This window comes from Centruroides sculpturatus, unplaced genomic scaffold (genome assembly GCF_000671375.1).
Source record: "Centruroides sculpturatus isolate CEXI.00-Female unplaced genomic scaffold, Cexi_2.0 scaffold139, whole genome shotgun sequence".
Taxonomy (NCBI): domain Eukaryota; kingdom Metazoa; phylum Arthropoda; class Arachnida; order Scorpiones; family Buthidae; genus Centruroides; species Centruroides sculpturatus.
In genome coordinates, this window is record NW_019384370.1 from 1 (window position 1) to 56,258 (window position 56,258).

Sequence of the window (56,258 nt, forward strand, 5' to 3'; positions counted from 1 at the left end):
AATAAAATTAGATGAGATATTAGATGTGATTCATCACACATTTAATTATTCTAATTATCCTTATATTTTCATAATGAAGAACTGATATGGTTAATTAACATTTTGATTTATATATAATGAAAATATTCTTTGTTAGTATGGAATTCCTGTTCAGAAGGGTACAGATCTGATGGAGAGAACAGACATTCATATACATTTTCCTGCTGGTGCTGTTGGTAAAGATGGGCCTTCTGCTGGAGTAACTATTGTTACTGCTTTAATATCATTGTTTACAGGAAGATTAGTATCATCTGGTCTTGCTATGACAGGAGAAATAACTTTATTAGGATTAGTTTTACCAGTTGGTGGAATTAAAGAAAAAATATTAGCTGCACACAGAACTGGAATGAAGCATGTTATATTACCAAAGAAAAACGAAAAAGACCTTTCAGAAATTCCTTCTACCACTTTAGCTGACTTAACCATCCATTCTGTCTCTTGTGTTGATGATGTCTTGCAAGTAGCTTTCCAAGGAGGATTTCCAGATTTGGGGAAAGTGAGATCTATCACTAAACTTTAAAAATAAAGAGAGAATTCCTGGTTGAACAATGTAAAATAGCATACAAAAACAAACATTCCACAAAATATAAATTATATGTAGAGGCGAGAGTTATCAGTTATCATTATTCCTATTACGGCGATGTTTTGCTGGGACTGAATAAGTGTTAATATTCAAAAAAAAAAGAAAGAAGATAAAATGAAAATTTTATGCTCGATAGATTACACTTTGATACATACTACAAGCCATTTAATGCATACCGCGAGTATGATAATGAATTTAACTTATCCACCGGATAAAGGCAAATAATATCCATAATTTTATATAGGTGACACACAAAATTTCATTAGTTAATCAAATCAACAGATACTCTTGTGTATACTCAATAAATATAATTAACTGTATAATATAATTGAATAATAAAGAATATTTTTCTATAAAAGATACAGTCGTAGTCGTCGTACAGAATCAGATATGTCGTCATTTATACATTACACTGATAACGATCAAATGCAACTGGAAATGTTTTTAGATAAGCAAAGCGTGCATGATGGGATGCTATCACCAGCGTCCCGAGCGCGCTCTGTCCGTTGGTTTATCACGTGTCTGTAACGTAACTACAAAAATCGCCATTCCTCGTCGGAATCGATCGAGCGTTTATGGGAAATCGGATGTTATGATGAATGTGGAGCATTCCCATACATCGATGGGGATTATGGGTGCAGATTTATTTTTAACACAAGCGCATTTAGAGAGTGTCATAGTAAATAACAACGGTGTTCCCTTATCGCCCAATTCAGGTGAGTCAGATGTAAAAATATCTTTTGAAATATATTCGTACGGTCGAGTTGTACTCTTCGCAGTGAGTATCCAATTAATTACACTTGTGTAATTGTTTACTTCGCTCTATATTTGTAACGGTGTATCAATAGGTAAATTCGTAACGCAGTAAGTAATGCACGATTTTTTGACGCGTATAACCACGTGATTTCGTCCTCAACATTGATTTGCTCTAATTGATTGAAGATAGAAATATATCCTTCGTGTTTTTCTCTATATAACTTTGTTTACCTAAGCAATGACTCAAAACGTACACCATTTATCCGCTTGTCTGTCAAAATTTATGGGCAAACATTGTAATCTGTTAGTTATTTTACACGTCAAATAAATTTTAATTGAGTGCGTTATTGATACAGACGGGCCAAATGCTAGCGTAAATTCAACATAAGTTAATAAAAAGACGACATAAATCAGTTTACACCTCGTAGAAATAATTGGTAGATAACCAAGTTTAAATGCAGTAAAAGTTTCCTCAAGAAAAACCGGCGATAAAAATGAAATAACACTTAAATGTGACGATTGAGCGACGGTTTTACTTTCCGCAATTTACAATTAAACGATTATACGATAAGAATAAATATTTGCCATCTAAAAAAATAATTGTTTATTGTTCGATCGTCCAAAAAAAATTCGATAAAATAATTTTAATTAAAAAAATATATGAAAATTAATTATCGAAGAATAAAATAATGAATCATTAATTTCAACTTTTGCCAGTTTTATTGGACTCATAATCAAAATATAATCAGCCAAATTTTATACAAATTATAAACTAATTATTTACATATGTTAGGAAATTGGTTTCGTGTCCTTTCAATTTTATGTGTTTTCCGAATTATATTCTGATCAAATGTCATGCTTATTAGCGCTGTTTAAATTCGTGGGGTAATTTTTATGTGAAGTAAAACTTGTGGATTTGATGGAAGGCCTAGAATTAACTAATAAATTAGTATGTTTAAGTGCTTAATTCTAATCGTGTAGTTTTCTTCGAGCGTAACGATTGTATAGTCACATGACGTAATGTGAGCTATTTGCTGAAGATAAACAGATATACTGTAGCTTCACATAAATCTATGAGTTGGATGATTTGTTGGCAACTAAGTTTGGGTCAGAACCTTGAACTATTACGCTGTATATCGTCACTATTCTAATTGCACGAACTATCAGCTGATTTTTCTTTTTTTTAATTTAAAATCAAAATTTTATTTATAGCATTTAATTCAAGAAAACGGTGTTATTTTATTAAGAAAGTTTTTGTATGTACCCTTTTCACAATACCTGTTATGTTTAAATTGACCATTAAAAATTTGTCGTGTTAAAAAACCAAGATAAAATTGTTAGTATTATTACGACAGAATAAAAGATTTATAGTCGTAGCATCGTTTATATTATACGTAATTACAGTATCAGTTTTATCTCCGCTTTGCTAGATAAAAAGTATTAAAAAAAAGTTCGTACGTGCAGTGATATGTGGAATTTTTAAAGCTATGAGAAGTATGCAAATGAAGAAACACTAATTATCATTGTAATTGTCATATCAGCGTAACCTTGATTGTGATTTCACCTTCTTTGACGTTATCAATAAATTAACGATGTTCCGTAATGTGGAAGCATTACAGAAGTGATTCACTCATCCGAAGACGAAGATAATCGAAAATATTTGATAAAAATTTTACACGAAGGTCAGAACTTATTCAAGAACAACTAACGACTTTTAATATTGTGCACGCAATGTTACAATTCTTGCCGGTTTATAATTAATAAAATTGAATAAATGTTTTGGTGAGTAGAATTTTTTTTTCGAAACGTTTGGTCTTTCGAGTAGAACAGTTAATTTGGATTATCTTTTTTCGATCGTATCGTCAAGTCCGGCACATTGCAACATCCGAATATACAAGGTCAGGTGAAGGTTAGCGAACTTCTTTCCACACGAAACTCTATTCAACTCAATTTAATCAGTAATAAGTTATTCTAGTTAGAAACATAATCAAATGATGATAGCATTTTATTAGAAAAAATTCAATAATTATATTAACAGAATCTTTTTTAAATTCGAACTTAATTTTTTGTGTCCATAAATTACGTCCACACTTTTCTTAAAATTTTTACTCCCCCTCTCCCCATTGTCCCAGTTTGTCCAAGTTTCCGTAACCCATTTCCTTCTTCGGACGTTCAACAAAACTCAATCACCCTCAAAATTTTTATCACTTTATGAATAATAAAATGCATAAACTGTATAAAATTTAATGAAATAAAACGGTCGTCCATTAAAGTTGAACCCCCTCCCTCCGTTGTAGTGTGGACGTCATTTATGGGCAGCCCCTAATCACTTATCCATAGTTGTTTTAAAGTATGTATAAAATTCGTTATAGGTATACAGAAATATAAATCTAAACAAACATTTTAATGATTTAGTACTCTAGTGATATAGTTTTTATTTAATATAAATTATTAAATAAAAATTAATGCACGTGAACAATATACAGCGAACATATAACGAAATTTGAGTTTAACATTCCTTTTCTATTAGTCCTACAAATCTCACTTCACTATAACACACTTTGCCCTCCTCTTCGTTATTGTCTTCCATGTGGTAAACAACTGTACCCAAGGGAGAATAACAAATCCGGAACTAATTAACAAGTTGCAAGTGTCGCTCACTAACCTTTATAGTCATAGACACAGCCGTTTAAGCCTCTTAATTTTACTGTATTTAGTCTTAACTTGAGGCGCGAGGATAAAATGACACCGAAGGATATTTATAGAATGAATACTTCGCCATCTTCTGGTAAGTTCTTCTAGTATAAGAAAGCAAAGCATAGGAAGCATATGATTCGATTCGGAAGCTTAATAGATAATGGTACTTGCATATATGATTTAAATAATACAGTATAATCTCGACATTCCCCAAGACGGCGCATGTGAAATTTTCGTGTTACTACTTGCCGATTTGTACGTGAAGCCTATATTGTCAGTTCGTTTTTAAGTTATGGCAACGCAACACTTGGGCGATCTGCCTAGGGGGATGCCTTCCGGGAGGTCGTTTTAAGGGAAACTGGCTCCTATTTAGGCGTTACAGACATGGAGAAAACCCGGAAAACTCCACGAGCTCCCAGTGTTCAGGGTACAAAGACCGCTTGGCCATTGGTGGGCCACTATATTGTCAGTCGCTAGTTGTTTGTTGTTCGTGCGGCCGGCAAAACATACAATTGTGATTAATACGATAAACTAACTTGTGAACGAAGTGCGATTTTTTCTATATTGTACATACATATAAAGTCCATTAATCCGACATCTGCCCGGCCGATATACTGTGTGTTGGATTACAGAGAGACTAATGTATATACAATTATATAGGCTAATAAATTTCTTTTAGGAAATTTTAGAATTATGATGTATGTCGTTGAAGGTGGATTTAAAAAGATATGAAGATATTCTGGGTCGTTTATGCTTTTAAAATATATTAGGAATTTAAATTTGTTAACATTAACATTGGGCATCCAATAATTACGTGTACAATACTTCACGGGCCCCCTGACATTGAAGAAATGTTCTGCAAAAATTTTCTGATTATTTGCACCACTAAAATAGTCAACGTAGACATTGCTTCGACCTCCTCCCTCCCTCAATTTGAACTGTACACGTAATTAATGGGTTACCAGAGCCGGCCCTACCATAGGGCGAACGGAGCAGCCGCTCCAGGCGCTAAGTCCTAAAGGGCGCCTCAGTGGTAAAGAAAATTAAAGTGTATAAATTAGGGGCAACCAAGGGGGCGCCATAATAGGATCTCGCTCCATCCTAAAACTTGCCTCGGGCCGGCACTGTGGGTTACCCAGTAATAGTTGTAGAACTATTCAAAACATAATAAGAGTTTTAGAATTAAATCATTTTTGTAAAGACATTGTAGTATTACTATGCACAGAAAACTGTTATAAATAGTCATCACACAAGAAACATAGCTTTAAATTTTAATAATTCTATTGAGTTCGACAGGCACTACTTGGGTGCAAATACTTTTCGTTTTAAAGGAATCGATCTGCAAGATCTGATCAGTCTTGGTCACGTGATACAGATCGCTTCTATCTTGTGTTAGTTGGTGGAAAATATACAAGTAGGATCGAATCGCATTTACTCCGTGAATAAAATTACTCACATAATGGCAAAATGGGAGAGTGCACGCCATGCATTCTTACTGTACTGTACAATCTCGCAAAACTCTCTTAATACTTATTTTTTTCTTCTCAATTTATTGGATAGAGGTTGCCCATAAATGACGTCCACATTGGAAGGGGGCGGGGGGTTATGACAAGTCGGACGTAGAGGAGGGGTAGGGTTCAAGTTCAATGGACGTTCGTTTTATTTCGTTAAAAAGATTTTGAGAGTGGTTGAGTTTTGCTGGACATCCGAAGGGGGGAAGGGGTTACGGAAACTTGGACAAGATGGGGAGAGGGATTAAAATTTGAAGAAAAATGCGGACATAATTTATGGATAGTCCCATATTTTAATAATGTCTCTACTTACCATTTATAAATTTTAAATACTTTTTATTGTAGACAGTTAAACATATTTCTTTTTTTGCCGTCAATTATCAGTTTGACTTTAACCATGTAGGTCGCCATCTTTAATCTTTTTTATCCAATCCAAACGATTCTATATCCTCCTCTGATTAGTTTAATCGCGATCCAGTTGATCCCAGATAGCGTTTGTATATGCGGATAGAGATTGTTCAGGTCGCTATAATTCATTTGTATACAGGATTTGAACGATCGGAGTAATCTTGGATCAGTATGATTCGAAATGTATATGCACCCCTTACGTTACGTTAAGATCAAGTCTAACATTTTTATAGTCCTTTTCCCCTAGAATTGTATAAAATGGATTCTTTTTTTACTTCACTATTACTGTAACTTTTAACCTTTCAACATATTTTACTCCATTTTTTCCCCTCCCTTCGCTTCTGGCACGCATGACGGAACGATTTTGATCGGCTTAACGTACGATTTCTTTGGTCAAAATTGACTTGGGATCGATTCCGACGTAACGACGTTGTTGCCCCCTTTGTTGGAATTAGTTTAACAAAGAATGCAGTTCGTNCCAAAAAAAATTCGATAAAATAATTTTAATTAAAAAAATATATGAAAATTAATTATCGAAGAATAAAATAATGAATCATTAATTTCAACTTTTGCCAGTTATATTGGACTCATAATCAAAATATAATCAGCCAAATTTTATACAAATTATAAACTAATTATTTACATATGTTAGGAAATTGGTTTCGTGTCCTTTCAATTTTATGTGTTTTCCGAATTATATTCTGATCAAATGTCATGCTTATTAGCGCTGTTTAAATTCGTGGGGTAATTTTTATGTGAAGTAAAACTTGTGGATTTGATGGAAGGCCTAGAATTAACTAATAAATTAGTATGTTTAAGTGCTTAATTCTAATCGTGTAGTTTTCTTCGAGCGTAACGATTGTATAGTCACATGACGTAATGTGAGCTATTTGCTGAAGATAAACAGATATACTGTAGCTTCACATAAATCTATGAGTTGGATGATTTGTTGGCAACTAAGTTTGGGTCAGAACCTTGAACTATTACGCTGTATATCGTCACTATTCTAATTGCACGAACTATCAGCTGATTTTTCTTTTTTTTAATTTAAAATCAAAATTTTATTTATAGCATTTAATTCAAGAAAACGGTGTTATTTTATTAAGAAAGTTTTTGTATGTACCCTTTTCACAATACCTGTTATGTTTAAATTGACCATTAAAAATTTGTCGTGTTAAAAAACCAAGATAAAATTGTTAGTATTATTACGACAGAATAAAAGATTTATAGTCGTAGCATCGTTTATATTATACGTAATTACAGTATCAGTTTTATCTCCGCTTTGCTAGATAAAAAGTATTAAAAAAAAGTTCGTACGTGCAGTGATATGTGGAATTTTTAAAGCTATGAGAAGTATGCAAATGAAGAAACACTAATTATCATTGTAATTGTCATATCAGCGTAACCTTGATTGTGATTTCACCTTCTTTGACGTTATCAATAAATTAACGATGTTCCGTAATGTGGAAGCATTACAGAAGTGATTCACTCATCCGAAGACGAAGATAATCGAAAATATTTGATAAAAATTTTACACGAAGGTCAGAACTTATTCAAGAACAACTAACGACTTTTAATATTGTGCACGCAATGTTACAATTCTTGCCGGTTTATAATTAATAAAATTGAATAAATGTTTTGGTGAGTAGAATTTTTTTTTCGAAACGTTTGGTCTTTCGAGTAGAACAGTTAATTTGGATTATCTTTTTTCGATCGTATCGTCAAGTCCGGCACATTGCAACATCCGAATATACAAGGTCAGGTGAAGGTTAGCGAACTTCTTTCCACACGAAACTCTATTCAACTCAATTTAATCAGTAATAAGTTATTCTAGTTAGAAACATAATCAAATGATGATAGCATTTTATTAGAAAAAATTCAATAATTATATTAACAGAATCTTTTTTAAATTCGAACTTAATTTTTTGTGTCCATAAATTACGTCCACACTTTTCTTAAAATTTTTACTCCCCCTCTCCCCATTGTCCCAGTTTGTCCAAGTTTCCGTAACCCATTTCCTTCTTCGGACGTTCAACAAAACTCAATCACCCTCAAAATTTTTATCACTTTATGAATAATAAAATGCATAAACTGTATAAAAATTTAATGAAATAAAACGGTCGTCCATTAAAGTTGAACCCCCTCCCTCCGTTGTAGTGTGGACGTCATTTATGGGCAGCCCCTAATCACTTATCCATAGTTGTTTTAAAGTATGTATAAAATTCGTTATAGGTATACAGAAATATAAATCTAAACAAACATTTTAATGATTTAGTACTCTAGTGATATAGTTTTTATTTAATATAAATTATTAAATAAAAATTAATGCACGTGAACAATATACAGCGAACATATAACGAAATTTGAGTTTAACATTCCTTTTCTATTAGTCCTACAAATCTCACTTCACTATAACACACTTTGCCCTCCTCTTCGTTATTGTCTTCCATGTGGTAAACAACTGTACCCAAGGGAGAATAACAAATCCGGAACTAATTAACAAGTTGCAAGTGTCGCTCACTAACCTTTATAGTCATAGACACAGCCGTTTAAGCCTCTTAATTTTACTGTATTTAGTCTTAACTTGAGGCGCGAGGATAAAATGACACCGAAGGATATTTATAGAATGAATACTTCGCCATCTTCTGGTAAGTTCTTCTAGTATAAGAAAGCAAAGCATAGGAAGCATATGATTCGATTCGGAAGCTTAATAGATAATGGTACTTGCATATATGATTTAAATAATACAGTATAATCTCGACATTCCCCAAGACGGCGCATGTGAAATTTTCGTGTTACTACTTGCCGATTTGTACGTGAAGCCTATATTGTCAGTTCGTTTTTAAGTTATGGCAACGCAACACTTGGGCGATCTGCCTAGGGGGATGCCTTCCGGGAGGTCGTTTTAAGGGAAACTGGCTCCTATTTAGGCGTTACAGACATGGAGAAAACCCGGAAAACTCCACGAGCTCCCAGTGTTCAGGGTACAAAGACCGCTTGGCCATTGGTGGGCCACTATATTGTCAGTCGCTAGTTGTTTGTTGTTCGTGCGGCCGGCAAAACATACAATTGTGATTAATACGATAAACTAACTTGTGAACGAAGTGCGATTTTTTCTATATTGTACATACATATAAAGTCCATTAATCCGACATCTGCCGGGCCGATATACTGTGTGTTGGATTACAGAGAGACTAATGTATATACAATTATATAGGCTAATAAATTTCTTTTAGGAAATTTTAGAATTATGATGTATGTCGTTGAAGGTGGATTTAAAAAGATATGAAGATATTCTGGGTCGTTTATGCTTTTAAAATATATTAGGAATTTAAATTTGTTAACATTAACATTGGGCATCCAATAATTACGTGTACAATACTTCACGGGCCCCCTGACATTGAAGAAATGTTCTGCAAAAATTTTCTGATTATTTGCACCACTAAAATAGTCAACGTAGACATTGCTTCGACCTCCTCCCTCCCTCAATTTGAACTGTACACGTAATTAATGGGTTACCAGAGCCGGCCCTACCATAGGGCGAACGGAGCAGCCGCTCCAGGCGCTAAGTCCTAAAGGGCGCCTCAGTGGTAAAGAAAATTAAAGTGTATAAATTAGGGGCAACCAAGGGGGCGCCATAATAGGATCTCGCTCCATCCTAAAACTTGCCTCGGGCCGGCACTGTGGGTTACCCAGTAATAGTTGTAGAACTATTCAAAACATAATAAGAGTTTTAGAATTAAATCATTTTTGTAAAGACATTGTAGTATTACTATGCACAGAAAACTGTTATAAATAGTCATCACACAAGAAACATAGCTTTAAATTTTAATAATTCTATTGAGTTCGACAGGCACTACTTGGGTGCAAATACTTTTCGTTTTAAAGGAATCGATCTGCAAGATCTGATCAGTCTTGGTCACGTGATACAGATCGCTTCTATATTGTGTTAGTTGGTGGAAAATATACAAGTAGGATCGAATCGCATTTACTCCGTGAATAAAATTACTCACATAATGGCAAAATGGGAGAGTGCACGCCATGCATTCTTACTGTACTGTACAATCTCGCAAAACTCTCTTAATACTTATTTTTTTCTTCTCAATTTATTGGATAGAGGTTGCCCATAAATGACGTCCACATTGGAAGGGGGCGGGGGGTTATGACAAGTCGGACGTAGAGGAGGGGTAGGGTTCAAGTTCAATGGACGTTCGTTTTATTTCGTTAAAAAGATTTTGAGAGTGGTTGAGTTTTGCTGGACATCCGAAGGGGGGAAGGGGTTACGGAAACTTGGACAAGATGGGGAGAGGGATTAAAATTTGAAGAAAAATGCGGACATAATTTATGGATAGTCCCATATTTTAATAATGTCTCTACTTACCATTTATAAATTTTAAATACTTTTTATTGTAGACAGTTAAACATATTTCTTTTTTTGCCGTCAATTATCAGTTTGACTTTAACCATGTAGGTCGCCATCTTTAATCTTTTTTATCCAATCCAAACGATTCTATATCCTCCTCTGATTAGTTTAATCGCGATCCAGTTGATCCCAGATAGCGTTTGTATATGCGGATAGAGATTGTTCAGGTCGCTATAATTCATTTGTATACAGGATTTGAACGATCGGAGTAATCTTGGATCAGTATGATTCGAAATGTATATGCACCCCTTACGTTACGTTAAGATCAAGTCTAACATTTTTATAGTCCTTTTCCCCTAGAATTGTATAAAATGGATTCTTTTTTTACTTCACTATTACTGTAACTTTTAACCTTTCAACATATTTTACTCCATTTTTTCCCCTCCCTTCGCTTCTGGCACGCATGACGGAACGATTTTGATCGGCTTAACGTACGATTTCTTTGGTCAAAATTGACTTGGGATCGATTCCGACGTAACGACGTTGTTGCCCCCTTTGTTGGAATTAGTTTAACAAAGAATGCAGTTCGTTGAAAACTATGAAAATAAGATAACACGTGCTGCCAATTTGCCTCGTACGGCATAGTTTGTAATTAACTATCACAGATTATTCGAGAAAAATTTATTAATATTATAATTATTATATATTTCTTTCATTACCATGAAAGATTGGAGTTAAAGATTAGTTAAAATATTAAAATTCTTCGAAAGGTAAGGTAATAGAATAACGCGTGGCTCTATTATTATAATGCGATTAGAATTTCGGATGGCAGAGCGGGACACTAATTTCTTGGTATTGGAATTGGCTTGAATTTGTTGTGTCAACTCATACAGATAGATATTCGAATACTTTTCGGATGCGGACACTTTTAGAGTCGAATAGTTTTCAATTCTTGCATTCCAATACTTCGATCTTTACTTAGATTAATTTGGATTAAACCTAGCAATAAGATCTACGAATGTAATAAAAAGAAAAATGTATTAAATCCTGTATAAAAATCTGCCAAAAGTTTAAAAAATCGGTAAAAACTGTGTAAACCGGAATCATTCCAGTTTTGATGTATTATATTTAAGTTTATTACGGATAACTCACTAGCGAATCAATCATCAGTTGTTATGCGATTGTAAGTTTGATCTTACTGATTTAATATTAAAATCAAAATATTTAAAAGTTAAAAAAATACATGTACAGTTCTATCGAGATTTTCGTGAAGTCGCCTTTCTGGAATAAACCGTAAAAATTCGTTCAAATTAAAACTAAATATCCCATAGAAATGCATTAAAGCATATGAATGCGTTCTGCGAATTTCAGTCAACTTAATAGTTTGGGTTTGTTTTATGTGAATAAAGTAAGGGAATTTTTATTAATTAACACAAATAAAACAAAACTTAAAGAAAATTAAGATTCAACTGCGAAATAATTGTATAATACAGTAAAAAAAATTAACCTGTAAATACCACATTAGTTTAGTAATTACAATATTAAATAAATTTAAAAAGACAAAGCTTAATTTCAAATATTGTTATTAAAAAAGTTTTTAGCATTCTTTAAAATTTTCCCAGTTTATTTTGATTTATACTGCGTAATTGCCTTTATTAGTTTTTAACTTGGATATGATAAGACAAATATGTTTAATCAAAGTCTGTATCATTGCTTTATCAGACACGAGTATATAAAGGGCAATAAAGACTAATAGCAATATGTTAACAGTTTGTTTTGTATTATATACTTATGAGAAATATCACATAAATTATAAAATAATTAAACTAGGAACTTTGATTTATATATTTACTCATAATCACTAAAAATGCGCTTTTAAAAATGTTCCTTGCATTCAAGAAATTAAATGTAAAGGACAATTTTAATCACAAATTATATTTTTAGGGAAAAACCCCATTATAATGACTAAAAATCTTTTTAAAACTCTCTCCGACGCCCTCTTATGGGCACTAAGAGAGCCTCTTTTAGCATACCCATTATGTGTTCCTCCAGACCCACAATAGAGACTGGGCTCGACATATTCAGACGAACCACCCCCGAAAGATTCCTGGGGCTTTTGGCCCGTCAGGGGATAGTTTTTCATTATTTTTTAAATATATTTTTATGCATTGATATTCACAGGTGATTAATTTAACTAACAATAATAATAACAATAGAAATGATTTATCAGCGATTTAAATAAAGCTCATTCAACAAATATTAAAGAAATCTTCATTGTTAACATTTCTAGATAATTTTTTTCTCTAAAAATAACTTTATAAAACGCTAACTAATTGTTTTCTGTCTTATCATTATACTGTATAATCTTATTTTTTCAGGCAATTATATTTCAAGATTTTATAAGAATATTCTGATATATAAAAAATAAAGTATAACTTTATTTTCATTTCAAATTTTATGTAGCAAAATGAGATAAAATAACAGGTGTTTATTCAACTTAAATGCCATTTAAATTCACTTATTTATAATATTTTCATCAGATGATATTACAATTTAACAGAATCATAACTTTAAAACGTAATATTTATATCATATCAAAGTAAAAATAAAAATATTTTTAAGTTTATAAAAAAATGCTAGATTATCTTGATAGAAATCATTTATAGACTGTATACAAGGGTTCCATATTGATAATATCTGTCAGTAAATTACTTCAATGTTTGATTTCTTTACTGCCTGATCATCTATTTTGCTAAATGATTACACCTACCATTGATGATACGAGATATTTATAACTTCTCTTGCAAATTATCTTTCTATTTTAGTATACTTTATCTAAAGTAACATGATAACACACATGACCTACCTCCCATGTAGCTTGCAACATGTAGATATAACCCTTTTATCTTATATTATTTATAGAATTATAAGCAATAATATAAGTTTAATTTAAAATCTATTTTTAATTTGTAAACATAATATATTTTATAATATTTTTAAAAACTGCAACTTATCTATTTAATTAAAATAATAATTAATTCTGTAATTATTGTCTTTGATTTATTTATATTATGTTTTTATAGTTTTTTTTCATAATTTCAGACTTTTATTTGAAATTATTGAACAAATATTTAATTTTTTGGTATTTATATAAGAAATATTTCTTTTATCAGCAAGATTTATGGTTAGAGCAAGTAGTTAATTGACATTGAAGTTGGCTTCGTTAAGTTTTTTATCAAATATTTTTGAAAAAGTAACAAAAATGTTTATCATTTTTTTAAATTAGTAAATTGTTTATTTAATATTTAATTTATTTCAGAGGAATTCTTTTAAGAATAATTTATTAATAAAAAACTGATTTGATTTATTATTCTTCTAAACCTAAGCATTTATACATTTCATTATTAATTAATTAAGAGACCATTAGTTGTTCAATGGATTACAAATTTAATCTTTTGTAATTTTATTTCATATAAATTACAGTAAAACCTATGTAAATTACACGGTACCGAATGTTTTTTCCAGTTTGGCACGTTTCTGTTTTCCGTTTTGAACAGATTTTCTAACAGAAAATCAATGCTTTCCTAAGAAGAGTGTCCGTTTAGGCAGGTTTCCGTTTTATTAACGTTTTACTGTATTATTATAGTATTTAGTAATAGTTTTTTTTTAATATTAAAAATAAGAGAGAAGATAGAAGCCTTTTTTCTCTAGATTTTTGTTATTAATAATATATTGTATTGGCACATGATTAATAACAATGTTATCGAATTCAAAGGAAAAAAGAAGGACGACTGGCGCCACTTTCTCGTCACATGCCGCCTGTTAACAGGTGGGAGGGTTTACATTGTTACTATAAACATTTGTTAATGGTTTGTTTGGTATGTTGCCTTACCTAAATAAGTGATCGTGTATTTATTTTTATATTGATAAGTTATCTTCTAATAATCTACATCAGATACTGTTCAATATCAGATTTAAATACAAACTATTCTATCAATTCGCTTAGTGTTTTGAACGCATTTAGAATTGCTCTGTTTAAGATGCGTTTAGTAATATACATTTCAAGGTGATTAATATATTGTGAGAATTAATTATTTATATAAAATAATATAATATAATTGGGCTGCAATTTTCAAATTAAAAATTTATAAATTCCCATTGGGTCCGTCTGTCCTTCCTTCCTTAATTTCATTTATAAAAAAATAGCTTTATAAAACATTTTATAAATGTGTAAAATCTCTGTAACCATTATAATGATTGTATATGATTTATATAGTATTATCTAATTGTTTTTATACATTTTATAGTGTATTTAGTCTTAAAATAATACATTTTATTTCGATAATTTAAAAAATTGCTGATTTACAAAGAGTCGTTGTGTATAAAGTTGATAAAAATATATAGCTCTATATATACAGTATATATACTGTGATATAAGTTCATCTGGCGTTACTGAACACGTGTTTCTAATTCCATGTGTAATATTTATCCGTAATAAATGTCAAATAAATGAAACTTACTGAAATTCTTTTAAATATTAAAATTTCTAAAATTAAAATTGATAGAAGCGACAGGATTCACTTTAAGGAGTGTTTAATCCAACTTTATTTAATATTTAGCCTAATAATGTTTTATAAACAGTATAATTGCGGACAACAAGTACAAAACTTAAGGGTGAGTGGCACAGAAATTAATCAGGCTTTTAGTAAGAAAACTCAAGATACGATTTCCATCCGAGGTGGTCTCTGATTTTTATGACCCCACTTAGATAAATAAAAAAGATGTGTCACTGATAAATAAAGAACCGGTCTTCTTGCAGACTGATTAGATTTTAGAGATTTAGACAGTAGGCTCAATGAGAAATGTTGCTTACGCGTTATGCAAAATAATGGTCTGCATGGCTTATCATAAAAGCACTATTCGTCTCACTTGTCTGTATAAGTTGCATGTTGGTGAGTTGTAAAAAATTGTAATTGAAATTGTAGAAAATAAGTTGCAATAGATTTCAGTCATAAATAATACGGAAAAAATGGTCTTTCCTCGTTGTTTTTTTTACATTGATTTGCGTAGACACAAGCCTACTACTTAACTCATAATTTTATCGTAATTATATTATGATATATAAAAAGCATCATTCAATTATTCGTGTGAATCTATATATTTGTTTTGTATGTTAAAATTTCAGTATTTTTAACGCTGTAGCATTATACAATGCAATATGCTAAGCGACATATTGACAGTATAGACAGTATACGGAGTTAATCATGGATATGCTCTGTATTACAGGGCATTGTCAAGATTAATATTGTATTGCAAAGTTAATCTTGGAAAAGTATTTCCAATTCATTGTTACGTTCACTTCATACAGCAATTCCTACTTTTTCGGCTGTTCTATATAACAGAGAAAAGTATGAATAACGTTTAAGAAATGAGTCCCCCAAGATTTTTACATTTTTAGACTCAGAGGACCTTGAAACGTCGAGAAATGCAAAAAAACATTTTGGAGGTTTATTCTGTATGTATAAATGTTAGTGTGTGTGTGTATTGGGTAGTGGGGCATGATTTTGTTCACCCTGTTTGAAGCTTAATTAATAACTCCTGTACCTTTTATCGAAAGTTTCTGAATTTTGCAGTGAGATTTGTGTATTATGGGCATTGATGCTATTCAAATTTTGGTAGTTAATGGTGGAGGGGTGTGAAGATAGAGGGTCGTGTCATAGTCGAGTAGGGTCTGACTTAATGATTTTACTCGTTAGTGGCATTTACAATTTTTTTTATAAAACTTGTCTCTACCCTAAAAATGAAATGTTTTGCCATTTTTATATAATTAAAATAAAATTTCATAACAGATGGCGTCACATACAATTTTAAAGTTTGATCGGAAAAGTTACGCAACTCGTTGCAGGTTTTTTTCGAATAATGGATTAATTCGAATATATTTTACAAAAACATAAAAAAACTGTAATACCTAAAAATAATATACATGTGAATTTTTAATTAAAGTTAAACCCATAATGTAAAGTTGAATTGCAAGTTTCAAAGAAATTTATAGAATAAAAAAGGCTTGTAGTATTACATGATACTAAATTACATTATTTATTAACTGAATAATTTCAGTCAAAACTTCAGCTGGTATTTAAAAAACACACATTTATTATTAATATATATGTAAAGAGGTGTACAAGGAAAAAATTATATTACACGCTGATTCGGTATTAGGTACTGAAAATGGTAACTAAGCTGCATAAAACCGCTATGAACTGTTGTAAATAAAACAAACTTTTAACACAACTCGTGAAAGCAAAAGACAAATTCATTTGCGCTTCTATAGTGAACAAAAGGAGGCGTTAACAAACGTGATTCATAAGTGAAAATGTGTGTGGTAATAACATCTGCTGGTACTAACATTTAGTGGGGCCACCCCTGGTCTTGATCACTCCGCGGCTCTTTTATACTGCCGAAAAAATGGTGTAAAACGCAATTTTACCAATAGTTGATGAAAGTTTGTCAAGTTATTAAGCAATTGTAATCTGATTTTCAGAAAATGTTAGGGTGATGCAATTTCTTTTGCACGCCTCTTTAACTATATTCAGCATATAACTTTTACGATATTTTTGATTATTTGAGTAAATATATTAATTAATATATTTTTACTTCATGCATGATAAATTTGGTTTTTAAATCTGATGTTTTTATTTTCTCTAAANTTTTTTTCGAATAATGGATTAATTCGAATATATTTTACAAAAACATAAAAAAACTGTAATACCTAAAAATAATATACATGTGAATTTTTAATTAAAGTTAAACCCATAATGTAAAGTTGAATTGCAAGTTTCAAAGAAATTTATAGAATAAAAAAGGCTTGTAGTATTACATGATACTAAATTACATTATTTATTAACTGAATAATTTCAGTCAAAACTTCAGCTGGTATTTAAAAAACACACATTTATTATTAATATATATGTAAAGAGGTGTACAAGGAAAAAATTATATTACACGCTGATTCGGTATTAGGTACTGAAAATGGTAACTAAGCTGCATAAAACCGCTATGAACTGTTGTAAATAAAACAAACTTTTAACACAACTCGTGAAAGCAAAAGACAAATTCATTTGCGCTTCTATAGTGAACAAAAGGAGGCGTTAACAAACGTGATTCATAAGTGAAAATGTGTGTGGTAATAACATCTGCTGGTACTAACATTTAGTGGGGCCACCCCTGGTCTTGATCACTCCGCGGCTCTTTTATACTGCCGAAAAAATGGTGTAAAACGCAATTTTACCAATAGTTGATGAAAGTTTGTCAAGTTATTAAGCAATTGTAATCTGATTTTCAGAAAATGTTAGGGTGATGCAATTTCTTTTGCACGCCTCTTTAACTATATTCAGCATATAACTTTTACGATATTTTTGATTATTTGAGTAAATATATTAATTAATATATTTTTACTTCATGCATGATAAATTTGGTTTTTAAATCTGATGTTTTTATTTTCTCTAAAATCGTAGGAATGATCCAACAAATGGTATCCTTACGCCATTTAAAAAAATAAAAAAATGTTTATTGCGATAAATAAACTTCTAATAATATTAAATTCGAAATATATTATTAAATAGATTTTTAAAAAATTAAAATTTAATTAATAAAATTGAAGAATTTAAACCTTTTAAATGTTCTTTACATTTGTGCCTAGCAATAAAATCAACTATGAATATGTGCCTTAGGCTAATTAAGAGTTTTTTTATTGCAATTTAATAGTGTCTAGAAAATTCTGAGACAGAAAAGTATAAAGTATTATTATTGACGTGTTTTAAAATCTTAATAATCCTTATTTATACAATAAAACTGGCAATTAAATTAGAAAATAAAACTCTCGATTCCAAAATCCTCTCTGGAAAATTGATCAATTAATACTGAACTTATCAGATAAGTAAATTATCAAAAATCTTAATTTTGCAATAAGTATAACGTATACAACATCATCTGAAATTTTATTTGTTGCAAACGAAGAAAATTCCAATATTATTTTCCAGACCTACCTATAATCTTGTAAGCAACGATAGTTTACCACTTATAGAAATATAGCTAAATAACAATAATAGATTTTTAAATTGTAGGACGATATGCTGATTATCATTGTATATAACTGGAGTTTTTTTCAAAATAGCTGCTTTGAGAATAATTTATCCCGTCCATTTCTGCAGTTGTGACGATAAAATGCTTTCCAGATGTCCGATTTCTCATGTTTTTTTTAGGATCATGACGCTTCGATTATTGTAAAAACTTTTTACGAAACAGCCTTAAAATTCTTCGTTCCTTTCACTTAGATTATTTTCAATTTGTCTTCCCGATTAAAATATTTATATAAAATTCTATGAAGTCGAAAACAGAATAATCCCTATCTTCATTTATCTTCCATCCTCCGAATTTTTTATATGTGCTTAAATAGAAAATGTTCATTGAACAGTTTATGAGAAAATATGAAAATGGGTAGATTTAAATAGAAAATGTTAGTTTATTATTATTATTTAATTGAAATTCCTTCGTTTGTAGCACTTTTCAGTAAAGATCCTCAACTTCATAAATGTAGTTTTACTTAAATAAATAAAGTAAAAACATTAATAACTAGAAAATTGGTTTAAAATTAATTGAATTAGAAAACGGTTCGATCGATTAAATATATTAATTACAGAACAATCATTATCAAAAAGAATCACGCAATTATTAGATTTGAATACATGATAATACATAAGAAATAAGCTGTTTAATTATCATTTCCTAAATATTGAAACTAAGATGTTTCAGTTGAGACAAATTTTAATGAAATTGTGAAGCCTGTTAAATAATCAAATTTATTTTGACTGCTCTTATTCTTTTATTTTAGTACAGTTAATCTATTAGAGAAACTAATACTTGTCTGAAATAACTAGGGAAAAATCATTCCAAATGTTAATTTAACTATAAATAATTTAAGAGCAGATAGATTTTTTTCTCTTATTTAGTTCAATATAATGAATAATAAAATGTGATAAATTAAATCGATTTGTTTTAGGAAAATAAAATTTCAAGAAAGAAATACTCCATAATTTGCCAAACAACGTAATCATCCTATCAATTAAGAAATAATCGAGTTTTATTAAATTTAATCTGAATAACTTATTATTCTATTAATGAATTTTAAATTCATTAATAGAATAATAAGTTATTCAGATTAAATTTAATAAAACTTAGAAAAAGAATGCGAATTTAATACTAATTTTTGATAAGCTACTTTCCTATAAAAATATATTCTAATCCATAGAAATAACAATTCCATTAATCCATGATCATCTTCTTACAATCATCATGATATTACAATCATCCATGGATCATGGATGATTGTAATATTATGGATGAATCTTACCAGATTTTTAGATCATAATATTATATACCCGAATGTCATGGAATGCTATTATTATTATTATTAGTCAATTTGTTGTTTTTTTAATAAATTAATTAGCCCCCATAGCTAATACTAATTTAAATACAAGCATAATAATCGCGTGTATATGTTACTCGTCGTTCATGAGTAATATTATAATCTTCCTGAAAATTTATACTTATTTTTTCATTAATAAATACAAAGATAATTTAAGTTTAATTAAAATTCCGAAATTTTAATTAAACTTAAATTATCGATCTACTTTGTAAGGAAAACATTTAAGATAAAAATTTTTAAAAATTAAATGTATTAAAGTCTCTTTCTTGTGAAATTAAAAAAAGGAATTCGTCCGCGACAGGATTCGAACCTGCAATCTTCTGATTCGAAGTCAGACGCCTTATCCGTTAGGCCACGCGGACCACATAAATTCCTCCATTCTCTCCCTAATTACAATGTAATGGCCGTTTTTACTTTATCGTTAAGACTATTAGAAAAAATAGGAGTGAAATGCGTTTAGTTTCTGTGTCATTAGACTTTTACAAACACGTTTTTTTCTTCTCGAGGCGTTATATTCATTTGTATAATTCTATTTTTACTCTTCCGGCTTAGTTATATATTCGGTCAAAAAAGGAACCCCAAGATTTTTACATTTTTTGACTCCACACCTTGAAACATCGAGGAAATGCAAAAGAAAATTCGGGTTTTTTTTCTGTATGTATGGGTGAGACACGATTTTGTTTCCCTCTTTGAAGCTTAATAACTTCTATGCTTTTTGTCGAAAATTTCTGAAATTTTGCAGGGAGGTTCGTGTATTAGGCCAGGAACACACATGCGTAAAATTGTGTGGCAGAAAACTGAATCAGAAATCAGCTTTCAGTNTTTTGTTATTAATAATATATTGTATTGGCACATGATTAATAACAATGTTATCGAATTCAAAGGAAAAAAGAAGGACGACTGGCGCCACTTTCTCGTCACATGCCGCCTGTTAACAGGTGGGAGGGTTTACATTGTTACTATAAACATTTGTTAATGGTTTGTTTGGTATGTTGCCTTACCTAAATAAGTGATCGTGTATTTATTTTTATATTGATAAGTTATCTTCTAATAATCTACATCAGATACTGTTCAATATCAGATTTAAATACAAACTATTCTATCAATTCGCTTAGTGTTTTGAACGCATTTAGAATTGCTCTGTTTAAGATGCGTTTAGTAATATACATTTCAAGGTGATTAATATATTGTGAGAATTAATTATTTATATAAAATAATATAATATAATTGGGCTGCAATTTTCAAATTAAAAATTTATAAATTCCCATTGGGTCCGTCTGTCCTTCCTTCCTTAATTTCATTTATAAAAAAAAATAGCTTTATAAAACATTTTATAAATGTGTAAAATCTCTGTAACCATTATAATGATTGTATATGATTTATATAGTATTATCTAATTGTTTTTATACATTTTATAGTGTATTTAGTCTTAAAATAATACATTTTATTTCGATAATTTAAAAAATTGCTGATTTACAAAGAGTCGTTGTGTATAAAGTTGATAAAAATATATAGCTCTATATATACAGTATATATACTGTGATATAAGTTCATCTGGCGTTACTGAACACGTGTTTCTAATTCCATGTGTAATATTTATCCGTAATAAATGTCAAATAAATGAAACTTACTGAAATTCTTTTAAATATTAAAATTTCTAAAATTAAAATTGATAGAAGCGACAGGATTCACTTTAAGGAGTGTTTAATCCAACTTTATTTAATATTTAGCCTAATAATGTTTTATAAACAGTATAATTGCGGACAACAAGTACAAAACTTAAGGGTGAGTGGCACAGAAATTAATCAGGCTTTTAGTAAGAAAACTCAAGATACGATTTCCATCCGAGGTGGTCTCTGATTTATATGACCCCACTTAGATAAATAAAAAAGATGTGTCACTGATAAATAAAGAACCGGTCTTCTTGCAGACTGATTAGATTTTAGAGATTTAGACAGTAGGCTCAATGAGAAATGTTGCTTACGCGTTATGCAAAATAATGGTCTGCATGGCTTATCATAAAAGCACTATTCGTCTCACTTGTCTGTATAAGTTGCATGTTGGTGAGTTGTAAAAAATTGTAATTGAAATTGTAGAAAATAAGTTGCAATAGATTTCAGTCATAAATAATACGGAAAAAATGGTCTTTCCTCGTTGTTTTTTTACATTGATTTGCGTAGACACAAGCCTACTACTTAACTCATAATTTTATCGTAATTATATTATGATATATAAAAAGCATCATTCAATTATTCGTGTGAATCTATATATTTGTTTTGTATGTTAAAATTTCAGTATTTTTAACGCTGTAGCATTATACAATGCAATATGCTAAGCGACATATTGACAGTATAGACAGTATACGGAGTTAATCATGGATATGCTCTGTATTACAGGGCATTGTCAAGATTAATATTGTATTGCAAAGTTAATCTTGGAAAAGTATTTCCAATTCATTGTTACGTTCACTTCATACAGCAATTCCTACTTTTTCGGCTGTTCTATATAACAGAGAAAAGTATGAATAACGTTTAAGAAATGAGTCCCCCAAGATTTTTACATTTTTAGACTCAGAGGACCTTGAAACGTCGAGAAATGCAAAAAAACATTTTGGAGGTTTATTCTGTATGTATAAATGTTAGTGTGTGTGTGTATTGGGTAGTGGGGCATGATTTTGTTCACCCTGTTTGAAGCTTAATTAATAACTCCTGTACCTTTTATCGAAAGTTTCTGAATTTTGCAGTGAGATTTGTGTATTATGGGCATTGATGCTATTCAAATTTTGGTAGTTAATGGTGGAGGGGTGTGAAGATAGAGGGTCGTGTCATAGTCGAGTAGGGTCTGACTTAATGATTTTACTCGTTAGTGGCATTTACAATTTTTTTTATAAAACTTGTCTCTACCCTAAAAATGAAATGTTTTGCCATTTTTATATAATTAAAATAAAATTTCATAACAGATGGCGTCACATACAATTTTAAAGTTTGATCGGAAAAGTTACGCAACTCGTTGCAGGTTTTTTTCGAATAATGGATTANGAAAAGTATAAAGTATTATTATTGACGTGTTTTAAAATCTTAATAATCCTTATTTATACAATAAAACTGGCAATTAAATTAGAAAATAAAACTCTCGATTCCAAAATCCTCTCTGGAAAATTGATCAATTAATACTGAACTTATCAGATAAGTAAATTATCAAAAATCTTAATTTTGCAATAAGTATAACGTATACAACATCATCTGAAATTTTATTTGTTGCAAACGAAGAAAATTCCAATATTATTTTCCAGACCTACCTATAATCTTGTAAGCAACGATAGTTTACCACTTATAGAAATATAGCTAAATAACAATAATAGATTTTTAAATTGTAGGACGATATGCTGATTATCATTGTATATAACTGGAGTTTTTTTCAAAATAGCTGCTTTGAGAATAATTTATCCCGTCCATTTCTGCAGTTGTGACGATAAAATGCTTTCCAGATGTCCGATTTCTCATGTTTTTTTTAGGATCATGACGCTTCGATTATTGTAAAAACTTTTTACGAAACAGCCTTAAAATTCTTCGTTCCTTTCACTTAGATTATTTTCAATTTGTCTTCCCGATTAAAATATTTATATAAAATTCTATGAAGTCGAAAACAGAATAATCCCTATCTTCATTTATCTTCCATCCTCCGAATTTTTTATATGTGCTTAAATAGAAAATGTTCATTGAACAGTTTATGAGAAAATATGAAAATGGGTAGATTTAAATAGAAAATGTTAGTTTATTATTATTATTTAATTGAAATTCCTTCGTTTGTAGCACTTTTCAGTAAAGATCCTCAACTTCATAAATGTAGTTTTACTTAAATAAATAAAGTAAAAACATTAATAACTAGAAAATTGGTTTAAAATTAATTGAATTAGAAAACGGTTCGATCGATTAAATATATTAATTACAGAACAATCATTATCAAAAAGAATCACGCAATTATTAGATTTGAATACATGATAATACATAAGAAATAAGCTGTTTAATTATCATTTCCTAAATATTGAAACTAAGATGTTTCGTTGAGACAAATTTTAATGAAATTGTGAAGCTTGTTAAATAATCAAATTTATTTTGACTGCTCTTATTCTTTTATTTTAGTAGAGTTAATCTATTAGAGAAACTAATACTTGTCTGAAATAATTAGGGAAAAATCATTCCAAATGTTAATTTAACTATAAATAATTTAAGAGCAGATAGATTTTTTTCTCTTATTTAGTTCAATATAATGAATAATAAAATGTGATAAATTAAATCGATTTGTTTTAGGAAAATAAAATTTCAAGAAAGAAATACTCCATAATTTGCCAAACAACGTAATCATCCTATCAATTAAGAAATAATCGAGTTTTATTAAATTTAATCTGAATAACTTATTATTCTATTAATGAATTTTAAATTCATTAATAGAATAATAAGTTATTCAGATTAAATTTAATAAAACTTAGAAAAAGAATGCGAATTTAATACTAATTTTTGATAAGCTACTTTCCTATAAAAATATATTCTAATCCATAGAAATAACAATTCCATTAATCCATGATCATCTTCTTACAATCATCATGATATTACAATCATCCATGGATCATGGATGATTGTAATATTATGGATGAATCTTACCAGATTTTTAGATCATAATATTATATACCCGAATGTCATGGAATGCTATTATTATTATTATTATTAGTCAATTTGTTGTTTTTTTAATAAATTAATTAGCCCCCATAGCTAATACTAATTTAAATACAAGCATAATAATCGCGTGTATATGTTACTCGTCGTTCATGAGTAATATTATAATCTTCCTGAAAATTTATACTTAAGAATTATTTGTATTCCTAGGATAACAGAAAAACTCAAAAGCCCTTGGAAGAATGTTTTAATAATAAGTAATACTCTAATAAAGCATGATTTTTTGTGAGTTTTTATGTTTGATCTAACCCCTGAAAGATTTCTTATAGATTAAAAATAAATTATTATTATAAACTACATTTTTAAAAATTTAATTCTTATTCTTATAATTTATATTAAAACATTCAATAATTTTAGTTTTATATTATTATAATATTTACTTCAAATGAATAAAAATTGATTTAAAAAATAAATTAGATAATAAAAATATAATTAATATATTTTTTATTTACCTTTTACATTCTGCATAACTATGGAGGAAAATTCTAGGAATGTTACTAAAAGATTTGATGGTGGTGTATGAACAGTACTTACATCAACTGCTGAAGGGTCTAAAAAATTAAAATTAATTTGAAAAAAATCATAAATATATAAAAATCTATCATTTTAAAACCTTTACTGAAAATAAAATCAATAAACAAAATAAAAAAGATTAATATGGTCAGTCCCTGACTTACAAACATTCATACTTATGAAAGCTAAAACTAATGTATTAAAAAATCATTTAAGTCTAAGCAGTCAGTTGCATGCAATAATAGCACAGTACAACAAATAAAACTTAAATGTAAAACTGTAATAGACAATAAACATGTTCTACATAACAATAACTATTAAATTTACAGGTATACTTCGACTTACGTCATTTCAAGTTACGTCGTTCCCGATTATACATCATTTGTCAAAAAAGTATATGGAAAAATGAAAATCAAGTTTAAGTCATTTTATTCGACTTTACGTCTGTCCGCCACAAATATTGAAGTCGTAATATCACTAGAAAAGCATTTAAAGCACATAAAATCATATTAAAATACAGTCGACCCCCTATAACGCGGTAGATACGTTCCGCATTATAAGAATTTCGCGTCATAGGAATCCTTAAATACGTGAGCCAATCACAGCCCGTCACGTGTGCAGTTTACGGACTATGACTGTTTGAAAGGTTTTCTTCCATAAAATTAATCGATTCCAGACTAATTTGACTCAAAATTTCCAAATTACATTTAATTTTTTGGGAATAATCCGTATNAATAATATTATTATAATATTATATATAAAATATAATATTATATTAATATTATAAATATTAATATTTTTTGGTCAGTAAACGGAGGGTGTATTTGCGTTAATTTACGAGATATAGGGAATCAAAGGTTACCAAAAATAGGTTGCTTTCGCAGCACCTGTCTTCTGTTGGAAAGCCATCTCTTAGTAATGTTAATGCAATCATAAAAAAATAAATAAATGTAATAGAATAACCAAATATCTTACTCAGCTCCTTAAATAATAAATCATCCAACACCTGATGCTGAGAAAAACGTTTATTTAAAGAAACATTAACGTTTTCGACCTAATATGATAGGTAATAGAATAATTACAAAAAAATACAAACTCAACAAGAGTTAAGGTGTTGTATAAAACTGAAATAAACGAAGACACGCGGTACGAAAACTCAATTTTATCAGTATTAAATAAATCTCGAGTTAGAGAAATCACAAAGAAAAACATTAATACATTACAGTTGCTTGAAAGTACTGTTTAAAGTTAGAGCCATTTACATTTTGACACAGCAAACAATGATTTAACAGAAATCTTTGTTGCTGTTGTTGTAAATCGTTTCTTGTACATGTTCAAAAATTTGAGATTTTTCTTGAATCATCCTGCTAATTCGACAATTCTAGAGCCTATTTAGCCAATTTACAGATCCACCTCTTTCTATCCATCGATCCGAACATGTACAGTACTTATGCTGCTCAGGTGCCAATTGTGCAAAATAAGCCGGAGCACCATTTTTCTGAAACCACGTTCTTTTCAAATCTAAAAGAAACATTTTCAAGCAATCCTGATAGCGCATGCTTAAGAAAAATAGCGTAAGTAGTTGCATGCAGCCGAAGAGGGGACAGGTTGGATCCAAGCAGAAAAATCAGCCAGAATGCCACTTCATACGTTGAATGTAAAACATGGTTGATATTTACGACTAAGCGTGGCAGCTTTGCATTGTATGCTTCCTCTCGAGGGAAAGACTGTTGTTAAACGTCGGCGTTTTAGAAGAAAATTATGGATGTTTTTTGCTTTGTTGAAGAAACCAACGAGTTGATATGAATTTTAAAAATTGTTTTCCTTGTGCTAATAGAGAATGATTTTCAAATCGTTGCAACACTTTCTCAAGTTGTGGGCAAACTGTCCGAGGGTTACTCTGTTGTCTATGATCGATTCATTTTCTCCCAATCGTCGATAAATTGAGGTAAAGACTGAATGAGGAAGACACATTCGGTTAGAAAATCGTTGATAAATTCGCTGTGCTTCTCTACTCTCTCATTAGAACTATCGTAATAGAAAGGTACTGTACATCAATAAGTTCAGCCAAGCTGCATTGTTCCATAATTAATGAAGTGCTAGCAATCTTCATGTTTTTAATGAAAATAAATTGTCACGTTTGTATAGCTTAACGAAAATTATTAGGGCGATACCATTTAATATTCAAAAGGAGAAAAAGTAGGAACTTAGAGTCGTTAAAAGTTTGTCTTTCCAGCAGAACACCGGACCTGCGAAAGCAACCTACATTCGGTTAACTTTGATTCCCTGTATCTCAAATTAACGCAAACTATAAGATCAAAATTGCTTACTATTACTTCTTATACCTCACCTCTAGCTCTGTCTACATAATTTGTGAGCATCCCGTATAATGTATTTTTCTGTAATTTACTTATTTTAATCTAGTTGTACTGTGTACAGTTAGTTCCTGCTGATTTATTACTGCAATTTCTATCTCAACAAGCACTTTCCCAGTAATAATTCTTGTTTAAAAAACCGATAAAGGCAATCATTCATGTTGAATGGATGGTCATCGTTTGATTATCGTATAACATGGATTGACTCATTCCAAAGTAGATAATCATCACTGGAACGTGACAAATAATTCTATGTTACCAAATCATTACAATGATATGTAGTTCGTTTGAAAAGTAATTCCTCGTTAATAGAAAGTTGTTTAACTTGTTTGAGTACCTGAGAATTGTAATTAAAACCAAACCAAGCAGGAACTGTTTAATGAAGATATCATTCAGTATCAAATTATCGCAGGCAAACAATAATAGAGTTATCAGTAAACGTTAATAACTGCTTAAAAGGATATTAATAAAGATTATACTTATATTAACATTAATTTTACGGCTTTAATTCAATTACTCTTTTGTTATTGTCATATGAATCTAAACAAACATTGCAATAAATGCTAATGTTTTTCTTTTATTTGTAGTCTTCGAGATAATGCATTGAAAATGACTTGTAAATTAAAGGATTTCGATTAAAATATTCTTTTGATAACTAAATAAAAGAGATAAAAGGAAAAAATTCAAGAAAATAAAATTTAAAAAATGTATATTTTAATTTGTTTTTTTTGTGAATCTTTCTCAGCTTGAATCAAAACTGATATTAATTCCAAAAATTTTTCTTGGTTAATTTATCGAAGCCATATTTAAGTCTATAAGAAAATATAGAAATAATAGAGAAATGAGAGATTGAAGAATTTCTCATTTATGTGTTACATTAAGATATGAAATATATATCACACAAAGCACCTTTATTTAGGAGAAGATCGTACTTATCGAATTAAAAAGAAATCGATGAATCAGTCAACCCACCATATTCCTCCGAATAAAAGGGCCAAATACTCGCTGCTTGATTACATTTATTCAGATTGTATCCAACTGTAAGAGGAACAAACGAACTTTTGAAAATAAATATTTAGAATAAAAGAGGAAATTTATTTAGACTCAAGTATAAATATTGACTTCTGTATAAAAATTGAATATTTTCGTCATATTTCTAAGAAACTGTCTTGCATAATTGGATTTCTTTTCTTTCTTTTTTTCTTCTTAACTTCAAAATTATCATGCGAATAAATTACATAATTACGAAATCGTCTACATTTGACGATTGAAATATTTAAATTATTAATATTTTCCTTGTTATCTTTATTATACTAACATTGATTTCCTAGAATATTAGATATGTAACGTTGATTTTTTAAAAAAGAAATAAACAAATACCAATAAGCTATAATAAATTAAATTGTGCTTACTTCTAACAGTTAATTGTTATTATTATTTTTTAAAAAATAAATTATTTGTTTCATCCGGCATTGTTGCTTTATTTCCAATTGTTTAATCTGATTTTAGATTTAAAAATAGATATTGTTACGGAATTTAGTTATTTTTCACATAGTTCTTATCGCTTGAAAATAATTCTAACTCGAAATGTAAAAGAAATGCTTCCTAAAGTAAGCAAAGGAAGCTTTTTAGTAAAAATTAATTCCGAAAAGTACTATTAAGAGAAAATATAGCGCTGTAGATAGCAGGAAAAAATTGCTAGTCAAATTATTTACTATTTGACTATTAAACTATTTAATGAGCTAACTTTGTATTTAAGTGAGTATAAACGTAAAAAAGATAGTGAGATCTGGCCGATCTGTCAAACAATATGTGGAAACTCGATTTTCCGAACTTGATGGGGTCAGGGGTCTTTAGTATAAACGAAATTTCGAATAATCTAAAAACTCGCTGTTTTGTGTGTTATGGGTACATCAAGTACTGTGTATTTAAAGTTTCGTGAACTCTACATACAGTAATGCAATTACTGTATTTGCAAAGAAATTAGGTTTTGAGTAAATTAGTGTTACGTATGTGACCTAGTTTCGCGGCGCTACAATCGAAGGACGACGTAGTAATTTCCAGTCGCGTAGAGAATTTAGTCTCTGTGTTTATATTCTGTGATATGTATTATATTTTTCGGATAATCGAGTTTCGACTGTAATACCATAGTTAGAAAAGAAGGCTCATGCAAATTAAATGGTTGCTAGGCATTATGCCTTTGAAATCTGATATTTACTATTTATTTTAAAAATCGGTATTTCGTAATACAATAAAATTATCTATAGTCTTCAATAAGAGAATAAAGTTTAATAATCTGTTTTAATAATCAACGAAATTTTAATTTACGTTTAGAAAGTTCAATTATCAATTGTGAGAATAAATTTCTTCTATCCAAAATGGCATATTTCTTCCAATATATAATTTTATGTACTGTACTGTACATCTGTACAGTACAATACTACATAAAATATTATTATTATATATATTTTTTAATTATTTAAATCATAAAATTGCCTTTTTCATATTCCAGATCCTCTCTAAACTCTTGAATATTAGCTTCTTCTTGAGAGAAGTTAATTATTAATCTTTATAAAATTGAGTGAATACAATAAAAATTTAATTAAACGATACAAACTTTTATTAATTTAAACAGCTTAATTTCATAGAATTTAGACAGTTCTTTAAAATTTATCTATAGCACAACTTTCGATATAAATCTGCTATTCAATACAATTGAATAAATTTTACTGTATTACGAAATATTGATTAGAATAAATTGTAAATAAATTATACAATATTACTGAGATTTAAGATAAAATTACTGTACAAAGCATTTGATAAAATAGGTTAGCACTTGGCCTATATTGTTATTAAAACGCCTGATAAATAATTGCATAATGACTTAATAATTTAATTTTTGATTATCTAAGCAATAATTCGGTATAGTTTGGGTCCAGTTCTATCAGGTGAAGTACATTAAACAAAGTTACCTTCGAATAATTTATTTGTAACTAAAGTCTAAAAAAAGTATATGAAGAATTGATTTATTTAAGTAGACTGCCTGTTCTGTATATACCTGTACTTCTAAACCGTTTGACCGATCTGGACTAAATTCTTCATAATTCTCTCTAGGACCTGCTCAAAATACAACTACCGTAAAACCTGAAAACTTCATTCCTCCTCCGATCTCATCCCTTGACACTTCGTGAAAAACATAACAATGAATGACTAAAATAACAAACGTTTAATATAGTTTTCATTTTAATTTTGGTCTTTATTTAATTAAAAATGGCTCTTAGATTATTTGAGAAAATGCAATAAATAAAATTTTAAAATTATTCGTTATTTATTTTATTTTTAATTTACATATTGCATCTAGATTCGATTGAAAACTGCAGCCAGATTTATCAATTTTTATTTATTTTTGATAATAAGTTTTTTGTTCTGTATCCATGCAGTCGAAATTGTGATGTGATTACCGAGTTTATAATGAATGTAAATAAAACAATTCGGTTCTTGGACAAGATTGCCTTTTAGAATAAGTTTGTGTTTAAGAGTTCATTAACCTTGAAAGAGTTTATCATTTTCCTTATAAGTCAATGAACCCATTTTGATAGTGGTAATTCTTATAAGTCATATTAAATCTTAAAAATCGTGTGTGTATGATATTAGAGTAAAATTTTAAGAATTTATCCGAAAATAATATAAATGAAAAGGTAAAGAAAAGGGTTGAAAATTAGTCTATTTTCAATTTGTTTTTTTAAATTTCTAAATATAGACAATTTCAAATGAATAATAAAAACCTGAATTTCAGTTCACTTCATAAATATTTTCATATAGAAAACACCCATTTATTATTAAACTTTATAAAAATGATCACGAATAATATCAGATTTTAGTCTTTATTTAAAAAAAAAAAAATTAAGACGTAAAATCGAATTTAATCATAACAAATATTGATATTATAATTTAGAATAGAAATATTTTAATATTTAATGTTACAGTTTGTATCAGAAAAAAACACTTTTTTAAAAATTTGTTGTTGTATTATTTTAATGAAAATTCTTGTTTTATATAATACAATAACATGAAAATTGGTAGAAAAAACGTCAATAATATTAAGTAAATATTTTTAAAAAATTGTTTAGAATTTTGCTTTAATATTTTAACATATAAATTAAAAATTTATATTATTAACTTTAAAATAATTTAAATAAATAAATTCTTATATATTATATCACTAGAGGGAGCCACACGATAAACTTTCAAAATTAGCTTAGCTCTGANAAAGAGAGAATATTTTATCTTATTTTGTAATAAAATTATTTTTTAATTTTTTTATTATTTTTTTAATTAAAATTTCAATAAGTTAAAAAAATATATTTTAATACATTTATCTGTTTTCAATAAAAATTACGTATACTGTAATTCAATTAAATAATACATAATTTAATTATAAACTGGGAATATTCTAATCCAAGGAGGATAAATAATTGACGTATAACATATCGAGACATGTCTATTAGTGATTCTGTTTATCTTTATTATTATTTATTAAAAATGAATTTTTATTCAAAATATAATACCGTGACTAATATTTAATATTTGGTTAAAAAATTCCCATATATTTTGCTTTACACGTGATACATAGTCTACTTCACGTGGTGACACATGCCAAGTACAATCAGACAGTTATCAGTTTCAGTCGCCATGATTAAAAATCATTCGATTTTTTTCTTTTAAAGATAAAATAAAATAAAAAAAACGTACGTATAAACGGATGATATCATTTTTGCTTCGTTGCACTGTGATTAAATGTTGAAGTTGAGTCAAATTACAAAGTTCAAGAAATATTAACTTCAACATCTTAGCTGAAGTGGATACAACGTGTTTCTTAATACGTGTATGAGTATATTGTATACACGCTATAATAAATATATATTCTATTTTTAAAAATTATTTTAAGGAATATTTCCCTAAAAAAGTTCACAAAATCTTGTAAAAATGAATGCAGAGTTGAATCCTTATATGGCAACATAAGAATGGGCATAAAATCGTTTTCCTCTTTGGTATGGCTGTGAAGAATATTGAAATAATTTTTAATATATATTGTTTATTTGGTATTTATTCTATACAGGCTGCCATAATTTAAAAACATTTTATTTTAAATAGAAGGAACAAAGTCTGATTTGGATTCGAAGATTTCTCAGCGATGTGCCATTTGTGGAGATAAAGCTACAGGAAAGCATTATGGTGCCAATAGCTGCGATGGGTGCAAAGGTTTCTTTCGGAGAAGTGTTCGCAAATGTCAGAAGTATAGCTGTCGTTATGGCAAAAATTGTGTGATAGATAAAGATAAAAGGAACCAATGCCGCTATTGTCGGTTTAAAAAGTGCTGTAAAGTTGGTATGAAGAAAGAAGGTAAATTCACTTTTGTGCAAATTTTACTACTTTTTTAAATAATTAAATGTTTAATTTGATATATAGTTTACTGGTTTTTCACTTCATTATTCAATATTATATAATATATTATAAAAGAAATGAAAATACTGATTTTGATTTATGGTTAAAATAATAGCTTTTAAGATAAATGAAATCAAAATTTTACTAAGATAAAAAAAAGTCAATAAATGAATTTTTTACGATGTATTTTAATTTTATTAACATATTATTAAAAAAAATAATAATGATGTAAATATTTATCGACAGCCGTCCAAAATGAAAGAGATAGAATAAGTAATAGGAGACCTTCCTATGAAGATGCTCAAAATACAGGATTGACTATTTCAGCGTTAATCGCCGCCGAAAATATGGTATGTAAAATTAATTGTTTAATCTTAAATCGTAAACTTTTACGACATTTTTGCATAAATCATTTGCAATTGTAAGTTAATTAATTTTTAAAATAAATCAGGACATTAATACTTTTAACCATTAATTAATGTTTTTATTTCATAGCCAAGATCTATATAAATATAACTACTGTACTTTCAAACTAAAATATAGGAAAACACCAGGTCTGACGTAAAAACTGTGTAGCTAACTCGCGCTATGACAATAGAAGTGACGATATTACCGATGTGTCAATGATTAGAACACGATGCGCTTAAAATGATCCATTCGTATTTGGTAAAATGACATCATTTAAATTCAGGATATGGATTGTCGAAACGATACAAACCTTCCGGGTCATCAAGCGTTGTCAAGCATTCTGATGAGCCAGTGGCGCAATATACTGATGTAAACTCATTGTGTTGTGTGAAATTAACGTTATCGCTAAACAGCAGATCAGGTTTCAGTTATAAGATAGAGTATAAATTCAAATACAGATTTAAAAACTTGTTGCATTCGTATTCATATTATTAATTATTCGTGAACAATAGAAAATGTGGAATTTAGAAACAATCCAGATTTCTTTACCTGACCTGTTTCTTAATTTAAATTATTTCCTTTTAATGAAGTACTGTACAAGTCTTCCACATTTTAATAATTATGTTAGAGTTGTTAGGCCAATTACTCTGCTCTAAATTATTATTCATAAGTTAACACGGTAAAATATTACTAAAATTAACGACTGTCTGAAGTATTAAACTGAATTTTATGTTGGACTGTACCAAATTCTGCACTTATTAAGTATGACATAGCTCGTTTCGTATTTTAAAGCGCACGCTGGTACTAGTTATTAAATATACATTATAACATTTAACATCTACAGGAATTATTTCGAATAACTTTCTCATTTAAACTATACTGTAAACTATATATTTATGCTCGAAATGCGTGGTCCAACGTTATACAGATAAACATGTGACCGTGATTACATAGGATAGACAGCCAGTCCGAATTATCTACATTCCAATTAATGGATGTATATTCGTATAATAATTAGTAAATATATATATATATATATTTACTAATTATTATACGAATATACATCCATTAATTGGAATGTAGATAATTCGGACTGGCTGTCTATCCTATGTAATCACGGTCACATGTTTATCTGTATAACGTTGGACCACGCATTTCGAGCATAAATATATAGTTTACAGTATAGTTTAAATGAGAAAGTTATTCGAAATAATTCCTGTAGATGTTAAATGTTATAATGTATATTTAATAACTAGTACCAGCGTGCGCTTTAAAATACGAAACGAGCTATGTCATACTTAATAAGTGCAGAATTTGGTACAGTCCAACATAAAATTCAGTTTAATACTTCAGACAGTCGTTAATTTTAGTAATATTTTACCGTGTTAACTTATGAATAATAATTTAGAGCAGAGTAATTGGCCTAACAACTCTAACATAATTATTAAAATGTGGAAGACTTGTACAGTACTTCATTAAAAGGAAAGAATTTAAATTAAGANCATTATTTTAAATTCATCTATACTGTATTTAAATATATTAAGAATGTATAAGAATTTCTTAAGTAATTACAGTAAAAACTGTGTTAGCTTATTCAGAATAATAATTTTTTAATTGTTAAATAAAAATTTAAATTTAAACTTAATAAAAAATTATTATAGAAATTTTTAATAAATAAAATAAGAATATAAAGACCGAATTTTTTTTCCAATCAATTAATAGGAATCAATTAACTTTGATAAATAAAATTTAGCAAATTATTATTAAAATTTTCCTTTACTTTTGTGTTTTAGCAGCCAGAATATACTACAGGAAATGGCCTAACGGAAGCTATGGCTACAGCTGTCGATATATGCAATTCTATAAACGATCAGCTGTATTGTTTAGTAAATTGGGCCAAACAACTCCGACCATTTATAGAATTATGCATTGAAGATCAGGTGTGTTTTTATTTAAAATCAAATAGACTTCTATGGAAGAATTTCATAATGATTTTAAATACGTTTGCTTTAGACAGCTTTGATGCGATCTCATTCGGGAGAGAATTTGGTACTGGGATTGGCTCGGAGATCTATGAACATGAAAGACGTACTTTTATTTGGAAATCACTTGATCATCACCAGGGATGCAGCTGATCCGGTGGTTAACAGGATCGGATGCAGAGTCATGGATGAATTAGTCAATGTTTTCAGGGAGATAGAGATTGATAATTCGGAATTTGCTTGTTTAAAGGCAATCGTATTTTTCGATCCGAGTAAGTTAAGATTTTAAACAAAGTTATTTTTTAAAAATTAAACTTTTCTTAATTTTTTTTCTTTTGATATATATACAGTGTGAACCATTAAGGCTCTTTATATCTGAATTTTAAATACTTTTAAAGTATTGAATGCATTTTTAATATGAATTTTTATTTCTACATTATGAAGAAATTGTTTCATTTATCAAGTTACTATATTTATATGAAATATGTTAATAAAGTATACACGTACACATACCAATACATATATATACTATATTCAAGTTATCTGAATAGTATTTCATATAGGCTAATTCTTTATAATAATATTATTATAAATTTATTAACTACTCGGGAAACAATTTACCTGATACTTATAATTTCTTTTATGGATTATATGTGTAAAAATATCAGTATAAATGTGTTAACAATTTTATAAGAGATAAATAATGAACTAGACAATATAAGAAGATGATTTTCCTTCTTGAAATATTTTAGAAAATCCATGAAGTAACGAATATTTATGTAACGTAATTCTTCAGGTAGAATTTTCTTTTGCGATTTTATTTGATATTACTTATTTTCGTATCGAAATGCCAATAAAGCCAAAGTAAATACTAGAAGAAAAAGTAGTTATTTGAAGCACATTTGTCTATTTTGAAAAAAAATTAATGCTTATTTGCACTGCAGAGTATTTATCGTTTATATAGGATTATAATAAATGCAATTCAAATAATTTCAATATTCGCAAGTACAAGTAGACAAGATAAATATCTTTTCTCTGCATAACGTCAAATTCCAGGATTCCAGTACAAGATAAGATTTTTTGTTGTATCACGAAATGGAGAAAAGTATTATATTGATACAAAGTATAACAGGATAAATTTCTCTTAAGGCAAATAAGCTTGTAAGTCATTTCAAAGTATACATTTGTTTATTTTAATTAAAAAAATAAATAAATAAATAAAATTAGCTCTTGATATTCCTGCATAGAAATATATTACTTAACAAACTAGAGATAAGTTTGTTTTAAATTATCATCATCTTATCAGAAAGTTGTGATCTTTTCAAAACATCCTTTCAAGAAAATGGAAAAAGAGTTCATATCTTTTTATTTCCTTTATTAAATCGATAATTTTGTAAATACAAATAAAATTTTAAGCCGTAGAACACGTTAGAAATATAGTTTTACGTAAGTAAATCATATTCATGTGTATGATACCCGTGTTTGTGTGTACATACGATATTAAAATTATACTAAAAATCGTTTAAAATTATCCAATTATATTTTATATTACAAATAATAAAATAATTTTTAATTAAATTTTAAAATGCTTAGATTATTACGAGAAATCAATCTTCTATCTCCATATCTTTGAACGGAAAATTAAATTTTATAAATTAATTTTTTTTTAAAAGAACTTACTAAAATTTTTAAAAATGCTTTAAAAATTGAGCTTATATTAAATATTAATTATTTAAATAATATTAAAATCTTATTTCACAATTGGAACACCCGATAAACATAAAATTGAAAAGATATTTGATATACTCCAGAGAATATCGTAATTTTCATGCTAAAATAATTAACTAATTTAGTGTTTATATGCAGTAAGTAATAAAGACTTTTATGAAGGAGATACTTTATTATTAAATTTCTTAATTGCCAACAAAAAATAAATCAGATTCTTTTAACTCCTAATTAATTTTCAAATTCATTTCGACGGTGTTATTTCTCATAAATGAGTTTATTTCATTAAATTTTCTAAACATTGCAGAAAGAATTTCTTTATTTTTTCCGCATCGTTTATAATTCACAATTTGATATCATTTATGAAATAAAATTGAGATAAAATTTAAGAGATGGATTTAAAAAGTTTTAAAATATTATTAATATTTTAAAACTTGATCTTTTAAGATTGTTAATATAACGTTATAGAAAACTAATAAGTCTATTTGCATCTTAATATTCTTAATCCAACTTGTCACGAAAACAGGGCATTTGCTATTGATTATATGAAACTGAAAGCGTCCATCATAAGACTGTTAATACAGACATCGATATTAATCAAATCCAATTAGCATGCATCAAATTCTGTTTGAATGTAATTATAATTGTTATGTATACTGACTGTTCACAGAAGTCCTCGTGTTTTCTTACTTACACAAAACAGATCGAATGTTCCTTAAATATTCACTAATCTTTGCTTTCAAAGGCGATTAGCTTTCGTCTATATTGTTAAGTATAAATAATTTATTTTTTAAAATTTTAAAAAATAACGCTTTTATTGGCCATGTTTTTCGAGATTAGGGAGGTGGATTTATTTTATTCATATTTTTAAAAAGAAAATAATTAGCTTTTTCTTAATCGTATTTATTTCTTCTTTATCTTGAATTGCTGAAACAACTTTTTCCTTCAAAATTCCACACGCTTTATATTTCTAGCGNATGAAAAAAAAAAAAAAATGTATTCAAATTCTGTGTTTTCAAACACTTATTCATCTTCAGAAATGTAAAATAATTCAAATATCTGATAATAAAGGAGTTGTCATAGCAACTGTTTCTGTATTTTTGATTCAAATCATTTTAGATATCCTTAAGATGAACAAAGATATTCAAAAATATTTAAATGAATTTTCAGTAAAATTTAGATATTATTAATATTTTAAAAATTGATCTTTTAAGATTGTTAATATAACGTTATAGAAAACTAATAAGTCTATTTGCATCTTAATATTCTTAATCCAACTTGTCACGAAAACAGGGCATTTGCTATTGATTATATGAAACTGAAAGCGTCCATCATAAGACTGTTAATACAGACATCGATATTAATCAAATCCAATTAGCATGCATCAAATTCTGTTTGAATGTAATTATAATTGTTATGTATACTGACTGTTCACAGAAGTCCTCGTGTTTTCTTACTTACACAAAACAGATCGAATGTTCCTTAAATATTCACTAATCTTTGCTTTCAAAGGCGATTAGCTTTCGTCTATATTGTTAAGTATAAATAATTTATTTTTTTCTCTATTGAATATTATCAAGTGTACATACGTTCAAATTTTACTTAGGGTGTTGACATTTATCTTTACGTTAATAATCTGTAAAACTGAAGGATTTGATAATGTTATGAATTGTTCTGTTTTTAGAAAATGTTTTTAAAATTTAGACGTCCTTAGTAAAACATCCAGCAATGAGTTGCTTAACTTTCCCGGTAATATTTAAAACTGCGCGTGTGGCGTCATCTGTTATGATATTTTATTTTAAAAACTTTTTATATTTTTAATTATTATACAATGCCAAACAACTTAATTTTGAGGGTAGTGAAAAATTTTATAAAAAAAATTGTAAATGCTAAAAATGAATAAAATTGTCATTAAGCCCGGTCCTACTCGAGATATGACACACGATCCCCTTTATCTCCCAACTCCTCCAATCTTTAACCACCAAAATTTAATAGTATCAATCCCTCTAATACACAAACATTCCTGCAAAATTTCAGAAATTTTCGACAAAAAGCACATGAGTTATTAAGCTTCAAAGAGGGTGAACAAAATCGTACCCCTCACACTAACATTCATACATACAGAAAAAGCCTCGAACTCTTTTGCATTTCTGGACGTTTCAAAGTCATCTGAATCCAAAAATGTAAATATTTGAGGTCAATTTTTGAACGATCGCCATACTTTCAGAGGGAAAGTAATATATTTTTTTTTCTGCAAAAAATTAAATAAAGGTCTATCGTTAATTAAATCACTTTGTAAGTTATTCTTTTTCAACTGCTGTTAAATTCGATTATTGAAAAATGATTTAACAATTAGTTAATTTTCAAACAAAAATCTAAAATAGACTTTCTTTTCCATTATTTTTGTATTCAGATGACTTCGAATTTCGCTCATTTGGTGATGTTACTCTGATTTATTATTTCTATATCTTATCTATCTGTCTCAAAATTCATCTCCTCTTAACTGCAAGAGCAACTCTTAAATTAATGACTCTCCTGAGAATTGACCGGAGAATCGTTTTACTTCCGTAATTTATCACTTATTAAAAATTCAAAACGTATTTCTGAACTTATGAATAAAAATATAAATAAAACTGGACTTAAGCAACTCCGTAACATAAATTATTCATTTTACTTATTATAAATCAATATTTCAAAAAATATTTTTAAATTTTTAGTGTAATTTATATAATTTTATATTGTTCTTAAATGTCTACATTAATTACACTAAATTAATTAAATACAAGTGAGATTTGTGCTTTGAATTCAAAAATAAAATATCATATTTATTTTGCAATCACTTTAGAAATTAAAGTATATTAACAGTGTTAGCAACTGGAAAAAAATGCGTTATTTTACACATGTGTAACATTCATAGCTTAAATATTGTATAAAATTCATATGTGCATACAAATGGAGGCATGAATTACACTATCACTATACTACAGAAAATAGTTGAAATTTATGCCATCAAATAAATCAGTGGGAATATTACAGCACCTAAAATAATTTAGATAAGTTATAATTTATTTCAATATTCTGTTATCTTTCTCTCCCTTTTTTTTAAAAATCAATTCTCAAACTTGGTTGTAAGCTTAAAGGAAGCTTAACTCATAATGGGTATAACTAGCTTGAGGATTTAACATATTAATGTATTAAACTTCAAAAATTTAGAAGATTTTACAATTAAAATATGCAGTAAATATTTCAGATTTTCTATTCCATGGGCGTAGCCAGAGTTTTGTTATGGGGGGGCCTAGTGGAGGCCAACCTGACACAAAATTGAATTATTTCAAATTATTGTTCATTATTGGGCACCGAGCAAGCCGTTCACCTTTTTTTAGTATTCAAAACTTTTATTTTAGCTTTAGGTGTTTACAAATCGACTCAACACTTTTTCGGCTGTGATTTCCTGGGGGGCACCAGGTTCCCTGGGAGGGGCCGTGCCCACCCAGGCTCCCCCCTCGCTACGCCCATGATTAGAATATACATAATTTATAATGTTTACTGTCTAAATACTTTATATTAATTTTTATTTGTATATGTAGATGCTAATGGTTTGAATGATATCAAAAAAGTGAAAGTTATACGACAGCAGATATTATCCAATTTAGAGGATTATATAAATGATCGTCAATATGATTCGAGAGGGCGATTAGGAAAGATTTTGTTGACGTTACCGTCCTTACATAGCATAACGATGCAGATGAAAGAACAACTTCAAGCAGTTAAATTAATTGGCTTACCTAATGACGATCGCCTCATTCAAGAATTATTGCTTGGAGGTAAGTCGTTTATTTTTAAGTTTTTCGTTTAGAACTCATCGCTACTTATAATGAACATAAAACTAAACTAATTTTCGGAATTTAATTTAGGAAAAATATTTATATTTGTGGAAATCTTACTAAAAATAACTTAAAAAAACTGAATATTTGATAAGAAACTTATTTAATAATTAATAATGTTGTATGTAAATATTTACGAAAGATTATTTTTAATCCGGTTATTAAATATTTATTTTGTTCAATTATTAATTTTAAAATTGACTTTTATTATAATACTTTAGTTAATTTTTACAGATTTTTATTTTATTTTTGCTAAATTATTTATTTTTAAGAACTATTACATACTTTAAAATATCTGTAATATCATTGTAATAGTATTTTTACAGAAGCAACTTTAAAATACATCTTAATTTTAAAATAACAGAATATAACCTAAACCTTTATCGATAATAAATTTAATTATGTGACGAGTCAGGAGATGATAATCGACATCATCTGATTCGTGAAGAATTTATTGTAACAGCTACTTGGTTCACATGATTTATGAAACAATGATATAGTTACTAAGAGTTCGAGATCTATAAAAATTTCATTCATATGGAACGGAACAACTGATAAATGAAGACAATCATTGTCATTTCAATTTAGTATCATTAATATTTTTATGAAGCTGACTCCTAGTTGCTAGTCTAGGATTTAGCTTACTACTACTACAGTACTACTATTGAATACTAGGCAGTAAGATATTGAGAGAAAGAAACCATAAATTTTGCTATAAACAAACAAGTTTCTTTTAATTTATATAGAATTTTCTTAATTTTACAATATATAATTAATTATAATATGTTTATATTGAAAATTTAGTTGACAGAATATAAAATTTCTTAAATAATTGGTTGTTCTGTGATGTTAATATCTTATTTTAAATCTATTCCTGGCTTTATAAAAAGTATTGTATCGATTATAATTTTATAAAGTCCGCTTGAATAAGTTTGACTAAGATATTAGATTTAAACGGCGACAAAAGCGATAATTTCGCTTTAATGAAATATTCATAAGTCTATATTAAATAGTTTATTACAGCACTTATAATTATTATTTAAGAGACTAATTTGCACATCTTAACCCAACTAATATAATTAGATAATAAACTTCATACAATCCAATAGGCGTACGTAGAATCTCAAATTGTTGATTTTAATTAAAATTTAATTGAATAATTCTTTTAAAAATAAATTCTCAACGAAACTACTCTCATTTGAAATTGTTTAAAGTTGTATTTACGTTATACACTTGTTCGGGGATTAAACCATTTAGATTATTCATCTCTTGAGAATTATATTTAGTTTTTTCAAATAACAATATTTAAATTTCAATATTTTTCAGGGAATCCAACGTTTTCGTCTACGCAGCCACATCATGCCTTAAGCGGAGCAATCCCGACAGAAGATATGACTTCAATCAAACCAAACGGCTTCTTTATGAATGGCAATTCTACCGAAGTGGATGAAGTATTCTCATTGACTGATGACTCTTATCGTCTACAAACGTTAGGTCAACCGATACAACAATCACAAATAGCATTTAAGCAGGAAATAACGGATAACTTCTCGGAAAAGTGCCAATTCTTGCAATAGAGATCATTCATTGTCAACTGTTGGATGTCCGGAGACATCGTTTTTAAAGAGGCCATATTGGTCATTTTTTTTAATCGTATAATTCTTGCATTCCTGATTCTGCATTTACAAGCACTTAATAAACAATAATAGTACAAAAGAAAGTAGATGAATTACTTAAAAAAAAGGTTCAAATTTATATATTTCTCGAGTATAGTAGAGCATTGATTATCCGATTGACTATAATGGATATAAGTTCACATCAAACTTTTTAATAATTAAATCAAATTTCAAATCTTCTTTAGTTAAATTTTTTATATTATTATTATTATCAATATTTTTATATACTTGCTAATGTTTTTTAAATTGAATGTTACCTCTATAATGCAGATAATCAATTCTCTATTATATCTTGATTTAAATTTTACATATTAATCTTTGTAAATATATATTATTTTTTATTATTCATAAAAATGTTTGGAATTGTTACGATAGAGTTAAATTTAAATACGAAAATACTCTAATATTTTATTATTGTTTTTTATTTTTTGAAATAAAGTTTGAATTCTATTCTTAGTTTTTCATTGATTAAATTATCGAAATTTATAATAAAATTAATTCTTTAATACTTTTTTTTCTAATTTTCTCGGGTATATATAAATAATTTCGGGTTATCATCATGGCCATAAAAAAGTCAAATTTAATAATTTTATATTTAAGTAAAATGTTTAGAAATTGGCTAAATTCGTTCGTCAGATTCTCCAAATATTTCCGATAATTTATTTTTCGGCTTGTAACTAAAAAATGTAGTTCCAAAATTTCAAAGAATTCCAATATTATTTTTCTTTTTTTAAATTGCCAACTATTTAAAAAAAGAAAGAAAATAAATAAATAAATTTTGGAAAAGTTTAAAACGATTAAACTATTTTAAAAACAATTTTTATTGTTAAGCAACTGATCCGGGTCTAAAAATTTATAAAAATAATAAAAATTTTATGGCTAAAAACTATAAAAATATAAAATATATACGGTTGCATTTACAACATTTTATTCTATCGGAGGCACGTTTTCTTTAAAGAAAATATTATATAAAAATTGATAAAAACATATATTTTAGGCGTAAAATATTTTCATAAATTCTGAAATATGTAAGAAAAATGTTTAATATTTTAATAAAATAAATAATTTTCTTGAGAAAAAAATTTATCATTTAATGTAGTAAATTATTCAGTTTAAAATATTGAATTACACAATTGATTCTTTTTTAAAATTTCTATTTTGTCGATATTATTAGACTAGATTATTATTTTAAAAGAAAATGTTTCTTGAGAAAAAATCTTTTATTTTAGATCGGTTCACACGGTAAGTGATTCCAAATATGATTTATATTCGAAATATTATAATAAGAAAAGTATATTATTTTTGTTAAACGTTTAAAATATCCTAAGAACGTATTGTTTAATATATATATATTTATTTATTTATTTAATTTTCTGATTCTTTTGATCATTTTTTAAAGTCAATTTATTCAAAGGCATATGCGATAGGATTTTATTTCTCAAAGGAGAATTATTAACTTATTTGATACTTCATTAATAACAACACAAAATTTGACTTTTTATTTGTTTTTCTAACAATAATGGTCTGAACGCAAATAATTAATAAGATAAATCAATAAAAACGTCAAGTAAATAAAGATTATTATTTCCCTTTTAATTATCTTAAGTAATTATATGGGTTTTATTAATTGGAAAATAATTGCAGTAATTTTCTTATTGGAATATGCAAGTATAATTATAAGTTTACTTTTAATTTATTCAGTCATTTTTATATGTAGTCTGAAAACGTGACTTGGATTTATTACTTTAGACTGAATGGTTTATAAATATTTTTCGGCGAAAAGAATATAAATTCTAAATATTACATCATAAATTAAATTATTTATATATATATATATATTTTTTAAGAATAAAGCCATTTTTAATAGGAAATCTCAAATTTTTTTTTTTTTGTTAATTTTGTAAATGATAATTAATTTATAAATTAATTGCGCTAAAAACATGTTGTTTGTGTCCGTTTTTGTCCGTTATTCATCTTAAGTTTTGTGTCCGTTATTCATCTTAAGTTTTATTTTTTCCTTTTCTTTATTTATTTGATGGAATTTAAAAACAAATTAAATTAAAAAATGCTTTGTAGGGAAGTAATATTAAATCAATTTATATAAGCCGTTGAACGCTTTAAAATTACATTTTTTCACTTGTACAGAGCACGTTTCAAATTTTCGTAAAGAATTAAGACGTTTATATAAATTTATAACATCAACAAACTTATGCATTTAATAGCATAATATCAAATATCCAAAAATGTCATTCTGTAATATACAATATATATAATCATGTTAAAGTTGGCTGGACGACGTTCAGGGACTATAAGTGACTTCTACTACTACGAGGGATTTTTATTCGAATCGAATTTTCCACGGATACTTAGGGAGAGATGTAGGTAATTCCTCATCTGTCATTTTTACTGGCTAGCAGCATTGAAAGTCGGGTTTTGTTCCTTAATGGACAAAAGCGAACCAACTGTATAAGCCATTGTGAGTTAGTAATTCACGTAACATACCCAGTTGTGTTAAAGGAACTTTAATCAGTTCGGGAGGGGGAATTACTTCAACATTATATTAAAAAATAAAATAAATAAAAATTATAAAATAGAAAAAATAATTTCTTAAAATTTTATAAATTAGCAAATTTCAGTTAAGGCATTAAAATTTAAATATGACGAATGAATTTAAGAATTTAAAAATTTTTAAATTCATTCGTCATAATAGATAAGCCTATGTTTAACAATACGAGAAGTAATTAAAGAAAATATTCTATAGAATAATTGTAAAACAAAAATTTAACGGTTGAAATAAGTATTTAATATTATTCGATAGTGTTAATTACATACATTAATATAATAGACATATACATTATATTGATTGAGTTAATTCACAAGAAACAATATTAAGCATAGTCTTTTAACTATGTCTGTAAATTTCCCCTGAATAACCGACAGAATAAATATATTGGAAACTCACATATAATGCCAATATTGTCGATATTTATGTGTTATGCTGTCGATACTATTCACGAACAATATCGACAGAATGAGACAAATAGTAAGGAAAAAATGATGTAGGATACGATGTAAAATAAATATTTTCTGATGTTTTAGCAATATATAGGCTATATTCCAAAATTAAATATATGTATATAAACATTTGATGAATATTTTTATGTACTGTATACTTTTTACATATTTATATATACTTTGAATAACTATAAAAGAAAACAAGTAGGTCTATATTTAATATTTCCTATCTATAACTAATTTTTAAGTACTAAAATTAAGTAAATAATATAATAAATTTCATTAAAGCGTACTTTAGAGAAAACAGAGATCAACAGAAGTTTAAAAAATAGCTATTCAAAAACTAAATTTATGTTTTCTAAAGCGAAACACGCGATGTGTCATTTCTGTTCTCGAGTTCTGACATTGCTATGTCATAATCGATTCGTCTTCTCAAAATAAAAATTTTACGACATAATTTTAAATAAAAGCAAACAATTCCATACGTTAATGTATAAAATATACAAATGTTGAGTGTAAAAACCTTATAAAATGACCAGAAAAATATTTTATGAAAAATTCTTCAGTTTAATGTTAATCGTTACGTGTTTAGTCTATAAAAACAAATAATATAGAAATAATTTCTTTTTCTAATTCAAAATTTATATAGAAATAAAATTTTATAAGTGATATTAGGTCTGGGAGGATTTTACTGATATGTGAGTATTATTCAGAAGATACTAAACGACAGTCTCGAAGTTATGGCAATGAATTTCTGCAATGACAAAAAGATTGTCTTTAAATAAAATGAATCTGATAGAATTATTACTTATTCACAAATAATAAATATACTGTACTTCCAATGCCAAAATGATAGAATTAAATGCCAATATTCTGCATTAATTGGTGCTGATGGTTAAATTTCAGCGTAGGCCTCGATTTTGTTCACTCTCTTTGAAGCTTAATAACTCCTGTGCTTTTTTTTTATGAACATTTCTGAAATTTTGCAGGAAGGTTTGTGTATTAGGGGGATTGATGATATTAAATTTTGGTGGTTAAAGGTCGAGAGGTGAGGAGATAAAGGGGGTCGCGTGTCACATCCCAAGTAGGACTGGACTTAATGACGATTTACTCTTTTTTTAGTATTTACAATTTTTTTTATAAAAGCTGTTTGCCATTTTTTATAATATTTTAAAATATTTAAAAATTCTTTTTAATCATATCATAACAGATGGCGCCACTAAATGTTACCGGGAAAGTTAAGCAACTCCTTGCTGGATTTTTGTGTTAAGCTGTGTCAACTAGTAGTGCAAGGACATCTATTCAAGAATTAAAATTTTTCTTTTTAAATTATCATGTACTGTAACAATAAAAAGCTTGTGTAGTGATTACATTTAAAATTGTTTTTGTTTTAGAATAAATATTTTAAAGTTATTATCATTCTTAATGCGTCAATTATTAGTGTCTTTACTTTACCATTTCACTGTATATCATGTAAACCTAATATACGATTCTAAAAAAAGTTTACAATTTTATAATACGAAAGGATATTGTGAATTTCATAATAATTTAATGATAATGAATTTTTAAATATACCGATTGAACTGAATTCCACGTACTGCTGTTTATTGATGATTGCATTTGGTCGAATAGTCTACAAACAGCTTGACCAATACTAACTTGTAAGAGAGTTAATAGTAGAAGTTACATAAAAATGGGACAAGCTTATTGGATATCGATCTCTATCAAGACTAAACTATTGAAAAATTCTAAATAATATAAAAATTCGTCACATTAATTTCGATATTTCAATGAAAAATGATTATGCGAATTGCTAATAAGGAATTAATGCATATTTTTGTGATCTGTTAGTACAGTACATTAAACTTTCTATTGTTAATTAAATTTACTTTTGCAAATTAAATCAGTATATTGACTGTGTGGTACCAAAAAGTATTTTAAAATGCATTAAAAAAGTTCTGTAAAATTCTATATGTTCTGAATTTGCTAATTTTATTATCAAATATTTACATTACCAAAGAATTTTCTTTAACTAAAGTAAAAGGAAATAAAAACCAATAATTACTGTCACTTATCAAGTTGATAAAAAATTAAACGTAAGAAGTCGAAATAATTATTATGTGATAATATATTTTATGTAATGCAGAATTAAGACAACATTAAAATTGCCGAGAAAGACGGTACAGAAATTCAAACTGCAAATTATTATTATTATTTTTATTTTTAACTTTCTCATCTTAAATTACATGTAAATTTGAAGGAATGAGATAAAAATCACCGTCTTTATCTCACTACGGTAATGTTAGAAATTTGAAAAAATATGTATTTCAAGCACAATGAATGGTTTACAACAATACTCCGGATCTACGCATCAGAGAGCGAATTGATTTTTATGAGTGAAGTTGATCCAATAAATGCCATTTTTTTCGAAGTAAACGTTTTTAATTATTTAAATATTTTTATCGAAAAATTATTTTTTTATGCAAATTACAATGACGGAAGAGCGTTAATTCAGTTCGTATTTGTATTTCTTCATACTGTAAATTTAAAATTAGAAACATGGAAAGATCCTACGAGTCTTCAAACGAAAGAAAAAATGCTAACACGGCTAACCAGCTATTCTCAAATCAATGAAAATCACGTACTAGTTATACTGTATTTAGGAAAAAGCCCGGGCCTAGTCTAGCTCATATTCTAACGTGCAACTGGACACACAATGTGTAATGGGGATTTTGAATTGTGCAGTGGAAATTTCATATTTGTGCAGTAATTAATTGTCTGATTCTGGTTTTATAAGTACAGTATTTCTTTCTTCCGGTTATGTTAAAGTTAAAATATTTACCTAAATTACTTAATATACAGTAAAATCTGTCCAAAATGGAACCTGAATAAAAACCAGCCTAAACGGAAAAATTCTTAGGAACGGAGCGGTTTTTTATGCTAAAAAAAAGAACCTGTTTAAAACGGAAACTTGTCAAACGATAAAAAATATTCGGTACCGTGCGATTCCAGTTTACAGTGTTTTACTGTATATTTTATTCGGAAAAAAGTGCTATGGAAAGAATGCTGGTAGTATTTACCATTTGTATTGAACATATACAACAGATATGCAGATTTCTTATGCAACCGCAATATCAATATATTCATTTAAACTATAATCCACAACCACAGCGCAATTATCGTATAGTAAATTATAGTCTATCACATGCAGGCGCAGAGTGCACACTGCTCACGTCTAACGATTAAGATTGAACGGTGATTGAAATTAATAAAAAATTATACAGATATAAGATTTGTTATTGTCATTATTTTCCGTTTATGTTTTTAGAATAGTTTATTAATGCTAGGATTTATCGACTTGGCTAAAACAAAACTGATATTTGTGCAGTAGAAAAAAACTTTACAATAAGATTTGATCTGAGCTTCCTGTTACTGACTGCAACAGTAAGCTTGGATTCCGCAAATGCTCAAAATCAGATGAGTTAGATCTTGATTCTATTTCTTTAGATAATGTTGGTCTTACCACACCTAAGGTTGCGATTTCGGCGCAAATATGGTAGCCTTGATCAGAAGCTAATCAGCAGTCAGATGGTCCTGATCAATAGTATAACAGTAATTAACCGGATATGGATTTATCTCGTGCCAATTAGACCGACAGAACATATTTTGCTGCGACCATTACGAAAGAATGCATAGCATAAGACAGCCTTGTCAACCAGGCTTTTTGAGTGCAACCGTAAGTTATAGAAACAGTCCACATTTTAACGATTCCTTCTATTAATTCTATCCAAAATTTAAAATCAAAATACATTGGTATCTTAAGCATAGCTGATATCTATACTTAAGAAGCCATACAGCTATGATCGCTCCGATCCTTTTGAATGGGATTTAATTAATGGCATTAGTTTCTAGAGAATATTATGGACAGAAAATCAAGAAACAAGAAAAGACTAGCGTCCATATTTCTGCAATACGTATTTATTACTAGTGAAAATAAAATCACACAATTAGCATAATAGAAGGTGATAAGATGCAAGGTAAATCATTGGAGAGGAGTTTTAAAAATATTAGCTACAGTTATTTTGACTCTTGTATCTGTTCTTGACATTTTCGAGTCAGTGATGGTAAATGTGAAGAAGAAAATTTCTCATCTTGATTGCAATGATGGCCACTTATGATCCAGTACTTAAATATATAATACACTTATGATACTTATATATATATATATATATATATATATATAATTAAATATATAAGAAATTGTCATGTCCTTTACAAAACATGAAAGCAAGAAATAAAGTATAGATTAATTAAGCAAAAAACATCTAGTAAAAAGTTACACTCAATGTATTGTACTGTACTTTTCTAATACTTTACTCTAACGTCAGACTATGTGAAATCGTGTATAATAAACCCGAAATTGCTTAGTTTAAGTACTTTAATTTGGATTTTTGAACTATGGGTGCTTCAAAAAGAGTTTAGACATAGAGACAAAACTCAAATGGGGCTATGCCCTATTCTGAAAGATGGGTAGGTTTCCTCCCACATTTAAACCCGTACTATAGAAATTACTTTCTTCTCTGTATTGTTTCATCTTGTGTTTCAAGATATCTTGAAAATAAGGAATTTTATTGATAATAATAAAGATTAAATTCTTAACTAAGATCTATAATCTATTAACATTCTGTTTTCTAGAAAATGTAAAAAATAAAAAATGTGTTATTAGATCTATGAATTATGAGAACAAAATGAAATTCGTTAAAATAAAAAAATATTTTTACAAGTCAATTTTAAATTTTAATCTTAATAAAATTAATTAAAATTTCTTTAATAAATTCCTGTATGTATTATCTGTGGATGTTTTATAAATGAGCCTTCAAGATACCTTGTATACAATATTTATATGCTTTTTTTTTTAAAGAAATAAATAGAAAAAGCACAGAAAATGTTTATTAATACAATCAGGTTTATTCCATTTCCTATTATTGATGGGATATTATATATATGTAGTTTTAGCTGACTATATCAATAACTTTGTATTATCACAGTCATTTCTAAGTTTAGAAATAATCATTCTTTCAGGTAAAAAGTAAAACTTGAAAACTATCAACAAAATTAGAAAAAAAATTAATATTGCCCGATACTAAAAACGATAGACCTCTCGTCATCAGAAAATAACTCATAATTTCTTTTAAAGTTTATTGAATTAATATTTATATTTTAAACAAATAGAAATTACAATAAAAAGATAAAAATTCATCTACAATATAGTCTGACCAATTATCCAGCAGTCTTGGAACCAGTTTTCTGGATTTTCCGGTTTTCTGGACACTGGTTAAATATATACTTAAAATTTAAAATTAACAACGGAAAGTTAAACTTTTCTAAATTAAAAATTATAAATTAGTAATATAAATATTTATTAGTGAACTTCTGCAAACAGAAGGTAAACAATATTAAATGGATTATAATTAATAAATCTCAAGTGATGTATTTTTATCCTTTTAATGTCGGAATCAATGAAACCAGAAATTCCATTAACTGTAATTTTATTTACATTATAATAAAAATTTAATTATTTATATTATAAGAATGCTCATAATCTAATAATTTTATTAATATTTAATAAGTTATAAGCCTAATTTAAATCATTTTATTGATATNTATAAAATTAAACCATATAAATGTGAAGAAATAACTAATTAATAAAATTTTAATTTAATCTATATTTATCTTCATTTCAATTAAATTTGCTTATCGATATTTTTCCCTTTACATTTTATATTCAGGAGTACTAGTGGAAAAATACCAATACTGGCTAGCATCTGGAATTTTAAGGTCTTGGTTTATGGCATTTCCCATTTTCTGTGTAGCCTATTTCTTTCCCTTTTACATCGCAAACAGATCTGTAAAACCTTTTACATTCCGAACCGCTCAATTGTATTACTTTTATATAGGGTCCAATAAAAACTTGAAGATATAAAATTTTCGAAATAATTTGATTTGCCGAATAAATATTATCTGGGTTTTTCACTGCTCCAAACCTCATTACAATCTTTAAAATCTATATTTTTCTCTATCTTTAAGCAAATAAAAGTAAAGTTTTATAATAAAAATATATAATTATTTATAAAAGAGGAATATACAGTATTTTCATGCCAATTATATCGACTACACACTCTCAAATGCATGGAATTAGACAGAATTTATTTCTAGTAAAATCTGAATCATAAGTCAATGATAGAAAAACTGAACATTTTCTTAGAATTTAGAGATTTTTTAAAGATAAATAACTGTTTGACATTTACCAGAAACTAAATAATTTATTTGAAATGCTATGAAGGTTCTATACGGATTTGTTCAGTTTCTATTGCTGGATCAATTGAATCTTTAAATTGATTAAATCACTTTTATAGATTTAAATGATTTTCTGTGAGTCATATATTTAGCATTGATATTTTCTACATTTCTAATGTAAATTTGTTTATTTTTACTATTAATTTTATGTTATTTTCTCAAAAAAATAATAAATAATAATAATAATAATTTTCTTAAATTTTAAAATATATTCAGAATTGGAATAAATCTAGTTTATTCAATAATCTACCAAAATATAATAATTTTTTTTTCAATTTTTAAAGAGTTTTAGGAAAATAAAAAAAAAATGAAAGATATGTTTATATAAATATATAGTAGTAGCATATATTTTACCAAGAGGTTTTTTTATTTTTAAATAATTTAAACTTACAATACACTTAAACATTACGTATGATATTGTCTTTTTTTTTGTAAAGTCAACAGTATATATAATTTGAGATGAAGGCCACATAATTTACTTCAATTCTAAAACAGTAATTGAATTATAGAGCTGAAGATAAATGCCTCGACCTTGATCAGTTCGTAAAAGTTTTGTAGTAAGTGCACAACAATAACAGTAAGTACGAGAACGGATATATATTTATAGACTTATTACGTGATTTATTTGGCATACGAACAATTTAATGAGCATACTTTTATGTTTTAAAAGTGTTTTTCATCGGGTTTAATCACTTAAACTTATATTTTATGTATAAAATTAAAAATATCGTTAAAAATTGTCATTAGGCTTTTATACTTGTTTACATTCTTTTTATAATTATTTGTCTTGCCAAACTTAATTATTATATTTCAGTTTTTTTTAAGAAAATATTTTATTATTATAATAAATACATTTAAGTTTCTATGGGAAAACAAAATTTGGGAATTAATATGTCGTCAAAATGTAATATACTAGACTAGGTGACATCGCTAAATAATGCTAATAACGATGACAATCAATTTAATGATGTTTAATTGTAAATATATGTGACTCATTTCTAAATAAATGTTTCGAATGAGAACGTTAAGTTTAATATCGATTCGAGTGATAAATAAATTAAAATAATAATCGATTATTTATCATTAATACAAAATTTATTATAATCTCCCAATTTGAAAGAAATACAATTCATTTTTAAACATTTTACTGAATACAAAGTTAAACTGCATTAATCTGTATTCACAGACTTTTTAAATAATGCATTAAATGATTTAGCCTTTCTTTCCGCCTCCGCCGCCACCTCCTTTTCCGCCTCCTCCACCGCCACCTTTTCCTCCACCACCGCCTCCTCTACCTCCCCCACCTCCGCCTTTGCCTCCTCCTCCACCACCTCTGCCTCCTCCTCCTCCTCCTTTTCCAGCTCTCTTCACTCTCACATTTTCAACCTGTTCCTCAAAATAATCCGCTTCTCTTTTCAATCGATCATGGGCGCTATCTAATTCATCATGCTGATCAAAAGCTGTAATAAAATTTATGCATATTTTATATTCTAGTAAAAGTAAACATAGAACTTAACTATATTTACATACCTTCAGCTTGCCAAAACACACAAGCTAAGCAAATAAATGCAAAGATTAAGATGATTTCTATCTTCATCTTGCCACGAACTGTCGAAGTGTTGTTGTAGCTCTCCTTATATATTCTTTTAAAATCGGTGAACCCGAACGAATTTCAAAATCGACCACTCGTTTTAGACAAAATTTGTTAGAAAACAAAATCATTTTTAATATTATTACGCCATTGGCTATTCGGAAATTAAGGCCTTCACACAATTTCTCCAAAGTTAAGTGCTTTTAATTTTTAATGTTCGTTTTGTAACCTATAAAAGAACAATTTATTATTATTATTAGTTGTTAAGATAACTAAAAATCGAATAAATATAAATATTTAGGTGGTGACGAGGTCATAAATCTTTCGGAAACATTTACAAGAGTCCTGATGACTTGATTCCCGTCTAGACTCGAATTTATTCGAATTGTTTTCAGATAAACTCTCAGTGAACTGCAATATAATAGTCGTTTAATGTTATCTAAACGGTATCAGAACAGATGGGTGAATGTAATATAATTATTATAATTGTAACTAATATTTATTTGTCAGAAAATGCACCAAATGAGATAACATATGGCATACGGAACCTGATTCTAGAGCGTATGATGTAATTTACTTAACATTTTAATTGACAGCTCTACTTATAAAATTAAACCATATAAATGTGAAGAAATAACTAATTAATCTTGTATCCAGCCCTTCTTTTGTCTACTTCGTTGTCCTCTTTTACCATTGAAGATTTTTTTTCTACGTTTATGATGTTAATAAGCTTCCGAAAGCGGAGAAATTAACAACGAAATGATGTCATAGAAAAAATTTGTTTGTGCTTACTTGTACAAGTCACAGAGAATTTATTGACTAAAAATGCCTTCAAATCTATCGGTGACACCTAAAAAACATTATAATGTTTATATATTTATAGATATTTATTGTTTACTCAACTTCGTTAAGGTTTTATTTTTATCGATTTGTAAGGCGAATTATTGTCTTGTTTATTTATTTGTTTACAGACTAATGCTCGAGCTGGAAGTACTGAGCTATAAAATTTGAATTACTATACATGAATATTTGTTTAGATATAATTTATATATTTATATTAATTCAGAGATAAAGATATATTATATATTTTTAAAATAATGTTTTGTTATTTAGTTTAAATAGTGTATTGAATACCTTTTTGAAACTGACTCCTATATTCTGTTTTTATATATACTAGTTATAATAATTTTTAAGGAATTGGAGAGTAATATAGGAAAAAAAATTATTTGCAAGTAATTTGCTACAGCATTTAATTTCAAAATAAAAATAGAATATGTAAATCTACTTCAAATTAAGTGATATATGTAGATGAGCAGTGAAGCCATCTAATCCGTCAGAGAATCATGGTAATTACAATTGAGACAGCCAGAACTGTAACGATGTCAACCATATATTCTGGATAATAAATCGTTGATGTAAACAATAAATATATTTGTTTAACTGGAACAGAGTATTGTGATGAGTGTTACAATTCATTCTTTGGTCTTTCTATTTAGGATATAATAAAATTATTAATTAAATTCAACAAAATTCAAGATTTACTTGAAGACAAACGATGAATTAATTACAAAATTTATCTAACTTTATACATAAAATTTATTTGAATCTTTTACACGATTTTAATTCTGAATTACATTAATATTAAGTTTTGTGTGACATTTAACTTAATAATTAATTACAAAAATATTTTTATTAGATAACTTATCTTTAATTTCAACAATAATTAGAAAGTCTCCGTTGTCCCGCACTCATAAATCATTCTATTCGCAGAAAAGATCTATTGTCAGATCTTTTCTGTTGAGAAATAACAATATATTTAAAATAAAATTTAAAACGTTGATTTTTCTACGTGTATTTCTTACATGTAGACAAAATTTCTATTTTGTCTACATGTATAAAATAATCCAGCAAAACGAGTTGTTTAAACTTTCCCAGCAATATTTAAAACTGCGTGTGGCATCATCTGTTAAAATACCAGTATTTTATTTTTAAAAACTTTTTATGTTTTTAATTATCATTAAATGGCAAACAGCTTAATTTTGAGGGTAGGAATGAATTTTATAAAAAAAAAAAATTGCAAATGCTAAAAAAAGAGTAAAATCGTTAAGTCCGGTCATACTCGAGATATGACACACGGCCCCCCTGTATCTCCTCACCCCCTCTACCTTTAATCACCAAAATTTAATAGCATTAATGCCAGTAATACAAAAATCTCCCTGCAAAATTTCAGAAATTTTCAACAAAAAGTACAGGAGTTATTAAACTTCAAAGATGATAAACAAAATCGTGCTCCCCACACAATACACTAACATTCATATAAATATAGAAAATATATTCATATGTATATAGAAAATGCACCCGAATTTTTTTTTTTTTTCTTTTTTTTGCATTTCTGGACGTTTCAAGGTCCTCTGAGTCCAAAAATGTAAAAATCTTAAGCGATCATTTTTGATCGATCGCCATACTTTTCCTCTGTTATATACATGTAACAGAGCCGGGAAAGTAATAATGTCTTTGTTCTCTACACACTTCTAAACGCTTTGACCGATCTGGACCAAATTTTTCATATCTAGGAACCTGCCAAAATATAGACAAGACTACTGTAAAATCTGTACACCTCATTCTTACTCTAATTTTATCCCTCTCGATTTATGATAAACATATATCAATGGTAGACTAAAACAATCAAACTTTTGATATAGTTTTCATTTTT

The 56,258-nt window shown here is 27.9% G+C and overlaps 2 protein-coding genes, 1 long non-coding RNA gene and 1 other non-coding gene across 4 annotated transcripts; 2 read left to right on the forward strand and 2 right to left on the reverse strand.

Moving 5' to 3' along the window:
• The first annotated feature begins 65 nt into the window (after window positions 1–65).
• LOC111614175 (lon protease homolog 2, peroxisomal-like) lies at window positions 66–587 on the forward strand. The gene has a single exon (XM_023355561.1). It carries the CDS (start codon window positions 170–172, stop codon window positions 557–559), a length of 390 nt encoding a protein of 129 aa, XP_023211329.1. The 5' UTR covers window positions 66–169; the 3' UTR covers window positions 560–587.
• A 410-nt stretch (window positions 588–997) lies between these two features.
• LOC111614315 (hepatocyte nuclear factor 4-gamma-like) lies at window positions 998–42,883 on the forward strand. Its single transcript, XM_023355685.1, has 7 exons — window positions 998–1,338; window positions 32,617–32,865; window positions 33,154–33,257; window positions 35,109–35,255; window positions 35,329–35,569; window positions 40,610–40,846; window positions 42,233–42,883. Exons 1-7 carry the CDS (start codon window positions 1,086–1,088, stop codon window positions 42,481–42,483), a joined length of 1,482 nt encoding a protein of 493 aa, XP_023211453.1. The 5' UTR covers window positions 998–1,085; the 3' UTR covers window positions 42,484–42,883.
• On the reverse strand, window positions 20,131–20,203 carry Trnar-ucg. The gene has a single exon. It is a non-coding gene; the product is annotated as a tRNA-Arg (tRNA).
• On the reverse strand, window positions 28,174–28,844 carry LOC111614324. The gene is made up of 3 exons (XR_002754910.1): window positions 28,585–28,844; window positions 28,372–28,500; window positions 28,174–28,274 (listed from the first exon to the last, which is right to left on the reverse strand). It is a non-coding gene; the product is annotated as an uncharacterized LOC111614324 (long non-coding RNA).
• Window positions 42,884–56,258: the final 13,375 nt, after the last annotated feature.

Excerpts from the sequence above, each read along its gene's own strand:
- LOC111614175 (XM_023355561.1), top strand. The coding sequence starts at position 170 with ATGGAGAGAACAGACATTCATATACATTTTCCTGCTGGTGCTGTTGGT.
- LOC111614315 (XM_023355685.1), top strand. The coding sequence starts at position 1,086 with ATGATGGGATGCTATCACCAGCGTCCCGAGCGCGCTCTGTCCGTTGGT. Across the intron at positions 1,339-32,616 it reads TCCCTTATCGCCCAATTCAG|AAGGAACAAAGTCTGATTTG; the intron begins GTGAGTCAGATG and ends TATTTTAAATAG. Across the intron at positions 35,256-35,328 it reads AATTATGCATTGAAGATCAG|ACAGCTTTGATGCGATCTCA; the intron begins GTGTGTTTTTAT and ends CGTTTGCTTTAG.